The sequence below is a fragment of the Sminthopsis crassicaudata genome, chromosome 3 (genome assembly GCF_048593235.1).
Source record: "Sminthopsis crassicaudata isolate SCR6 chromosome 3, ASM4859323v1, whole genome shotgun sequence".
NCBI lineage: Eukaryota > Metazoa > Chordata > Mammalia > Dasyuromorphia > Dasyuridae > Sminthopsis > Sminthopsis crassicaudata.
In genome coordinates, this window is record NC_133619.1 from 345,120,423 (window position 1) to 345,192,511 (window position 72,089).

General features: G+C 37.0%; 1 protein-coding gene and 1 long non-coding RNA gene across 3 annotated transcripts; one reads left to right on the plus strand and one right to left on the minus strand.

Moving 5' to 3' along the window:
• Positions 1-12,068: 12,068 nt before the first annotated feature.
• Positions 12,069-17,424, minus strand: FOXL2 (forkhead box L2). Of its 2 annotated transcripts, none has more exons than XM_074301654.1 (2): positions 16,336-17,424; positions 12,069-15,771 (listed from the first exon to the last, which is right to left on the minus strand). In XM_074301654.1, exon 2 carries the CDS (start codon positions 14,743-14,745, stop codon positions 13,597-13,599), a length of 1,149 nt encoding a protein of 382 aa, XP_074157755.1. In that variant the 5' UTR covers positions 14,746-15,771; positions 16,336-17,424; the 3' UTR covers positions 12,069-13,596. The 2 variants fall into 2 exon arrangements, with proteins under 2 accessions (XP_074157755.1, XP_074157754.1); XM_074301653.1 differs by having other exon boundaries at positions 17,007-17,269.
• Positions 17,425-42,502: 25,078 nt separating this feature from the next.
• On the plus strand, positions 42,503-55,917 carry LOC141559548 (uncharacterized). The gene is made up of 3 exons (XR_012487475.1): positions 42,503-43,007; positions 43,409-43,525; positions 55,780-55,917. It is a non-coding gene; the product is annotated as an uncharacterized LOC141559548 (long non-coding RNA).
• The last annotated feature ends 16,172 nt before the right edge of the window (positions 55,918-72,089 follow it).

Here is a 72,089-nt window from a genome sequence, read left to right on the forward strand (position 1 = left end):
AGTTACGGAATAAAGGAGAAAGTGGGTGTGAAAAGACCTTGGGCAAGTTGAATAGGCTACACAAATACATTGGATGTTTCCGAAATGATGGTGGACCAGAACGGCGCCCACAGCTCCGCAGCTCGCACTAAGGCTGTGCTCTATAGCAGGAGCTGGAGAGACCGGGCCAGAAAAAGGCGCTATACACCCAGCAGTGGAACTTTTAGGGGTCAATTCTGTTTGGCCGAGAGGAAGCTCCCGAAGGCATCAAAGTGCAGCGGCTACAGTGGGCAGTGCTGGCCTCCTGCTCCTGCCACCTTCGTGCGGCTCCTGGGGGTCTGGAGGCTCCCGAGCTCTCCCAACAGCTGGGTCACTTCTGGCTTCACTGCCCATTCCGCCCTGCCTTCGGCCCAAGGCTGCAACAGTTGTAGGTCGCTGCGACCCGAGTCTGGTTCAGAACAAGACTGGATTGTAGAGACCCCCTCCCTCTCTGTCTTCGCCTTCTTTGCGCAGGACCATTGATCGTACTGATCCAAATAGAGACTGACCTCCCTTTCCAGGGAAATAGAGGCCCCGAGTTGTGATTCAAGAAGAGCGGAAACCCAGTGCCAGAACCCTGAGGAAAAGGCGATTCCACAAGGGTTTTTTTTTGCTAAATCCGTGTGGACATACTCACATGCTCACACAAATGAACAAGACGCATTAAGTCTCAGTTTCTTCCGTAAAATGAGAAGTTGGAATAGATAATTTCTAAAGTCTTTGCCAGCTCACCTAATGCTTTTTGAGGAGAGGGACAGTTTTTATTTTTGTTTCTGTTATAATTTTTAAAAATCTATCATTTTTATATAGCTCCTTGAGCGTGTTAAGCCTTTTACAACACTATCTCATTTGATCCCTACAATAACCTAGTGAGGTAGGTGCTATTATTATCCTAATTTTACACTTGAGGGAATTTAGGTTAAGTGACATTCCTCGGCTAGTAAATGTTCCGGAAGCTAAATTTGAATTCAGTGTATTCCAGACTCTAGCCCAGAGCTCCATCCACTTGATGGACCTAAGTGCTTTGTATTCCCAGGGCCTGGCACATAGTAGATTAGTAGTAAATGCTTGTTGATTTGAATTAAAGAGTTATCTTGAAAATCATATGAGCCCACAGGTGAATACCATCAACATATCCTTCAGAACTGATTGGAGCAAAAAGCTGCAGAAACTGGAGAGCAGAGCTGGCGTCCAAGAATGAGTATCTAAGTACTAGACACTGGTGAACATCTAAATGTCTATTGACTGCTGCATGGCATACAGGGAAGCAAAAAATAGCATTGTCTCACTCATGGGAGCATCCGATTCAGGCACAAAACTGCTAAGCACATGTACACATATTCCACAATCAGGAACCTGCCTCACAAAGACAGAACCAAAAACCAGGCAATTTTAATACTTCAGTCCCAACTTTTTTTTTTTAATGGAATTCTGAGCCTGACAATAGCTCTGTGACTGGGCAATACATTTAACATCTCTGAACCTCAGTTTCCTCATCTTTAAATGTCATTCGAATGACAATTTTACACTCTTAACAGTACTTGCAGGATTATTGTGAGGAAAACACTTCGTAAAACTATATGAACAATATTGTTGTTTTTAAAATGAAGTTTCAATTCCTGATTTCTTCAATAAGTGGTAACTACTGATGTGAAAACTTCCTCCACTAATATAAATGTACAATTTATGTTCTTTGGAATTGTCATTTAATTTCTCGGTACCTTTGGCAACTTTCATAATTATAGTAATCATTCATCAGAGGTAAGGATTGAACGGGAATCATCTAAATTATAAGGATTCTAGCAACTAAATCATGTTATCGGGAGTAGTTATTGTTGTGGCTGATATTATTATGATAATTCCAAGTTTAGCATTTAGCATTTTTGCATATTATATAGACAACAAGATTTTTCACATACATGTGAATGTTCTCATATACGTTCCCAAATAGGCGACTTCATTAGCACGGTGGTAAGTATAATAAATGTTTATTGTTAAGATTTTGTTTGCAGAATGGACTCACATACGTACACCTATATGACATGCAAACATAATATGCTTATACACATATATAGGGATTCCTTCCCGGTCTATGCATACACATGCAATGGAAAACACCACACTGTGCCAGGGATTGTGAGTGAAGTTATTCGAGTTCTAGTCTGGACTTCTACAGTCAGTGACCTTGAGCAAATGCCTTAACCTTATCGAGCCTGTTTTCTAAAATAAATCAAAGGGGATGGTGAGGGCTGGGTGAGATAGTTTCGAAGCCCCTTTCATTTGAAACCAACATTCGAGTCTATGATTACATGGGCATATAAAACTAGTCTTTTCAGAAAAAGGTTTCAGTGATACAACATTTGTCCGTCTGCCACACAATGGGAGACATCATGTTCAAGATGATAGAAAAGGGAGATGCAGGTGAGTGTTTCCCCTTCTAGGTTGCCCGGAAAGCCCGGATCAAGAGTCCTGGCCAGTCAGCAATTTCGCTGCTCTGGCTCCGTTATCTTCCATCGGGCTGGCCCCCCAAATGGGGTTCAAGTTACAGGGTTACAGAGCTGGGGGCATCTTGATAGATTGAGAAAAGCTCTGTTTCTTTGGGCCTGAGGGACTGGAGAGCATACTTGATGAGACAGGTTTTGGGTACTTTTGTCTTCATTATTTGATTATTATTTTCTTCCTCTCTCAAATTCATTACACTCTCTTTCATGGAGCTCAGAGGAAAACACACACACACACACACACACACACACACACACACACACACACACACACACACACACAGAGTTAACCTAATCTTACCCATCCGGACTGCAATACCCTTTTCCAAAATGGCATAGTGAGAAAGATGGACTTATCTACAAAGGTCCTAAAAGTAGTTCATTTATTTAAACATAGGATTGGCCAATTCTTTTGACTCAGGATTTAGTCCTTTTCCCAATTCGTAAAACTGGGAAATAAGACTTTCACTAATTATCCGGGGAAGGCGATTTGTAAACCTTAAAAATGCTGCTTAAATTGGAATTGTCTCAGTTTCTCCCCGTGTCGCCTGATTGGTGAAAGGAACAAAGAGACCTTTGGCCACGAAGGACTCGTTTTCTACGTCTTCTGACCAGAATGTTTCACCCTCTGATAGGAGGAAGAGGATGCCTTTCCAGCTCTCCGGGTCCCCAGTCCCAGGCGGACGCATGCAGAAAGTACACTCCGTCTTCTGACTCGCGATAGTTCCTTCAATCCTAGTCCAGAGACTGACAGAAGGGTAGGACTGGGATGCTGGGGAAATAACCAGCTGGATAGCCTGGAGAAAGGGGGCGTTGTGAAAGCCTCAGTGAAACATGATGCATGTTTAAATAAACTGCAGCAGTTTACATTCGGTTGCGACCTCTGTTTATAAAATACAGAAAGCGATAGGGAAAACACCCTACTGCTGCCACAATCGCAGCATTTACCCGGCAGGAGAGAGAATTACAAAGAAGCAATGAGATTGACCACCGAAGTCAGGCAGAGAGGGAGGAGAGTCCGGTTTCCGGTGGAACCCCAAAGCTGCTCGAGTTCCAGTCCCAGGCTGTTTTTCAGCCTAAAGTTTTAATCTCAGCAAAGGTTCTACTACTGATTCTATTCCAAAACAACACACTGGGTGGAGGCTTCAATTCAACTCAACGCATCAAACATTTATTAAGCGCCTACTATGTGCAAGGCACTGGGCTGTGTACATAAGGAGGTTATAATGCATTCTAGCTTCCCCAGGTACTGATTGTCCTCCAGGATACTATCTCTGCCATTCCACCCAGAATGGAGTTTGGAGACATCTGTGAAGGCATTTCCAAAACTGGCTTAAAATAAGTCTGGAGTTGAGCTGGAAACCGCCGCCTGCCACCCACTCTTCTCCTTCTCTCCCCCTCCTCACGAAATTCCTAGGAAAGCCTGAGGCCGTGTTTATCTCTGCCCCGGGTGGGGAAGGCATAAGGGCTTCAGGAAAGAGGACAAAGGGAACTAGTGTCACTCCTGGGGCTCTATTTCCTGACCCTCCTCTTAGACACATTGCTTCTGGCTGGGCTGCATGGAAGCTAATTTTTTAAAAGAGATATTTGATTTTCTTTCTTACCTACCTCGCCCTCCCTCCCCAACAAAAATCCCTCTCATAATCCTTTCCTTTATTTTTAGGGAAAATAAAATTTCCTCACGATTCTTCTTGGTAACTTGGCATTTGATTGTATCTCTTCAGTTAAAGAAAGGGACTCTTCTTCCAGTAGAAATGTGGGGGGGAAATCTATTTTATAAAATGAAAAAAATAAATTGTGGTTGACCAGAAGTGAATTTGTCATTAGTTAGCTGCATGACCTTGGACAAGTCATTGTGGAGAGACGAGAGACAGAGAGAAAGAGAAAGAGAGACAGAGACAGAAACAGAGACAGACAGAGACAGAGACACACACAGAGAGACAGACAGAGACAGAGAGAGACTGAGACAGAGACTAGAGACAGAGAAAGAGACAGAGACAGAGAAAGACAGAGAGAAAGGGAGACCTTGAAAAGTCTACAATTCTCTGGTTGCTATCAATGTGTGCTGATGGCCTATTTAGCTTGGTAGCAATCTATAAATCAATTATGTTCAGAATTCTTTGAATATGGGCCAACCAAACCCATTCTGACTATAGTCTTAACCTTACTCAATGGGAACCCCAGTTCCAACCACAGAAAAGCAAACCGGTCCTTTCTCCCACACACAGAATTCTCTATTTTTCTATTTCTAATTCCTTCCAAATTTCACTTAGCATTTTTAACAATAGTTAAATCTCAAGGAAGTTGGCATTGTCATTTGAACCTGAAGCCACTCCAGACATAAAAGTTTGCAATTTCCGTTACTACACAGTTTCTTTTGAAATCTCCAAGAGAGACTGGAGGTTACCAACCTCTTCGGGTCAGAGAAGTCAGGGGAAGGTCGCCGGTGGCCACTCCGAAAGCTTGCAAAACTATACAGTCAGCAACTGTCTCTTCTTAGCCACACATCTCCAGACCCGGTTTCACAAAGGAAAACTGAACAGAGAACAATGTCAGACAAGCATTGAATGTTAGGACACCCAATTCAATTCTTTTATTTTACAAAAGGAGAAACGGAGTCCTTTCATTTTACAAGTGGGTAAACGGAGTTTAGGAAAAAGAGTAATTTCTTCTAGGAGCCAGCACTATTTAGTGGTAATTTCCTCAAGGAACCCCCAAGTAGAACCCAATTTTACTGACACTGCCCTACAGAGTCAACGATCTTTCACCCACACCATGTTGTTATTTGGGATAACGAATCTTGGAGATGTTTAGCGCCCAGATTTCCTGAAAGAAAAAAAGGAGTTATCAAAGAGTGTCGGCATTTGTAATAATCCTAGTCTCTTTAGACTGTACAATCCCCAAAGAAATATTTAGCTTTCCATGAATCTTTACTAGAATGCATTAGGAAGAACCACTATCAATTTGTAACTCCTATTGGCGATCTTCCCCCCCCCCCCCAAGAAAATTATATTGCAATTGAAGAAAAAAATTGTGGGAGGCAATTTAGGCTGACAGAAGCGATCTATTCTGGTTATTGAAAAAGGAATCTGTTTTAGAATTTGCATCCTAGTAAATTCTGCTCAAAAGCCACACTGTATTAAATAAGGTTCAACATAGCTCAGATGCCTTTAGGGATGTTTCAATACTCAGTTTGTACCGGCTCCTTATTCTAAGGAATCCTGGAGAGAACTTGAGTTAGCCTATAACCCTATCTGACCCAAGTCATTAGATCCCACCGGGGTCTGATATAGCACCCGAAATTAATATTCGCAGCGGGGATAGTATTCTCAATCCAGAAGGAACTCTCTCCACATTCGGTACATAGCTTCCCAAGGCTCCCGGCAGAGTTGAAAAACCTGAGACTATGGCTCTGAATTAGCCTAGCCTCTCTCTGCATGGGAACGATGCACCAGCGCTAAGGGATGTGGAGCTGGCGAACATCGGAGAGATACTGGAGGATCATTAAGTTATTTAAAACACATACTTCTTATTTTTATCCTCCCTTCTAGATCGATCTATTTAACGCCTGTGTCTATTTTGGCATCTTCAAACCCCACACAACTAGGGGTACCGGTGGACAAGGATGCCGTCAGAACTAGGGGTGCCGGGTAACAAGACCAGTATCAATATGATATATTTCCTTTTGAATTTGTTCCCTTTTAGAACAAACATCTCACCAATTGTGCACCTAGGCTAGAGCTGGTTCCAAGAAAGGTGGGAGGGATGCGCCTGGGAGTTGATCCAAGTGAATGAAATAAGTGAAAGTTTTTAAATCTCTTCTTTAAAAACAACAACAGGAACAAAACAAATAAAAATATAACTGCTTATTAAACACTTATTTAGTTTCTAGATTCACTAGAGCAGAGGGTCTTCTTAACGTGTGTGTGTCCTTTGGCAATCTGGGCTGCACTTCAGAATAAAGTTTTTAAATTTATAAAGTACACAGACTTATGAAGGAAATTATTTTGAAATGAAGTTCTCTATATTTTTAAAAAATCAAATTTTGCGGACCCCAATTTCAGAACTCCTTTTCTAGAGAGAGAATTACATTGACTGTTTACCAGGAGGAATTTCCGAACAATTGATTCCGAAAAATCAAAGGTTTTTTGAATTTAAAAAACTGTCAGTAGAAATTTATAGTTGTAGGCATCCACCTGAGCAAACCTACAATCCTCTTCTCTCTAAATCACTCTCCTTCCAAACCCTCCCTTCTCCCGGGCAACAATTTATGAATGCAACTTCTGATAAAGTTAACTCTGTGAAGTTACCTACACACTATTTCGGTTCAAATGGTTCGGCCGCACACTCTCAGAGGCCCTTCTGCCTGAAATAGCCCCAGATTGCCCTGTTCTGGGCCGGGAGGGTTCTTGTGAGTTCCCTCGATATTCCGTCCCTGTGAGAACTGGAAGCTTAAAGCTGGCACGTGTACTCAACCCCGGGAAATGCGCTTAGCGGATACCAGCCTGGAGCACTTGACCATCAAGCCAACTCGGTCCTGCAGTCCTTCGGTTCTGATTGGAGTAGCTCCATAAGCTCTAACGAGGAGCCTAACTTCTGGACTATAGAAGAGATGTGGGGAGGAGGCTTCTAATACTTCGGGTTCAGAGAAAATATCAGAATGCCGATCCCCTAGTAAATTGTTCTGAAATTTCTGCTCAGTGGCACCGAAACAAGGGTTTCTCTTTGATTTCAGGTGATCTTATTTTGTTCTCTGTTGCATTTCTTAGGTCTAACGCTCTGCGACCCTAAGCATTCTCATACCCGGAGGCTCTATTTTATGAGCACAGCCCGCAGCTACTAGAGAGACCCGGCTGGAGGCAGATACTTTCACTTCCTAATAATGAAGGTCCGCGGGTTGCTGTTCCGAGACCAGTAATCATCGCTCACAAGTGGAGTCTATCCATAGTCATTTGCCTTCTTTTCTAGAGTCGCTGACTCAAAAAAAAAAAAAAAAAAAAAAAAAAAAAAGAAAAAGAAAACAAGGGTACTTCCAAGTTTCTTCAGCCCCTCCAATATTACAACTTATCCCTTAACTTGTGGGTAAGATGAGGTAGTCGAAGGAAAACTTTTTAAGTTGTTGTCTCTTTCATTTAACATTCTTTGGTTCTCTGCCCCTTGGCGTCATTAGCTTCCAGGCCTGAGAGCTCCTTGGGAAGAGGACATGGAAGGTCATGGGAGGAAATGGGCAGGACCCCCAGGTAACTAAAATTCCAGGAATCTTCAGCCAGTGTTCTCAGAGCTGATTTTTCAATCGAGTCTCCAGAGTCCACTGTTCAGGCTATCCAGTATAGGACAACTCTTTTATCTTTCCCGTTCCATTCCTCCTGTCCAGGCACATAGGCTTATGACAATTTTCTTATCCAAAAATTCCCTTTAAGAGGACAGGGGAATTGGAAAAAAAGAGGTTCCCAAGATACCTAGGTGAAGGCATCTTTAGTGAAAAATTAATATAACTGGATTTTCTTCCCCCCCCCCCCCAATTTGAAGAGGCATTTAGATTTGGTTTTCTGAGTCCTTCCCTAACTCATATTGGGTTTCTCTTGTGCCAACTCCTATCAGATATCTTCCCATGTCCTGGAGTATCTACTACCAGTTCAACTCAGGCCAAGATCCCCTTTTCTTTTAACATTCTTCACCCATTACTCCCCCCACTGGATCCTTCTCTCCTTCTTGGACCTTATTTTAATTTGGTTATTGACTATTTTTTTTTTTTTTTTTTTTAGCATAGATCCAGATATCTGGGTGGAAACTGATACACAATCAAATATAGACTTTTGTTTTTGTTTTTGTTTTTCAGGATTCAGTAGCTGCATTTTTGTTTTGATCTGGGTGTCTGACTTTTAGTACAAACCACCTCATGAGCTACCTGAAGGGATGGAATTAGAAGAAAACAAAAGCCAATGATAGTAAAATTTACCAGGGAATAGGCTCCCGGAAAACCAAAAATTTCATATCCTCTGCACTAATACTAGGCAGATAGGACTTGAATGGAGGGCCACATTAAAGATAAGGAAACAATTAGAATTTACCACTTGTTCCACTTTCCCCAAAAGATCAAGGTAGTCTGGCCCTTTAGAAGCCAGACCTCTAAGCACAGTATACATGAATTCAGACCACCTTCTTGCTGATATACCCACATTTTCTCCTCAGGTTTCCTTGGGCATTTAGGTAGTGAGCTATACATGTTCCAGGTATACGGACTCAGTCCAGATTGAACTAACAGGGCAGGTTAACCTTATCTCCAAGATTTGGAAAACTGGATAAGGGAAACTGCCAAATGCCAGACATTTCTTAATCCAGCCAACACACAGAAAACTGGACCTCTATTCCTGTAAAAGAAGGTGATGTACACATAAAAAAGCTCAACAAATTCAAGGTCAGTTAAAACGATTATCCTGAAGCTTCAGGGTTGAAGCTAAGGTACTTTGCAGACCTATGGCCTCCCATAGATCTTAGGATGCTTAACCATTAGGATGCTTCCCTTCTACTGGGAATACTAGCACTTCTTTGACAGATGCATTGAAGAGCTCCCTTGCATGAGAACTCACTTGAGTTGCTTTCAGGGGAAGTCTGTTCTCTGTTCCAGGTGCATGAAGATTAATTAAAACACTAGGATGAAGAATGAAAGGAATTTGCATATTAGGAAAAGAAAACTGGTACCGGAAAAGAGGGAATAAGGCATAGTTATGTATGTGAATGAAAAAAATATACTGTGTTTATACATACTCTTTATGAATAGAAAGAACACATATGTGCACTGTAAACATATGTGTATCAGGGCATGCATATGTTTGCATTGGTGAGTGTGACACATATGTATATATGACACGAAATATTGTGACTGTCAGCACTAGTAATCATTCTTATTAGCTCTTACTTGCACACATTATATATTTACTTTAATTACATTATATTTTATTAATATGCAGGACACACCCACAATATAGACATAAACTTATATGCCCACACACCTTAGGCTGGAGGTTATTTAGACTTTGTATAAGTTACATTTTTTAAAGACAAACAGAAATAGTTTCAAGCTCATTTCCCCTTGACTTTGAAATTTCTTCAGACAATTTATCTTCAGAGTATCCTTGTAGTGGGTAGAAAGAGAATGGAGAAGAAAGAAAGGAAGGAAGGAATAAAGGAAGATAAAGAAAGGAAAACATTATGAGAGGAAGAAAGAAAAAGGAAGTAAGGGAAGAGAGGAGGGAATGGAAAAAAGGGAGAAAAAAGAAGGGAAGAAAGACAGAAGGAAAGGAAGAAAAGGAATGAGGAAAAGAAGAAAATAGTAGAAAAGAAAGAAAGAAAGAAATGGAAGGAGGATAGAAAGATTTGGAGAAGGAGATGGAAAAGGAGGGAATAGAGAAAAAGTACAACAGAAGTTAGGGAGCTTAAACTTTTAGAACTAGTAAAAGATTACCATTCGCAGACTAGGGTAATATGGGGAATTTTCTGACTGTAAGTAAAAAAATCTCCTCTCCCCTTTTATAAATGTGAGAACCTTACATTTAGATTAATTTGATACTCACTCCTTTGCCAGATTTCACTAGATTCTTCTTTCTCTTACCCCTTTTCCATTTTGCTTTTGCTCTCTTAGTTCTTTCTTGCCTGGAGCCAAAGCAGACACCCACTGTCTTTGCTCTGTCCTGACTCTTGCCTTTCTCCCCACAGCTCAGTGATGGCAATTCACCTTAGAACAGAACTTGGGTTCAGAGATATCTAGAATAAGGTGTCAAACAGTCCTCACCCCACTTCACTTTCTTGAATACCCATTATATTCTCTCTGGTTTTACAGCAAGGGACGAAGATTTTCAGCCTCTCTTTCTTTTTCAAAACCAAATAATTGATTTCCTTTTTGGAGTAGAAAAAGTAAATAAAAACATTTCAAATATAACTGAAGAACCATTTATCTTCCCTTTCTTATCTACACAAACTACATTAGATATACAGAAACACATTACATACATATGACACATACACACTTCAGGACTTGCCCAAAGATGTTGAATGCAGTTTCACTGTGTTTTCTACAAGAGAGGCAAAGGTCAAGAGTGAGAAATGGGAACGTTTCAACTTTGTCTCTGAGTCTCTATATTATCACATATTTCTATCTCCTAGTCCCCATCTTTTACTGCAAAAATTTCCTGAAAGGTCTTGTCACCTCCCAAAGCCGAGAAGCACAAAGATTTCCTTATACCTTTGCCAGAAACAGGCCTAAGTCCAGCTATCTAAGAGATATCAGAGAAAGAAAGGGGACAGACCCGGATGAGGAACTATTCTCAAACACTCCTCTTGGTCCTAAAGCTTGGCAGTTTTAGACACAAGCAGACTATAACTCCAAATGTTCACCATCTCGATGGAAAAAAAGATTACATCTCCAGAATGAATCCAGAGGAGCTTCGGCTCTCTCGGGCTCTAAATGAGCTCAGAAAAGCAATTTGCCTATTCCAATTTTCCCATGTGATCCATTCTCTCCTAGTTTAAAGTTCCATCTCGGTACCTCTGCCTCTGGCTGGCTATGAGCTGAGGAAGTGGTGAAGGGAGGGACAGGTTTATATTAATAAATGGATAGACTAGGGAAGGAAAGCTCAACTAACAGAAACAGCTTACAGCTGCATCATCACCAAGGGCAAATGGTCTAGAATGATACCTGTAATCCCATTAAAGTAATGAAAGACAACCCACCGTTAATGCACTTCTGAGCTCACAATTTTGGAAACAATTCAAATGCCTGGTTACTTGTATGAAAGCACTGCTCTTTATTCATTATTGTACAGATATCAGAAAAAGAAAGAAAGGGGGAAAAACATGCTGTTTCTTCAGTTATTTGATAAGTGTGCTTGGCTTAAAAGATTCTCAAACAAATCACTGACTATCTAAGGAACTGTCAAACACTATAAATTGGCACTGATCTGCATTGGGCATTCGGACAAAACACTTCACCCCTAAGGATTTTGGTTTCCTTCTTTGTAAAATCAAGGTGTTGGATTTAAGTTGATCTCTCTTTTAAAGATATCTTCTCCAGTTCCACCATTCTTTAGTTTTGAGAATAATGAATTATGTGTTTGACTTTCAATAATAGTTGGGAGATATGCTGGTGGTGTGTGTAGCTATAGACACACATAAAAGTATGGACATATTAGAAAACATCATATTTGCATTGATTGATATGCACATACATACAAGACTTTCACACAGTCAATTTGAATACTCATGTTTCTGTTAAACTCTAAAAACACATTTAGATCTTGGAAGAAAACTTGAAAATGGGCAGTATATTAGAACTCTCTCTGAAGCTGTCATAATCAACAAGAATGAAAATGATCTTAATATGCAAGAAAATAATCACATTACCGAAAACTCTAGATTGTCCTCAATCACCATTTTGAGCGCTCCTATTAAGAGCAAAATGTGTAGTTGCATTATTTCCGTGTCCTTCCCCCAACTCCTTTTAGATTTACCAAAACATTAAACTAGTCGTCATCGAAATAATATGAAGCCTCGTTAAAAAGAAAGGAAAACATTTTATTCGAGAATTTACAATACTAGAAAATACATTAAAAGTGCTATAGTTGACTCTAGAAAAGTTGGTCCCCACAAAACACTACACAACAATAGCTATGGGCTTACATATTTATAAAATCATTGGAAATTCGCCCCGGTATCTACGCTTCTGGGTTTCACATTATTTTATGCGAGGTCGTAGATCCGCAACCGAAAAACAATTATTTTTCTTAATTAAAAAAAAAAAAAAGAGGGATGAGAGAATGACTGATTGACAACCAGCTACCAGAAAAAAATATATATGGGGAGAAGGGCTTGAAAAGATCAAGTGAAATTGGACTTTCTCAGTTAGAAGAGCTAAAGAGAATCACATTCCAATTCCATCTTTTACAAAGCATTTTCCCTTTGCAGCTGGGAGAACAATTTTAAAGGCCCGAATAAAATAATTCTGATATACTTCCTGAATAGGCTTTTAAAAAAAAATAAATTTGCGTTTCATTTTACATTCTAGCAGCAACTCACCCCCTCAAGGCAACAACATTTCATTAGTTTCTCCGCAAGGCTTTGCTTTATTTTGTTATTTAAAGAAATGTAACATTACTTTCTGAAACAGAGGTCAAGCAAATCCCTTCTCGTCGGTAAACGCACAATCTATATTATCGGGGAAGAGTATAGAAGTGCAACCTTTCTGGAAGATGGGTTTTAAAACTAAAAACAAAATAGGAAGTCTGATGTCCAGGACAGGTGACTCTCCTGCAACACACTATTTACTCTTTCCCTCCCCCCAGGGAAAACTCTCATCTCCCATCTTTCCGCGGCCCTCCCCCAACCCTTCTTCAACAACAACAATCTTTGTAGGAAGGTTTCAAATAGAAAACTACCTCTCCTTTCATAGATTTTTTAAAGCAGGGGGGCGATTATGTCAGAATTAGAGTTCATATTGCAATTACAATCAAAATGCCATCAGCTCACAGACCTGTAAGATGTGGTGTAGCCGGAGCCCCCGGGGTTACACATTGACTCCAGATAAACGGTGTGGAACAAGGTTGGGACTGGCTGGGACATTGGGACTGATCTTTTTTCCTCTGCAAAAATTTTGGCACAATTCATCCAGCTTGGAAAGAAGAGAGGTGAGAGGAAGGGGGGTTTTAAAGGCTGGGCGAAAGAGATTGAGGAACATTTAGCAACAGCCTGAGGCCAAAGGCAGAGGGAGAGAACGGAAAGAAATCGAGAAGGGAGCGAGAGGGTGACAAAGCAAGCAGGGAGAAGAGAAGGGAGATGGAAGAGAAGAAAGAAGGAGAAAAGAAGAGACGAAGAAAGTAGAGTAGAGAAAGATCGAAGCTGAAGAAAGAGGGCAGAAACAGCAAGGAAACGTCTTGCAGTCCGTTTCTGGAGTTTGGTTTGGATGCCTGGACTTTTTGGCCAGCGGATGGAAATGGTACACTGTTTCTGGCGCCTATGCTTGAGTACCTCGGCTGCTGGCTCTGGTTTCTCCTTTCTTTTCTTCCTGCCCTCCTCTGTCCCTCCCTCAGATGTCTATCCGTGAGTGCAGGGCGCTGTGTTTGCTATCGTGGTCCCAATAGGAGCAGTGCATCATGGATAAGTCAGGCTGGCGGGCGCAGGCAAACTGGAGGCCAGGCGGGGGACCCGTTGCATTGGCCTGGGTTGGAGCGGGGGCCGGGGGCGCAGCGGCGGTGGGACTGGCGGGGCTGAGCTGGGCCGGGGGTGCTGCGGCCGGGTGGTGAGGTGGGTGGTGAGCCGCGGCCGCAGCCGGGTGCAGGTGGTGGGCGTGGGGATGGTGCGCGTGAGGGTGGGGGTGAGGCGCTGGATGGTGACCCGCCATGCCATTGTAAGAGTTCACCACACCGGGTAGTGCCATGCCTTGCACACGGGAGTAGGGCCCGTAGGAGGCCGGGGCCCCGGGGAGCCCCTTTACCCCTCCCGGACTGCCAGGGCCGGCCGCAGCCGCCGCAGCCGCCGCCGCTGCAGCCGCCGCCGCCGCTGCCATCTGGCAGGACGCGTAGGGCATGGGCGAGGGCGGCTGGGTCAAGGGCCACGAGTTGTTGAGGAAGCCGGACTGCAGGTACTTAGGAGGCGCCAGATAGCCGTACCCATCACTGCCGCCGGCCCCGCCGCCTCCTGCCCCGCCGGGACCGAAGAGGCCCTTGCCCGGCTGGAAGTGGGCGGGCGGTGGGCGGAAGGGCCGCTTCATGCGCCGCCGCCGGCGGTAATTGCCCTTCTCGAACATGTCCTCGCAGGCCGGGTCCAGTGTCCAGTAGTTGCCCTTCCTCTCGCCGCCGCCCTCGCGCGGCACCTTGATGAAGCATTCGTTGAGGCTCAGGTTGTGGCGGATGCTGTTCTGCCAGCCCTTCTTGTTCTTCTCGTAGAAGGGAAATTTGCCGATGATGTACTGGTAGATGCCGGACAGCGTGAGCCGCTTCTCCGCGCTCTCGCGGATGGCCATAGCGATCAGCGCCACGTACGAATAAGGGGGCTTCTGTGAAGGGTCTGGTTTCTCTGGGACCCCTCCGCCTCCACCGCTCTTCTCTGGGCTCAACTCTTCCTTGCAGTCTCGGGGCCCTCGGGATTCGGAATCTTTCCCTGGGCGCCCAGTGGCCGGCTCCGGGGCTAGTAGGGTCCCCGTATCGTCCTCAGTCTCCGGGTAACTGGCCATCATGACAAGATGAAGCGGCCCGCCTCTCTTCTCCTACCCTGCTGCGGACTACAGCGTCCTCTGCCGAGGTTCCCCAGCTGGGAGAGGGGCCAGTGGGGGCGCCAGGGAAAGGAAGCGCAGGCCGGGCTGAGAGACAGTCTTCGCAAAGTTTTTGAAAAGCTTCTCCGATCCCTCTGGGATGCTGGGGCTCTTCTCTCTCTTTACTTTGCTACTTTTCTTCCTCTCCCTCTCTTTCTCTCTCCTCTTGCCCTTTCCGTTTCTCGTGAGCCGTAATCTAGTGTAGAGCTCAGCTTCTGGGCATGGGGGGAGCCAGTTGGATTGAGAGGGGCTCCGTTTCCCCCCCCCACGCCCCACCCCGTCCTAACTAGTCCCCGCCTAAAGTGGATTTTCTTGTCTCCTTGTCTGCCTAAAGCTGCCTCTTCGAGTCTCCTACTGCGCGAGGATCCTCTCTCTTTTCTGATTTGTATGGGCCCGGACTAGTTCCGCTTTCGTCAGGAGCTCTAGCCCCTATAGCGGGGCAGCCAGCTGCGCACGGTCGAGTTCATTTCTAAGTCACATTTGATATAATACAATGCACCCACCTGGTTTAGAAATAGCGATTATACTGAGGATCCCGAGTTTTCCCAAACCTAATAGCCGATGGCTTGGCTCTCTACCCCCACCCCCTTCCATCTCCCAACATAGCGACACCACACACACGCTCGCTCTTAAACAAACATACCCACACACACCATTATACATTGCTTTTTCTTAAAACTTTTTAGCACACTCAGAAACGCGCAGCTATGCAGAGAGGTGCCATTCATCCCTGTCTTTGGAAGCGTGTCCATCATTCAAGCACACATTTTGTCCGAGGTACAGTCTCTCAGGAGCTTATTCCATGAAATAATTTTCTGAAACTTTCCTTCCCATACTTAGATGATGTCATGTCAGCAGCCGTAGGACAATTCATTCTACTCAGTAGTAACGGTGGAGGAGGCAACGGGGCTTCGGGGATGCAGTGACAGGAAGGGATCATAAATCTCTGTCCTGGCGGAGAGAGCAGAAAACACCACAAAGGCCTTGGGATATATCCATTGTGTAATGTTTTAAGATGGAAAGAACGAAACACTTGCTTAATCACCCCTTTCTTTCACTCTTTTGAGTAGATCTCGACTAATTTTAGTCTAATATTTGTATCCATAAGAGAAACTCAGGGATATTCCCGGCAAAAGCCTCTCGTCCTATTGCGGAATAAATATCTTTGAGCTGAAGCAGTTACAAATCGGCATTCGGTTCGGTAAAACAAAATAGGCCTCCCCCGCAATTTCCTTATTCTGGGTCCGTATTGATTCACGGGCTCTAATTCTTTCCCATTTGACTTTAAGGTTATTGAATGCGTATGTAAATGTGTCAATATGCTCATTCTGCTTATATGTGGAAATTATAGGTATGAATACTTTTGCAGAGAGGAGAATCAACTCAACCAAGAGGCAGTAAGCGTTTGCTATTTTCTTGCGTTCGAGCTTTGCTAGGCGCTGGAGATTCAAAAAGCAAAACCAAACAAAGAAAAAACAAACAAACAAACAAACAAACAAAAGAATCAATTCTTACTTTCCAGGAGTTCAGAGAAGATGAGTTCTTTAGTACCCACACCTAGAGCGAGGAATCCCAAAGCAAGGATGTTTAGTGCCAGATCTTTTCTCCAGGAGTGGATTGAGCATTATTTCTGATTTCTGAAGAAGTGGAAGCGTGACCGAACAATGAATGAGATTTATAAAAACTGATTAAGTTGAAATCACTGATGAAAAGTCAGGCTTTTTTTTTGGGGGGGGGCTGGGAGTGTGGAGAGTATATTAGTATATTTTGTTTTTTTAAAAGAACTTTTTTTTTTTTTTTTCCATTCCTTATCACCAAGTTAGGGGATACCAGAGTCAACAAGGTTCGGAGAAAAACAGATCTAGGCAGTAACTGAGTAAGTATAGAGAGCGAGCGACACTGCCAGTTAACTTGTCAATCGTCTTGTATAAATAAGGATAGATTGATTACACGTGCAACAACGTAACTTTAGTTAGAGATTCCGGAAGATAAGCAGGTTGGTAGCAAATTATTGTTGCAACCACCACTACCAGCAAACAAACAAACAGCGACCCACCGACAAAAAAGCCACTCTGCCCCCCAGGGAAACTGGGATTCTTCGGAACTCTTCATACCACCGAATATCCCCGAACCCAAACCCGAGAGCCCAAGCCCAAACCCGCAATGTGCTGCGTTCGGAGACTGACTTGGAGAAGAGTGCGTCAGCGCGCAGACATTCGCTCCTAAAGCTGAGAAAACTCAGCGAGTTGAAAGCGCCTTTTCAAGAGCATTTTTATAAACATCCCAGCCTTTCGAATTAGGAACTGGACGACGCTGCAGGCCTGAGGAGTCCGGGTCCTGGGCAAATCTTCGTGAATGCCGGCGGGATTTCGAGTTCGGGGCTGAGAAAGCCTAAGGCCAGTCGGTTACTCCTACGCTGCGGTCAAGATTCATTCTGACCTGAGTTCTGGCTTTTTTTTTTTTTCTCCCGCAGAAATCTAAATCCATCCGGCCAGACCGACTGTTGTAGGGGAAACAATTCCTGAAGCTCTACTGCAACAATGGATCTGATCTTTCCTCTAGCCTTTTAAAAAACAGAAACTTCACTGAACAGAACAGGTACTTCCGCAAGGCTAGTTTGCAGCCCGAAGTAGCCTTTGATTCTTTTCACCAAAGATAACAAAACAACGTGAGGATCCAAACGAAAACAAAAGCGATGTTTGCAAACCAACAGATACAGCCTCCAGGACTGACTTATCCCCGCTCTGACACTTGCTACCTGTATGTTCTCCATCAAATCAAAACCTCCCTAAACTTTAGTTTCCTCACCTGTAGAATAAGAGAATTGGATTAGCTGATGATTAAATGCCCTTTTGTCTCTATACTCCTATGATCCTAGTGACCCTTGAGCTACCGGGGAATCGTTTGTCCTCAAAGTCCTAGCGATTTTAGATAGAACAAAAATGTGACTGGCAACGAGTAGGCCAGTGCCTGAACCCTACTTTCCTGCAATGGGGGAGGGGAAGAGAAACTGGGCCCGCGGCTCTTCCTGACCTTCAAGGGCCTGATCTGCAATCCCAGAGATTTGTGCACTAAGTCTGTGTTGGATCCCTTTTTCTTCCGACCACCCGTGCTGCCTCTCCCTCCTTTTTCTCCCTTGCAGGCATTTCCGCTGCTCTGGTCCCTGCTGTTGCAGCCAGGTGTGACAGCATTGTTGTATGTGTCATCACACCCCCCGGAATTCCACATTCTTCCCTCTTTTGAGAGAGAGAGAGAGAGAGAGAGAGAGAGAGAGAGAGAGAGAGAGAGAGAGAGAGAGAGAGAGAGAGAGAGAGACAGAGAGAGAGAGAGGGGGGGGGGGCAGGGGAGAGAGAGAGAGAGAGAGAGAGAGAGAGAGAGAGAGAGAGAGAGAGAGAGAGAGAGAGAGAGAGAGAGAGAGAGAGAGAGAGAGAGAGAGAGAGAAAATGGGGGTCCAGAGGCAGAAACAGAGAGAGAGACTGAGAGTCAGAGATGGAGAGAGGGAGAAGGTGAGGGACAGGAAGGAGAAGGTAAGGTGAGAAGGGTCAGAGACAAAGAGAGGGAGACGGGCGGGGAGAGAGAAAGAGAGTCAAAGAGACTGAGAGAGACAGAGATAGAGACACACAGAGAGAGACTCATATACACAAAAATGGCAATCATCTAAACAATTGTCCCTTTAGAAGAGGAGGGAAGAAAACGCATCTCTCCCCCGATATTTCTTTCTGACAGTTAGTCCTAAGAAGGACATCCGAAGGAACCCTTTGTTTTAATCGTTTTGCAAGCAAGATGCAGAACTAGAGGCAAGGCAGGAGGATTTGGGGCTTTCAGCAGGAGGAGGGGGGGGAGGGCATTCCTCAGACTAATGATAAGGGCACAGAGAGCCAACAAGTTGCTTCAATCATTGAGGGGAGAGGAAGCACCGGACAGGAAGTTCGGGGGGAGGGTGGGTGCGATGATCCCTTTCTTCCCTTTCTCGCATAAGGGTGCCTTCCTCTTTACTAAGATGTCCCTAGGAAAACAAGGGCCCAAGGAGAGAATGGTGGAGCTGAACTGTACAGATTTCAGAACTGGATGGGGGGGGGCATTTGAATGGAATATTCAAACTGACTTGAGACAAGGGAAGTGCTAGGAAGAAGACTTCCACTCAAGATCTTTCTTTTGGGAAGGACATTGGGCTGCTGTGCACTGGAAAGGTTTTCCAAGTGTGTCTAACTGTGGTGTGACTGGATTTAGTGGGGAATGGGACGGATGTCATCACCCTCAGAGCGATAGCCCGATCTCTAGCCTGCTCTCTCCTTAAATGCCAACCAGATGCCTGGAGAAAATGCCACAGGCCTGGAGTCTCCCTTCTTGTACGGTGAGCGACTGTGGTTGGAGGTGGAGTGGCAGAGATAGAAGGCGGTTAAGAGCTAAAAACCCTGAGAAAGGCTTTCTTTTGGAAATTCTCTGCCTGAACAGGCAAAGGTGCTCCAATTGGAATCATCTTTCAGAGGGTTTAAGTCTCAGGTTAAGGCTTAGGTTTCTGAACAGGACTCCTGAGCGTGTGATGTCACCTTAAAAAGGTTACTTGAATGAAACCTCTCACTTCAATTGCCTATCCTGAGGCACAGGAAAATACTTTAAGGTAATGATTTCCCACCTCCGCCTTCTGACATTTACATTGAATTCAGTCCCTTTTACCACTTTTGCTTGCTTCTTCTTCTTCTTCTTTTTTTTTTTTTTAACTTCCCATAGCTCTTACTGGATTAATCTGCCTGGACTCTACATGTAGACACCAGGTGTACCATCCACCGAGTACAATAGACTCCTCTTCCACACAGTATTTACTGGCCATCTTTCCCAAAAACCCAGTTATTCCCATTCAAAGTCTTACCAGGAATCTCTCACCTAGTTCTCTAGTCTTGACCCCCCACTTTCTAAAGTGAATTGAGGTTTTATTCAGAAACTTAATAAGGTCTAAAATATCTAGGTCCTTGTGGTTTACTGGGCAGTAAGGTGTGTGTTTGTGCGTGCCTGTGAACTTGTACCCATTTTGACCTTATTTTGGTATGGGTTGTGAAATGTAGGTCTTTGCCGAGCTTCTTAGAACTTAGAATTAAGACTTTTAAAAGGACCATTCATAGGAACTTTGGTCCTTCATGCTTCAACCCAGAAGGTTGAGAAAAGAACCCAGCTTCCCACTGTAGAGGGTGACCTAACCTTGTTTTCTCTCTGGAAATAACAGTAATGATTATTTCTCTTTTCTGATATACTAGCCTTAGGAATCCACATATTATTAGGCACACACAATATCCTTACCTACAACAGGGTTTGAGAGACCTACATTTACTTACCTACATATCCATAAAAGGTTTTAGAAGAACTTCTTAAAATTAGGAAATCTAAGAAGAATGAGGATGAAGATGTGAAAACCCTGACACTAAGGCAAGGAAAGAAAGAATTGTTCCTTTTTTCCTCCCTCAAACTAGTCTCACACACCTTGTTCTTCTGGCCAGAACCACTGAGACCAAATACTACCACATCTCATTTGTGTCCCAGGCTCAGGAACTGCAGATGAGGGTGGTAGTGACTGTTGCTTGCAATGGATATCTGCTTATAACTATGGAAGGAAATTCCAATGTTAAATGAAGAGACAAATTTTCTGATTTAGTACCTTGCATGGAATGGTAGCATAATAAATATTTATTGAATTGAATTGAATTGCAGTTCAGTTTACTACTAATCAATCACCAGTCAATAAGTACCTATTAAGCACCTACTATGGACTAGACATTGGACATAAAACTAGAGATAACAAACACAAAGAATAAGACATTCTCCTTTTTTCTAGTAAATTTATTTATTTATTTTTAAATAAATATTGCTTTATAAATCATGTTGAGAGAAAAAAAATCAGAGCAAAAAAAAAAAAAAAGCCATGGGAAAGAGAAAACAAAACAAAACAAAAAACAGAAAAAAGAAGAGAACATAACATGCATTACTTTACATTCAGTGTTCTTAATTCTTTTTCTGGATGCAGATGGCATTTTCTGTCCAAAGTTTATTGGGATTGCTTTGAATCACTGAACCATTGAGAAGAACTAAATCTTTTATAATTGATCATCACACATTCTTGTTATATGTACAATGTATTCCTGGTTCTGCTTGTTTTCCATCAGCATCAGTTCATGTAAATGTTTCCAGGCCTTTTAAAAATCAGTTTGTTCATCATTTTTTAAAATAGAAAAAATAATGTTTCATTACTTTTACATACAACAACTTGTTTAGCCATTCCCTGATTGATGGGCATCTATTAATTTTTTATTTCTTTGCTACTACTAAAAGAGCTGCTACAAACATTTTTGCATGTGTGGATCCTTTTTCTTCTGTCATGATTTCCTTGGGAAACCCAAGTAATGTCATTGTTGGGTCAAAGGGTATGGATAGTTTTATAGCCCTTTGGTAGGATTCCAAATTGCTCTCCAGAATGATCGGATCAATTCACAACTCCATCAACAATGCATTAGTGTCCCAGTTTTCCCATCCCCCCAACATTTATCATTATCTTTTCTTGTCATCTTAGTCAATGTGAGAGATGTATGGTATCTCAGAGTTGTTTTAATTTGCGTTTCCCTAATCAATAGTAATTTAGAGCATTTTTTCATATAACTGTAGATGATTTTAATTTCATCATCTGAAAAATGTCTGTTCATATCCTTTAATCATTTATCAATTGGGGAATGACTTGTATTTGTATAAATTTGAAAAAATTCTTTATATATTTTAGAAATGAGGCCTTTATAAAAAATAATGGTTGTAAAGACTTTTCCCCATCTTTGTAATTCCCTTTTAATCTTGTTTCTGTTGGTTTTGCTTGTACAAAACCTTTTTAATTTAATGTAGTCATAGTTGTTCATTTTGCCTTTCATAATGTTCTCTAATGATTCTTTGGTCACACATAAATTCCTCTATTCTCTAAAGGTCTGATAGGTAAATTATCCATTTTCTCCTATTTGTTTATGGTATAACCTTTTATGCCCAAACCATGTACCCATTTTGAGCTTATTTTGGTATGGGGTATGAGATGTAGGTCTTTGCTGAATTTCTGGCATTATTTTTCAATTTTCCCAGAAAATTTTGCCAAATAGTGAGTTCGTATTCCAGAAGGTGAAGTTTGGGATTTTATCAAATACTAGATTGCTATAGGTCTTGAGTATTGTATCATATGTATCTAATCTATTCTACTGATCTGACACTATTTCTTAACCAGTACCAAATGGTTTTGATGATTGCTGTTTTATAATATAGTTTTAGGTTTGGTACTGCTAAGTACCATTCTCTCTCTCTAATTTTTTTTTCATTAATTCCCTTGATATTCTTGACCTTTTGTTCTTCCAGATGAGTTTGGTTATCATTTTTTATAGTTCTGTAGAATAATTTTTTTTGACAGTTTGATTAGTATGGCATTGAGCAAGTAGACCATTTTAGGTAGAATTGTAATTTTCATTATATTACCTCAGTCTAGCCATGGGCAATTGATATTTTTCCAATTGTTTAGATCTAATTTTATTTGCATGAGAAGTGTTTTGTAACTGTATTCATATAGTTCTTGGTTTTGTCTTGGCAGGTAGACTCCTAAGTATTTTGTTTTGTCTATTGTAATTTTAAATGGAATTTCTCTTTCTATCTTTTGCTGATGGGCTTTGTCAGTAATATATAAAAATGCTGATAATTTGTGTGAGTTTATTTTATATCTTGCAACTTTGCTAAAGCTATGAATTGTTTCCAGTAGGTTTTTGGATGATTTTCTAGGACTCTCTAAATATATAGTCATGTCATCTGCAAAGAGTGGTAGTTTTATTTCCTTATTGTCTATTCTAATTATTTTCCTTTCTTTTTCTTTTCTTGTTACTAAAGCTAACATTTCTTATATAGTGTTGAAGAATAGTGATGATAATGGGTATCCTTGCTTCACCCCTGATGTTGTTATGGTGTCCAGCTTCTCTCCATTACAAATAATACTCATAGGATTTAGATAGATAGAATGAGACATTTTCTATTTGCAATAAACTTATATTCTAATAGGAAGAGGCAACAAATGTTTAGCATATGCTCAGCATAAATACAAAACACACATATAAGTTAATACAAGATTGCTTGAGGAAGGCACTAATTTTGGGGGGATCAGCAAAGATTTCATGCAGAGCATGATGTTTAAGTTGTGTTTCAAAGGAAGTGAGGGACATTTTGAACTAGAAGTAAGGTAGCCAATGGAACTCAGGGATAGAGATAATAAATGAAATATCAGAAAGGAGCAGGGAAGCCAGTTTTGTGGGATTCAGGAGAGAAAGCAGTATCCACTGAGGCTAGTAAGGTAGTTGGAGCCAGATATAGGGTTTTAAAAGTGAAATAGAGGAGCTTATATTTTATTACAGTGACAATAGGAAGTTTCTGGGATTTGGTTGAGTAGGGGAATCATATGGTGTAATATGTACTTAAATAATGTTAATTTAGTAGCCATATGTAGAATACAGTGGAATTGTGCGAAATTCCAATCAGGAAAATAAATTAGGAACTGGTTTTAATAATCTAGGTAAGAGGTGATGAGGGACTAAACTAAGATGGTTGTTATATGACTGGGAAAAAAAAGGCAGATATGAGAGATGCTGCATAGGTATAAATGACAGAATGCAAGATCACAAACTTGAAACACTAGAAGGTTGGTGGTGCCTTTGACGAAACAGAGAAGTTTAGAAAAGGATAGGATTCCAGAGGAAGATAATGAGTTCTGTTTTAGACATGTTAAGTTTAAAGAGTTAATTTATAATATATATTGATATAATTATTAATATTATTAATATATTAATATAATATACATAATATAATTAATTTATATCTGCAATTAAGTAATTTATCAATAATTATTAAACTCTTGCTATTTGATACTGCTAGATACTAGGGCTACAAAGACACACACAAAATTCCTGCTCTTAGGAGGCATACATTTTACAGATACACACAAAAAAACAAACCTCAAAACAAAACCTTAACCATTGTTTACAGACATAGAACATACTTCTAATTCACTTCTCATACTTTTATAGAATGTTAGAATTAGAAAACATCTTAAAAAGAAATATAACATTCATACAGACCATTCACTTTTCTTACTTAGATATATTTGTGATGCATACAGCTTTAAAAAGCTCCTTCAAAGTAAGGCTATTTCATAAACATTGTAGTATTACTGTTATCAGTTCGTAGGACTACTTATTTCTTTTTTTGGTACTTGCTTGAAAATAGAAATTCACCAGATTAGCAAAGCTGACTGGTTCTCATCTATGATGGTTTGAACAGTAGGTAAATAAATCAAGTTATAAGCCTAAATTATGCTATAGATGTTTACAGAAATTGGAGATTACAGCAGGCTTTTTCACTTATCTTTATTATTATTATTATTATTATTGATTTTATAATGCACACTATCCATTCACATTGGGCAATATTTTTCTATTTATAGGGAGAATTTTTTTTTTTTTTTTGATTTCTATAGTTCAACACACAAGCTCATAGGATAGCTCACACTACAGGCATCCAGAAAAAAAGCATACATACTGATCCCCTTTCTATGTCTCTTTGAGTTGTAATTGGATTTGGTTGTAAGAGATACTCCTTAGGAGAAAAAAGCCACATGTTTTTCCTTTTCCTTAATATAATATAGAAGTGCAAAAGAATCTTAGGATCATAGATTTTGGGCCAAGAGAGAACTTGGGAGTCATCCAATCTAGTTTCCTCTTTTTTACAGGTGAGGAAATAGAAGTCCTAGGATATGAACTGACTTTTTCAGAGGCCACGTAGCTAAAAAATGACAGTGCCACAATACAAACTCAGATTTTCTTACTCTAAATCTAGCATCCCCCCATTTTGTTCTTCCAGAGCAAACTTTCTGAAAGTAATAGATGTGATTTAGAAGTGAATTGCAAGTGTCTGTGATGGGTAGATAGCAAAAAAAGATGAAAGAAAGGAAGGAAGAGAGGATGACAGCATTTATTTTATTCATTTATTTACTGTTTTGCTGAGGCAGTTGTAGTTAAGTGACTTGCCCAGGGTCACACAGCTAGGAAGCCTTAAGTGTCTGAGACTAGATTTGAACTCAGGTCCTCCTGACATCAAGGCTGGTGCTCTATCCATTGCGCCACCTAGCCACTCCAGTGACAGCATTTATTAAGTGACTTTTATTTGCTAAGTACTTTACACATATTATTTCATTTGATCCTTGTTATAATCCTTGAAGGGATATGATATTATTATTTCCAATTTATAGTTGGGAGAGGCAGAGATTAAATGCTTGCTCAGGGTCATAGCTCTAATAAGTTTCTGAGACTGGATTTGAATTCAGTTCTTCCTCATTCCAAACCTAATGTTCTATCCATTGTATTATTTTATTGAATGAGGGGTGGGAATTTGTGTGTGTGTGTGAAAGAAAGAGAGAGAGAGAGAGAGAGAGAGAGAGAGAGAGAGAGAGAGAGAGAGAGAGAGAGAGAGAGAGGCAGAGAGAGACAGAGAGAGACAGAGAGACAGAGACAGTGAGACAGAGAGACAGAGAGAGACAAAGAGAGAGAGAGAGACAGAGAGAGAGAGAAACTGACAGATAGATATAGACAGACAGATGCACAGAGACAGATTGAATAGGTGTGTTATACTGACAAGTCTGTTTTAGCTTCCAAATTGTGTCCAACTACAGGTGATGTCTGAAGCCTTGAAAACCTTGTCCCTTCAGGTCTTCTGGCCATTACCCTACTTAGAAATATTCATATTCCTTTTAGAAAGTCCAGGGTCTTGCTGTGGCTTCATTCTGGGATTTAGTAAAGGTATTTATTTAAATGTCAATAATGGAGAGTCAGGCCACATTGTATGCCTTTTTATTTCTCACTGACATCCTAAATTTCCTGTCTGTCCCCTTGTCACCCCCAGTACATGCATTATCAAAAAGACCATATTCACTAAGAGGCAGCCTCTTGAAATGACACTGAAAGGGATGGAATCAGATTGCAGGATGTCCACATATTTTCCTCTTTTCCATGTTACAGGAAGCAAACTAATAGGAACTGGAAGTTTTATCCAAATGAATGAATTAATTACAAAATTTAAAATTATGTATTGCAAAAATAAAAATTGCACAGATTAGTAGAATGTAGTATAGAATTTCTCTTAGCAAAATATATCGAACAAGATATAAGTGAACTCTCACCCTGATGGATTTATAAGTGAATTTTACCAAACATTTAACAAATAATTAATTATAATACTACATATGTTCTCTGAAAAAATAGGTAAAGAAGAAATCCTTTACATTTCTTTCTATGATACAAATGTGGTCTTGATACCTAAAACTGGGGAGAGTCAAAACAGAGAAAGAAAAGTATAGATCAATTTCACTAATGAATATTGATGTACAATTTTTAAATAAAACATTTGTAAGGACACTATCATAATATATTAGAAATACCATTCACTATGATTAGGTCTAGATTTATTCCAGAAATGCAAGGTTAATTCCCTTTTAAGAAAACTATAAACATAATTGACCATATTAATAATAAAAACAATCAAATGATTATTTCAATGATCAATGTGTAAAATGTGTCTGATAAAATACAAGAATAATTCCTGTGAAAAGCACTACAAAACATAGGTATAAATGGAGTTTTCCTTAAAAAATGATAAATTATATCTAAAACAAAGAATGGACATCTAGATGATGGAGTTGATAGAACATAGGATTTGGAATCAAAAGACTTTATCTTCATGAGTTCAAATATGGCTTTAGGCATTTCCTAGCTGTGTGACCCTGGGCAAGTCACTTAACCATATTTGCTTTAGTTTTCTCATATGTAAAATGAACTGGAGAAGGAAATGACAAATCACTTTTATATCTTTGTCAAGAAAACCTAAAGTAGTGTTAGAAAGAGTTGGATGTCACTGAAATGACTGAGTAAGAACAGCGAGATCCAAGAACAATCGTATCTGCAATAAGGATAAACTAGAAATCCCTTGGTGGTCTCCCATTGCGTTGTAAGCTTCTTGTGGGCAAGGAATATCTTTTTCTTATTTATATCCCCAGTGCTCAATATTTTAGATATTGCTTAAAACAGTGCCTAGCCTATGGTAGGCACTTTATAAATGTTTGTTGAGTTGTTATTATTCCTTCTCAAATCCTTGACATTTTCTGTATCATAGCACCTTAAAGGGAACTTTCATATGTACTTGGTCTGGAGTGTTTGGTTGAAAATAATTTCTCAAAAAATTTACAATAAAAGAGTCTTGCTTGACAAATCTGACTGGAGATAGTCAATGTGAACTATTTTCCAATATTACGTAGAATAGCATCCCTGGCTATTTGTTTCTTATGTACATAGGAGATATTTTTAAGTCAGGCTGTTTTGACTGAACAATGCTTATAGGTTGAGAGCTGTCTCAGACACTCAGCAGCTAGAAACGACTACTTGGTCCAAGCAGGAATAGCTGGGGGGCCCCAATTCCCTGTTGTCTAGTCTCAGAGAGGAACTGCCCATCTCCATAGCTTCCCTTGGAGGAAGTTACCCACTGGCTCTCCGGGAAACCCTTCCCATCACAGGCCTTTGCTCTTCCAACTTCTCTTTCTTCTTCAGAGAAATGTTGTTTTTGTGGATTTAATCTCATCTAGGCCACAGAATCCCTTCAGGAACTGTGGGAGTTTGGACACTTGGAGGACATGGGGCCAACCCTACAAATAGATGGAATGAAGTCATTTACAACCAACACAGAATGATCTGAAGGGCAGCAAATCAGACCTCTGTCTACCAGTAATACCTTACCTTACACCTAAGGATATTAATAATATTGAGCAAGTAATTTCCTGTACCTGAGTCTTAGTTTCCCCATTTATAAAGGGAAATTATAGAATTAGACATTTTATGAAATCTATCAACTCTTGTCCTAATGTCTGAACTTTGGATTAAGACAATGTCACTTGAACAATTATGATAGATTTCAATCTTCTCAGCAATATAGTAATCCAAGACAATTCCAAAAGACTTGTGACAGAAAATACCACCCACAACCAGAGAAAGAACTATGGAGACAGAATGCAGATTAAAACATACTATTTTCAGTTTTTAAAATTTTGTCTTTTCTTTCTTGTGGTTTTTGTCTTTTATTCTGATTATTCTTTCACAAAATGACTAATATGGGAATATATTTAACATAATTGTACATGCATAGCCTGTATTACATTGCTTGCTTTTTGGGGGAGAGAAGGAGAATAATTTGGAACTCAAAATATGACAAAAATGAGTGTTGCAATCTATCTTTACATGTCATTGGAAAATATAAAATATTATAAGTGAAAAAAATACGATAACACTTACAAATGCAATTATTTTAGGAAGCCAGTTAAGGTCTTTATTTATTATATCCTTTCTTCTCTGATAGCTCATAAAAAGCAGAATTCAATTAGAAAAAGCAACAAATAAGTCCTTTTGCAAGAGACCTAAAAATCGTTATTTTCCTGAATTACCTCTTTGCTTTGGGCTTCTAACTTAGACAGACCAAAAACACCAAGAGATGGAGTACAAACAGATTTATATTACTTAAGAGATTTTAATAAATTTCCTCCTCAGTCCAATACTTATTTCTTCCAATTGTTTGTCATTAATTTGATGCATTTAATGATCTTTGACTTTACCAACTCATCAATACAAATCACAAGTCCTCTAAGTCTTCACATTTTATACTACACTAGACCATATTGTTAATAATAATAATAATGATGGCAATTTTGTAGTGCTTTGAGATTTTGCAAAGCACTTTATATATATGAATCAGATGAGCTACAACATCATGAGATAGGTGCTATTATTATGTGTATTTTACAATTGAGGAGAAAGAGGCAGACAGTGGTTAAGTGATTTGCCCAGTGTCACAGTTAATAAATGTTTAAGATAGAATTTGAATCCAAATATTCCTGGATTCAATGCCATTGGCATAGAGCCATGGCTCCAGGCATCTAAATGCCATTAATTTTTCATAGGTTTATCTAGATTATCAAAGACCATCACCATATACTTTGTGTATCTCTGGGGCACCAATGAAACACTTGGGCTATCACCACACACATCTTTTTTATCATTAAAATATCTTCAATTATGCCTTAAAAAATCTCCATTCTTCAATCCATTCCATTTTATATTCATTTCAAACTTATTCAACAAACATTCAACATAAATATTTATGCATGAAAGTGAACTTGGAGTTGGAACTCTGGCTTTTCACTGCCTCTATGACTATTGACAAATTACTTAACCTTGCTGTCCCTGGATTTCTTCATGGAGATAATGGAGCATCTTTCATATTTAAGTGTTCATGACTTATAGCAGTTCAGTGCATTATCTTTTGCAAAGGCACTTTTATTTGAATGAGATAAAATGCAACATATACTAAAATTTACTATGGTAAAGCTTCTAGACCAAAGAAATAAAATCTAAAATGGAGATATTAACAAGTGCTCCACCAAGCACTCCTTAATGCTCAAAGCACTTATATACTATCTCTACTGTCTCTGTGCCAGTGACAAAGGTCAGTGGTGACAGACCACAACTTGTTTAGGTCCATGGAGCATTCTTTCTATTGCTCTTTGAGTTGGTAGTGACTTTAATTCATGAGATATTGCTGTAAAGCATAACAGAGAGAATGCTATGATTGGCTTTTGCAAAGGGAGGATGTTTGGGATCCTTGGTGGTACTGCACAATTTCCTGCAGGTAATTCATTTAAATCTTTTTTGTTTGCTGTGATATTGCCTGAAATTTTATGACTGGAAATTCATTTTTTTGAATTAACTTTGAAGGCCCCCATTAAAGCATCCTTGGAAAATCATGAATCCCTTTTTGTGAATAGTTTTTTATGTGAAAATAGGTTAGTCTTTGAGTCCTAAGGCCTGAATTCTAGTCTTAGCCCTGTTGCCAGATATTCATAACTTTGGTTTTTTTAGATTTTTTTTTTATCCATAACTTTGGAGCCAGTACTTCTCCTCACCAATCCTCAGTTCCATCACATATAAAATGAGATGGTTAATATAAATGAGCTCCAAGATCCTTTCTAACTTTAAAATGTATGGTTCTACATGGTTCCCTTTGACAACTCTTACTAAGAGAAAGTTTTGGTAAGGGTTGGGGAGAAGGAAAGAGGCCCAGAAGACAGGACATTCTGTCTGTGGAAAGGCAGCCTCTGAATATTGTAGAGAGTATTTGGTGCTTGGAAATAAGAGAGCAGCATGAAGGAGGAAAGGGGAGATGGAGGGTGCCAATTCTGCCAACTCACAGCCAGACCCATGGCTATGCATTATAATTATATGACAAGAGGCCAGGGAGAGCACAGCATACAGCTTCCCATAGCCTTCCTTTGGCTGATAAGGAAGATAAACATTCGGCCCTGCTTCAAAATCCCCTTTGTCGTTTCCTGCCCCAGCCAAGCAGGACAGTGTTCGAGCTTGAAGAGACAATGATCGGCATTCTCAGGGAAGTGTTGGACTGTACAAAACAAGGAAGCCCCCACACCGAGGTATGAGCAGGCACTTCCGGACAATGCCGACTTACCTCAAAAGGAATCACAGATTTTCTGAGATTTGCTCCTGGAGGGAGGCAGATGCAGTTTATTTGTGTAGGCAAGGTCAGTTGGTTCTGTGCAAAATGGTGTCATTGGATGGAGTTGGCCTTTGGGTCAGTCCATTTCCCCTCTTGACAACTACCTCCCCATATTGGTGCCCCTTTCCTAAAACCCATTCTCAGTCATCTTGTGATCTTCTGCCATTTGCTAATGATCTAGGACAGTGCTCTAAATGCCAAGAATTATTCTCTCTCTTCCTCTTCATTAACATAATCTTTCTCTTAGTGTTTTCTTTATATTTAGTCAGCTGTCAGACATGCTGTGTAACAGAAGGCATTGGATTTTTTGTCCAGAGATTCTTATCATATTATGTCTCATCTATTGGCCTCTATTTCCTCAACTGTAAGGAAGGAGTTGGACTAGATGACCTCTAAGATCATTATAGTTCTAGATCTTTCAAAATGTCTGTATTGTAATAAATTTATGATTTCAGTGATGTATGGATACATCTGGAATATAGTTCGGTACTTTCTCTGCAATTCATACTCTTAAGAAGTTGCCCAGGACATTGAGAAGCTAAGTGATATTTCCAGAAGTCCAATAGCCAATATATGTCAGAGATAAGATTTATATTCTATTCATCTTGACTTCTTCAATATCTACAATGATATGAAAGTTAATTCATACTAAAATGCTCTTGGCTTATTCATAAAAAGTGAATTTTTCTCTTTCTAAAAAGTATTTTTACTTGAACAATATGAAAATACAATGTATGCCAAAATTAATCTTGGTAAATTCCCAAGATCAGAGAAATAGTTTTATGAGCTTCTTCTAATGAGAGGATAACAATCCCCCCAGTATCTCCTTGGAATAAAATCTTTATTTTTTCATGAAATATTCCATCTGGAATTGGAGTTTAGAAGGGTAAGCAGAATGTCTCATCATCATCAACAGCACTATTGAAGCTCTACTACATGCCTCAATCTAGTGGAAGATGTAAAAAAGAGAATAGGTCTTTATCCTAAGAGAGTATATAGCCCTTTTTTTGGAGAGTGTCTAGCACTGAGAAAACAAGGCTTCCAAGAATGGAATAATAAAAAAAAGATAAGCAAGTACTAAAATGAGTGATACAAAAGTCCTGAGAAAAGGAAACACCTATGTGAACTTGAGTAAATTCCCTGGGGAACATGGGACTTGAGTTGGGTTCCAGGGGCTGGGTAGAGTTTGACTTGGTGGAAAGAGGGAAAAGACTTTACTGGCCCTGGCAGACCGTGACATGAGGCTCTTTGGATCAGAACAAAGAGAGGGATCCTAGGGTTTGTAATGCAGTGACATCTGCTAATTGTTTTACTTAGGGAGCAGGATGCCTGCATTTACCAACCTACTGACCCAGTCAGCTTGAGCCCTGTTTCCTCCATGAAGCATTGAATGCCCTGACTCCATATTGACCTTTTATTTATTTTTTTTGAAGTCTTCCGCCCTTGAGTACTGAATCACTCAGATGAGCACTGGAATATATACTGTCTTCTGTTATTTTATTTATGTATTGTGTTTGTTAGACTTGTGTTTCCAGATGGACCAACAATGTAGTACAGCAGAAAAGTATGCTCAACTTGGAATCAGATAATGTAGATTCATATGCCTAAAGGGCTATCAAACTGGGCATACCCTTTGATCCAGCAATGTCTCTACTGGGTCATAAGAAAGAATTTCATAAAAAGGGAAAGATGTGAAAAATGTTTTTAGCTGAAAAAGTCATGGTATATGAATGTAATGGAATATTATAAGAAATAATAAACAGATGATTTCTGAGAAGCCTGGAAAGACTTACACGAACTGATGAAAAGTGAAGTGAGTAGAACCAAGAGAACATTATAGTTGGTAATAACAAGATCTCTGAATGATCAACTATAATGGACTTGGTTCTTTTCAACAATGAGTTGATTGAGGGCAATTCCAATAGACTTATGATGGAAAGTGTCATCTATATCCAGGGAGAGTACTGTGATTAAAGCTTAGTATTTTCCCCTTTTCTTGATTGTTCTTTGTTTACTAGTTTTTTTTTCTTTTTCACGTTTTTTCCCTTTTTGATCTGATTTTTCTTGTGCATCATGACAAATAAGGAAATTGTTTATGGAAATGGAATATGTTTAGAAGAGTTGCACATGTTTAATCTATACTAGATTTTATGCTGTCTTGGGGAGAGAAGAGAGAGAGAAAGAAAACATTTGTAACACAAGATTTTGCAAGAGTAAATGTTGAAAATTTGCATGAATTTGGAAAACTAAAATACTAAAAAAAAGAACATAGTTTTAAAATTCTGTTCTGTCACTTCTTTGCTGTGTGACCTTGGGCATTTCCATATACCTTAATTTTCTCATCTATAAAATGATGAAATTGGATCAGAGTTTCTAAGGTCCTCTTCAGTTCTAAATTTATGATACTACAGTACTTCTGCTCAGTCTCAATCCAATGTTCTTTTCCTGTAACCCCTATGTCATGGAGTACAGAAAAATTTGTTCATAAACTTAATTTTAATACTCTGGGAGGCTTTTTTTTCTCCCTGGGCTAAGAATGACTTAGCCATTGTGATCTCAGAGCATTGGTTAGCCAATTATTCATTGATAATTAGATTTCCCCATTCACCTATATGTTTATGCCATTTTCTCTAATTTCCCCTGCTTTTGTACCTACCCACTCTTTTGTTAGTGTTCCAATTTATTGTTGTCCAGTCATGTTTGACTTTTTGTGATCTCATTTGGGGTTTTCTTGGCATAGATACTGAAGTGGTTTGCCATTTTCTTCTCTAGATCATTTTATAGATGAAGAAATGGGGTTAAATGATTTGCCCAAGTTCACACAGCTAGTAAGCATCTAAGGCAATTTTTAAATTCAGGAAAATGAGACTTTTTGACTCAAGGCTCATTCAATATGTCACCTAGTTCTATAATTCACTCATTCTTTCAATAAGTGTTTAAACACCTATAGTTACCAGTGACTAGGTTAGTCACTGGGGATGCATGAACAAAAATAAAGCAATTTCTGATTTATAAAAAGCTTATATTCTATAAGATAAAAGCAACATACACATAAATGCAAAATATATATGGTGATTTCATAGGGAGACCACTAACAAGGGGATCAAAAATGGCTTACCTCCTTTGGAGGGTTTGCACGATGATTGTTTAATTTCATTCTTCTTTCCTCTTACCATCCATTTTTATGTATTTGGGAACTACAGATTCAACTTATGATTGATCTGAATCAGGTGTGTGAGCATGTGAGTGTGCTCATGTACACACACACACATACACACAAATGTACACATGCATATGTGCACAGGCACATAAATCTGCTAGGAAGAAAAGCATCGAAGAGCCAATATAAATGACTTGAAAGTATCCTACAGATGATTATTCCTTTCTTTTGATATGAATACTGGACTTCAAAACTTCAGTTAGGCAAGGATCTGATTGGGTGAGTACTCATTCTATTAAGATTAATTATGACTCCTTCAAGACAAAATAGGTTGTGAGTTGGCTTTTAAAAAACTCCAACCCACTATCCACCCACTCCCAAGCTTCTCTGAATTTAGCTGGTCCAGTCCTCAGTTAACAGATATATACAAAGTTATGAAGTTCATATATCTCAGCCCTGTACAATTTAATAGGATATTGCAGAACTAAATAAAGATAAGACCTTTGAGAACCCTAGATTGCATTAATAAATAGGACTGAAGTAGAGCACTGTTATAGATCACTAAAAAAGAAGAATTATGCTTTTATATCCTTCATATAGCACTTTACATGATATCTTACACATGTATCTCATTTGAACTTCACACTATCTCTTTGAGGTAAGTGCTATTATTATCCCCATTTCACAGATGATGAAACTGAATGCTGAGAGAATTTTAGTGTATGGTCCTGCAGCTATGTGGTTTCTGAGACAGGATTGTGAACTCAAGGTCTTCCTGACTATAATGTCAGCCCTGTGTTCACTGTGTCATCTAGATATCTAGGTCAAGATCCACTTCCTTATTTTTTTTTTTAAGGCTACTCTGACTACTCCTCTGTGATCTATAGTACTACAGAAAACAGAATATCTCCCTCCCTACCTTTGACTCCTCATTTACTTTCTGATCCTCTTATTTCCTTTCTCCATTTCCTTTCCTTTTCCCTTCTCCTTTTTCTTTTCTGGCTTGATCTTTTCCCCTACCCTATTGACTTTTGTTAAGTCAGTGAGGTGTTCTCACTGGGAAGAACACTTCAGTGTTCTCCCACATCTTTTTTCAATGTTCCTCTTGTTATCTCCTACAGTCCTCTCTTCTATACTATAGCTACTTGGATTCAATGCTGCAGAGCAAGACTCTAGGCCTGCTTTCTCCATGCAATGACCAAGTTCTTCAACTCCCTACTTTGACTCTTTTCAAAACAGAACTGAAACAGAGAAACTAGTTTACCTGAGATAAAAAAATATGAAACAAATCAAACAAACAAAAAAACCCAGTTGCTTCCAGATTCATATGATAACTGGGCAGGTGACATTTGCATTTTATAAGACCTTGAAACAAAAGAATGACCTAAGTGAGGTGGATCAGGTCAAAGAAGTATTAGGGAATAATAAGATCTTAGAACTGGAAGGGAACTTTAGAAGATGTGTAGTTCAATCCTTTACTTTCCAAAAAAGGAAAATGAGTCTCAGGGAGATAAAGTTACCTGTCCAAGACCACACAGAAAATGAACAGCTGCATTAGGACTCGGTTGTCTTGTTCTCAATTGGTGCTTCTTGCCAGCATTTTAAGTCAGGAATATGTTTTGGCACACTAAATCATAACACTTATGTGACACTATTGTTCCCCAAAGTGTGATCATTTTCTGGAGGGTGTTTTGCTGCAATTAGAGATGATAAGTAGTTTAATAAGCAGATGTGGAGCATCTGCTATTCTTCCTCCTGGTCTCAAAACAAATTCTCTTGACAATGCTTTTAGCCAAACAACTCATGTTATATTGCATTGTGTTGTGTTGTGACCCCTTGCATAAAGTGTTTCAGGACAGTAATCAGGCTCTTTGAAGAAGTGGCTCAAAAGGTTAGGAAGAGAAATGAATTCAAATAATAGCAAGTGGATTGCAAGTGGGATGTTAGGCAGAATTTCTTGACTATGAGGGATGTGAACTTCTGGTATAGGATCCTAGATGATATTGTGTGATATTACACACATAAAATAATTAATATTTTAACTCACATTTACATATTAAGTTAAGTTTTACACAATGTTTTTGTAACACAATGAGGTATGCAGATGTTATTGTCCCTTTTTTAGAGATGAGGAAATTCAGCTATAGGACTCTTTAAGGATGAAAAACAACAGAAGAAAAACAAATTTTTCACTACCAAGGACAATATAGCCAATATACTTATACTCTAACATCACAATTCAAGATATACTTATAGGGGCGGGTAAACTATCATAGAAAAAAAAAGATAGGAAAAGAAGATGGACTGGATCAAAGTATACATAGTGAAGATTCATGTTGACTATGACACTGTTGTAAGGACATTGAGGGATATATATGAAAAGAAGACATTTTATATTTAATTCCAAAGGGATTGAGAAGCTAGTGGAGCTACATAGTCAGACTTAAATGGAGGCTGGACTGGAGGGAGGAAAGGTTTATGGCAGGCAGACAACTGGCAGACCATTGCAATAATCCAGGTGTGAGTAGATGATGGTTTGTACTAGCATGATACCAGATGAGAGAGATGCTGAAATCAGCAGGCCTTGGCAAAAGATTGGATGTGACAAATGAGAAATAGTGAGGAATTAAGGATGACACCTTTATTGTGAGCCTAGGGGCCAGAATGATTCATTTAATGGTAACAGAAAAGTTTGAAAGAAGGAATTATAGGGGAAAGGTAATGAATTCAGTTTGGGCTATTTTGAGTTTAAGATGCTTACATCTCTCTATATCTTTCAGTCAAATATAAAATAGTAAAGATGTGGTCTGTTGTAGAATGTCAACTAAGAAAATCTAATTTTTCTTATTAGTACCCTCATTGAGGATGTCCTCAATCCTTATATAGATGACTTTCATAAAGCAAGTTCCAATATAAAGATGGAGAGTTATATAGGTTAGTAATTGTTGATGTTCTCCTGTTAGATTTTTTTTGGTCTTACTATGCTGGAAATGTCTAACTGATGAATTTGTACTTCCTGAGTTTGAAAGCCATTCCCATGGAGATTATGGTTAGTGGGAAAAATCCCAAATGGATCAAGAAAATCTATAGTTTGAAAAGAAAATGGCCTGGTCACATGGTTTGGTTGAGAAAAGATTGATTCTAAAATTGCTTCCCTTGGTCCTTTCAATATCAGGAAAAAACCAAAAAGGCCTTTAATGGAGTAAATAATCATCTGTGGTGAATTTAAGGAACGACACTAACAATTATTGGATCCTCATTGTTGAATTCCTCTTTCTAAATACAATGGCATATTATTGTGCAGAAAGGAATAATGGATCACAATAAATTTAGAGAAACATAGGAAGATAGTTATGAACTGATTTAGAGTTAAATAAGCAGAATCATAAGAAAAATATGGACCATGACTATTGCAATGTACATATTATGATCATAGGATTTCAGATCTAGCAGAGGAACAGATTTCAGATATCATTTAATCCAATCCTTTCACACCCCTCATGGAAACTGAAGCCAGAGGAGGGTAAGACAAATAAAAGGAACATGAACTTTTTTTTTTTTGGTAGGAAAAAATTCTGATTCTAGAGAACAAATATTGGAACATATCTACCTCATGGCAGAAAGGTGGAATACTACATAGGCAAAAATATTGTCTATATTTTCAGATGTGATCACCATATCAAATGTGTTTAATTGTTTTTCCTTGTTTCAAGTGAGTTTAACATGTAGGAAATAAGTTAAAGTGTTTTTGATGTAAAGAAAAAGATATCAATAAAATATTTGTAAAGAAAGATAAAGTAAATCTTTTGTTTGTGTGTGAAAAGCTTCATTTTCTTATTCTGTAAATATTTTTGTATATGTGTTTGTTGATGACAAATGGATATGAAGCATCTCATAAATTATCACTAAAAATCTTACGAAGAAGCAACCTTTTTATTTTATTAAGGCTTTTTATTTACAAAACATATGCATGGGCAATTTTTCAACATTGACCCTTGTAAAACCTTCTGTTCCAAATTTTTCCCTCCTTTCCCCTCCCCCCAGTTGGTAGATAATCCAATACATATTAAATATATCAAAATATATGTTAAATATAATATATGTATACATATTTATACAGTTATCTTGTTGTACAAGAAAAATCAGATCAAGAAGGAAAAAATAACTGAGAAAGAAAACAAAATCCAAGCAAACAACAGAAAGAGTGAAAGTGCTATGTTGTGATTCACTTTCAGTTCCAACAGTCCTCTCTTTGTGTGTAGATGGATTTTTTTCATCACTGAACAATTGGAACTGGTTTGAATCATTTCATTGTTGAAGAGAGCCATGTCCATCAGAATTCATCATTGTATAATGTTGTTGTTGCCATGTATAATGATCTCCTGGTTCTGCTCATTTCACTTAGCATCAGTTCACGTAACATCCTGCTGGTCATTTCTTACAGAACAATAATATTCCATAACATTCATATACCAAAATTTATTCAGTCATTCTCCAGTTGATGGGCATCCATTCAATTTTCAGAAAAACGACCTTAACAAATAGATTGTACAAGATTCCTTCAGAGATTCAATTACTGAATTAAAAATTTCCTTTTTTGTGTATTTTTAAAAAGCTTTTTATTTTCAAAACATATGCACAGATAATTTTTCATCATCGACCCTTGCATAGACTTGTGTTTTAGATTTTATTCTCCTCCCCCACTCCCTTCTTTAGATGGCAAGCAATCCAATATACGTTAGACATGTTAAACTATACGTTAAATCCAATATGTGTAAACATATTTATACAATTTTTTTTGCTGCACAAGAAAAATCAGATCAAAAAGGAAAGAAAAAGAATAAGAAAACAAAATGTAAGCCAATAACATCAAAAAGAGTGAGAATATTATATTGTGATCCATATTCAGTTCCTACAGTCCTGTCTCTGGGTGTAGATGGCTCTCCTCATTACAAGATCTTTAGAACTGGAATCAATCACCTCATTGTTGGAAAGAGTCATGTTCATCAGAATTGATCATCATATAATATTGATGTTTCTGTGTACTTTGATCTGGTTCTGCTCATTTCACTATGTATCAGTTCATATATCAGGCCTCTCTAAAATAATCCTCCTGATAATTTCTTATAGAAAAATAATATTCCATAATATTCATATACCATAACTTTGAATTAATATTTTCCAATAATTGTTTGATTAGTAAAATTAAGGGAAGCATAAAAAAAGAAAGGTGGCTAGACAGAAGTGTTGACCAACTATCATAGAGGATATCCTATATAAAATGCAAATGGAAAACAGATTCCCTATGGATCTCAAATTATTCTTTCTAGTTAAATATTACAGTATCTCCTCACTGTACAGTACAGTACAGTGATTTAAGATCACTCAAAAAACATTGTTCAAAAATTGAGGCATATTTTTCTTGATTTAGACAATTTGTGTTTCTAATGGGGAATTTTTCCCTGTTCTCAATGGGGGAGAAGAGGTAGGAGAAAGTAGAGAAAGACAGATTTTCATTTTGAAACAAAATAAAATTTAACTTTTTAATAAAAAAAGACATGTATCTAGTAAACTATGAAGGAAAAAAACCTGAGAACTGACTTCAAGTATCTGAAAGGTCTCCCAGAAGGGAGTGAACTTCTGCCAGTGCCCAGAAGATAGGTCTAAGAGAAATGAATGGAAATGGCAAAGAAGTAAATTTAGGTTTATTGTCAAGAAAAAATTCCCAACAATTACAAGTTCCCAAACATGGAATGACCTACTTCTAGAATAATGATCTCTTCTTCTTCAGAAATGTTCAAGAGAAGACTAAAAAGGTAAGGATTAATGTGGATTAAAAAACCCAAACAAATGTTGAATTTGATGACTAACAAGGCACTTTCAAAATCCAAGGGAAATTTCAGAAGGATATTGAGGGATGTAAGGTAGATGACAGAGTTGGCTAGAAAATTATTAGGTATATTATGGAAAGGACTCTTATTCAGGTATAGATTGGATAAGAACTGACTTCCCCACCGTTTCTCTTTCTTAATTGGTCCATTGAATTTTATCCTATTGACTGTCTTTTGCCTGAAATCCTTGCCTTAGATGAATTATACAATATTTAAATTTTCCTTTTTCTCTGATGACTCCATTGTCCTTTGCAGACTTCTCTTCCTCCTCCTTGAATTTAAATGTCAGGGTTCTTCAAGGTTCTGTTGTTGATTCTATTATTCTCCCTATAATAGATGTACAATGCTCCCTAGTACAATGCTTTCTATACAGCAGGCATTCAATACGTAATTTATTGAATATATGAAAAGTAAGTTTTTTCTTTGTTTGTTTATTTGCTTGCACAAAAGAAGTGATTTCTTAAAAAAGTCTGGAGTTATCTTCCCTAGCCAAAGAAAAAGTGATTTCACTAATGCTTTCTTAAAATATTATAACTGTTATAATAATAAACATTAATGCAATACTTTCCCTTTTACATAGCATTTCTCTCAAAAGTCTTTGCAATAAATTTCTATGATGAAGTTCTCATTTCCAAGGTACATAATGATTGATGCAAATTTATAAGAATAAGAGCCATTCCTGAATTGATATGCAGTCAAAGGAAATGTATAAGGAATTTTAAAAAATACACATATATCTAATCTAAAAGAAGTTGCTATCAGCAAATCATTGATAATTTTAAAAATTAAAATTAAAGCAACTCTGAGGTTTCACCTCACACCAATAGATAGGCAAAGCTGACCAAAAATCCCTTACAAAAAACAAAACCCAAACCACAAAAGTGACAAATATATGAATTCCAGATCTCACCCAAGAGCAGTGTTTGCTCCATCCATTCTGAAAAATAATTTGGAATTTTTTTCCCTCTAAGTTACTGAAATATGCATACCTTTCTATCTAATAAGACTGCTGTAATCCATTGCTCAAAGTCAATTTGAATAAAGTTCTTCTGATTATTCTATGCCCCATGCCTATGTCAAGAATAGCAATAGTGAAAGCTTACTCCTTTTCTGGCTTCCCACTTAGAGATAAGACATAAATTACAGGATTTCTTCAGATCCCTGAAGAAAGAGAAACCAACATGAAGAGTGCTCTGCCCCTATTTTCAACGTGTTTAACCAAAGACTTGGGGGAATTTCACCTTGGGTGATATCAGGAATTCCCAATATCTTGGTTATTTGAGATTTCTGGATCCCAATAGGAAAGCTCATTCACTCTGTATATTGAATGGTATATATTATCGTGTACATACTTTCTCTGATTTCTGTTTTCTATGAGCTTGGATAAATGAGTTTATTTGTTTTTCTCAACATGTGGTCTTTGTAGATCTGGAGTCTGGTAGGAAGAGAGTTAAGCCTCGGATTTAAAGTTTGGAGAGCACTTCTTGTCTCTTAAAGAACACTGATTAGGTGCTCATTTTGGATCTAAAAATATTTCCACTAAACTCAATAATATTTGCATTTGGGGATGAATAGATACAGTTCTCATTTAGTACTTCTCTCTAGAGAGAGCAGAGTGGCCAGCATCTGGCCTTTTACCTTTCCTCTTGGCAGGAATAAAGGATTTCATTGGAGAAAATGGGTAGAAGAGAGTAGAGATATCTATGCCTCGATTCTAGCCACATATAAACAGTCCTATGTGGGACACATAACCTACATAGTCACAGTATATTCAGCATCACAACCCCTTATATCACTCCAAGGTTTATCTCCAAAGTTATCAAATGAGAAGGGAAAGAATTCATATGATTGTACAAAAATATTAATAATAGCATTTTCTGTTTTAGCAAAAGAAATGGAAGCTAAAGGGATACCATCAAATGGGCTGAACAGATAATGGTATATGACTGTAATGCAATAAAAGATGTTTTCAGATAAAATTGGAACTAATGAAGGATAAAGTAAGAGGAACCAGGAGACCAATTTGTTCTATAGAAACAATATTGTAATGACAAACAACTTGAAAGACTTAAGAACTCTGATCAATGCCGATAAATAAAGGCCAGTAATGAACTGTAATATCTATGTTCTGACAGAGGTGATTGCTCTAAAAATGCAGGATGAGGCATTTCTTATTGGATATGACCAATATGGGAATTTGTTCTAATAGGCAATGCACAGTTGTTATATAGGTTTTGTAATTATTGGTTTTCCCCCTAAAGAAGAATTTGGGAAGGAGAATGAATTAAAAGGATAAAATAGTAATTCATGCCTTAAAAAATAGCAAATCACTTCCTTTGCAATTACCTTGTAAGGAAAAAATTCAAATATTATGTCCTCATTTACAGATGGGGAAATTGAAGATAGGTTAATATAAATAATAGACCTTCTTGAGGGCAAAGATAATTTTGGCTTTTATCTTTGTAGACACAGGTTCTAGCAGAGTACATGGAATATGGTGAGGGTGTAATAAATGCCTTTTAATTACTTGACCTAACTGGTGTCACATACTAGCAAATGTTAGTGGGCTCTGAATCCTCACCTTCTAATTTCCACTTCCAGTCCTCACACCCTCATTCCAGCCCCATACTACACAACATTGCTTCTCTGGGACATGCATTCTGTGAAGGGCAGTGTGTTACATGGAAATAGGAGTTCTAGGGATTACCTATATGACTTCAATCTATGAGTCTCAACTAAGATCCTTTCCAGCTCTTGAATCCTATGGTTCTGCATTGCTAAGGAAGTGTTGCTCTGACAAATGAGTATTGTAACTATACTATTAGGCTGGGATGGAGCCAACAAGAAGATTACTCTTGTCTCTCTCCCCTGTAGATCTGGGTTTTGACCACAGTGTCTCTGACAAAAGCCTATTTGTTACATCAGTGGCTGGTTTGCCAGCAATTACTGTCAATTATACACCCAGAGCCCTTGTTTGGGGCAGTTCAGAGCAAGGCCTCAATTAGGACTAATGAGCAAGGGAGAGGGAAGGAAATCTCTGAATCCATTTCCATCAGGGTGAGCTAGCTTCAGCATTTGATCAGGATTGTGATTTGCTTGGGTCATAAAAGGCCTTATTCTGGGCATCAGCCAAGCCCTTTAAAGAGCAATATGCCAGGCAATATGCCCTCTGATGTTTGGTAAACAACATCCTCCAGGGTATCTCAAGCTAATCTCAAAGATGACATAGTTTCTACAACTTGAAATTATGGAGTAATCTAAGTGAGTGACAGCATAAGACTTTTCTGTAGATTCTACCTGGTCTTCCTGAATGTGTCCTACTAAATGGAAGCCAGTCTTCTCAGATTTTCTTTTCATCCTCTTCAAGCCCTCTTTGACATACAACCTCCCAGCATTTCCCTGGTTGTGTGAATTGGAGAGTCTTCCCAGAAAGGGAGTGAAAGAACTAGTGCGTCTTCTCTGAGTCAGCATTTTATGAGGTAATGAATATTTCTTTTATCTCTTTTTGCCAAGATTGACCTAAGCAAGAGAAATCAGTATTAGGGGACTGTGGAATAGTAGAGAAACCAGTTACCTGAAAGCAGGTTCACAGCTGATTATGACACTGAAGAGGACCAAAGTTTAATCCCATCAGTTTACATTTTCTCTTATTTTCCCCACCCATCATCTGAATTCCCTTTTACCCCATATAAATTATAAAGTCTTGAAGGGTTCCTGCTTTGGTAGTTCTGGGTTCAATACCTAAACCTCTCCCGATAGGGCTCTTAAGATAGAATTCCTACAATGTGCTTATTCAAGTTTTAGTTTGTAGATGTAAAAATATAACTATTCTGGAGCCTACTTAGACTGCTATGCTTTTTTTTTTTTTTTTAAAACACAGAGGAATGGGAATAAGAAGGGAGGAGTCATCATGATATAATGAAAAAAACACATAAGGTCCAAGGGTCTGGGTTCAAATTCTGGCTCTACCATTTACAATTACCTTTGTGGAAAAAGGGTAAGTCATTTTGGGCTTGTCACTTTATTTCTCTAAGTCTTAATTTTCTTATAGGTAAAATGAGGGCAATGGACTAAATTGCTTCTTAGGTTCTTTTGTAAATCTATAGTCCTATGAAAAATTTATGAATATCAAGATTATGGATATAAAGGTAGGAAGTAAACAAACATTTATTAAGCATCTACCTACCAGGTGCCAGGCATTGTGTAATGTGCTTTACAAATATTATCTCCTTTGGTCCTCACAAGAAGAGAGATGTTATTATTATTTCCATTTTACAGTTCAGAAAACGGAGGCAGATGAAAGGCAAGTAAGTTATCCAGGAGTACACAAAAAATAAATGGCAGAGCCAGGGTCCAAACACAGTTCCTCTGACTTCTTGTACCCCAGTGCTCTTTTCACTAAGTAAGTGTTTGAGGCCATATTTAAACTTAAATCTTCTGGACTCCCTGTATTCTATCCACTATGCAAATTAGCTACCAGGTACTTAACTCTCATGTCTAGATGTGCAAGTCATAACATATAGGTTCCAGTCGTAACTTCACCATTGTTTAATATTGGGCAAACCATTTAATTTCTCTCTCAATTTCTTTTCTTATACAATGGGGAAAATAATATTTGCTCTATTTACCTCAAAAGTTATCATATATGTAGTGAGATCTGAAAGAAACCAAGCTGTGATATGTTGTTGGGAAGAAGTAGGCCTCTGCCTTTCAGCCTTCTCTAGCCAGCACATCATATTATTATTTATATAGATCAACAGGGCTAGTGGAGAGACATTAAATTTTTTTTCTTATGACAGTTTCACTCAGTTTCTTTTTCTGGTTGAGGAAATAGAATGCCAAAGAGATTTTCCTACCTAAGGTAGTTTGATAAGATAAAAGAATTACAAAGGATTTTTGACCTTAAATTGGGTGACAATTGAGCTAAGATATTCAGGGAAAGTAGTTACATGACAGTTCAAAAGACATAGAACTAACAGAGTTAGTTCTCAGAAAACTTCAGAGACATTGAATTGAAGCAATTGATTGAAGTTTAGTAATCACAGCAGTTGCAGTTGATGGAAGAGTTGAAATTTGTGCTTCAGATGGATTATAGTTAATGAAAATAATAGTTACATTTACTACAATAGCTACATTTAACTATATTAGTTACATTCAACTATATTACATAGTACTTTAAAGTCTGTAAAGTGTTACCTCATTTGATCCCTAGAACAATTCTGTGAGGAAGTTGCTCTTAAGATCTCCATTTTATGAGGTTGAAAGCTTCCTCCCTCCCCCCTACTCCCTTCCTTCCTCCCTCCCTTCCTCTTTCCCTTCCTTCCTCCCTCCTCCCTTCCTTTCTCCCTTCCTCCCTCCCTTCCTCCCTCCTCCCTTCCTTTCTCCCTCCCTCCCTCCCTTCCTCCCTTCTCCCTTCCTTTCTCCCTCCCTCCTTCTTTCCTTCTTTCCCTCCTTCTTTTCCTTCCTTCCTTGAAAAATTTGAGCTTCAAAATTTCTCCCTCCAATTAGCGTCTTCTCCCACTGAAAAGGCAAGCAACATAATACTCATTATATATATGAAGTAATGCAAAATAATTCTATCTTGTTTATATTACAAAAAAGAAAGTGGAAAAAGTATATTTCAATTTATATTCAAAGTTCATCAGTTTTCTTTCTTTTTATAGCATTTTTCATCAGTTCTTTAGACTTGTCTTGGATCATTTTAATAATCAGAATAGTTAAGTGTTTCACAGTTAATGACTGTTACAATGTTACTATTACTGTTGCAAGTACGGTTCAAATGAACACTTTGCTGCTATCAGTTCATGTCTTCCCGGGGTTTTTCTGTAACTATTCCCCCTCATCATTTCTTATAGCACAATAGTATTTAACTGCAATCATATACTAATTGCATGGACTGTTGCAAAATAAAACCTACCTGTTCGAGAAGATACAGAACCAATCTTTACTATAGTTCATTTTACATCTCTCACAAAACAAAACAAAACTTCTACATAAAAGCAGAGATTATGGAGTAGCTAGAGATTATGGAGAGAGCTGACCTTGGAGTCAGAAGACCCATGTTTGAAATCCTTCAGCATTTACTAATTCTGTGATTGTGAGCAAGTCATTAATTTCTTTGATCCTCAGTTTCATTATTTATACAAGAGGCTTGATAATGTTTCCCCGCACAGGGTTATTTTGAGGCTTAAATGAGGTACATAAAATTCTCTTGAAACCTTCAAACAGCATAGAAATGTAAGCTATCATTGTTATTTCTTGTATCCAAAGTTGTCTACTTTATCTCTCCAGATTCTGGTTGCCCAGCTTCTTGAAGGGTCTTTGGGTTGTTCCATACTTGGTGGGCTGATTCTACTAGGTTCGGTTTACATTTCATAGTTGTCCAACCCCTTGATCTTTACTAACTTGACTTCAAAGAGCCATTTTCATTATACATTTTGAATTTTCAGTTCTTACTGAATAGGTGTTTCCCATTGGGTAATTATTTTTTTTATTCCATATGTAAATGTTTGCATATATATATATATATATGTACATATATATATACATAAACAAGTATAAATATACATATTATACACACAGAGACACTCATCTTTTATTCATCTCATAATTCATGGTTACTCTCACATGTTTGTCTCTCTACCAGACTATTCTCATGGACATGAGAGCAGGGAGACTTATCTAAACTTTGCACACCCCCTCCCCCCTCAATGCTAAGCACAATGCTGTCTTGCTGCTGCTATTGTTGTTGTAAAGTTATTCAACCATGTCTCAATTTTCATGACCCCCTGGACCTGTCAATGGGGTTTTCTTTTTTTTCCCCCAGTTATCAATCTATGATCCTTTAATCTCCATTTTTCCTTTTTTTTTTAAAATTTATTAAAGTGTTTTATTTACAAAACATGTGCATGAATAATTTTTCAACATTGATCCTTACAAAACTTTTTGTTCCAAATTTTTCCTTCTTTCCCCCCATCCCTTCCCTAGCTGGCAGGTAGTCCAAATATATGTTAAATCCAATATATACATATACATATATATATATATACATACACATATATATGTACATATATATATATATATATATACAGTTATCTTGGTACACAAGAAAAATTGGATCAAGAAGGAAAAAAAAATTCTGAGAAAGAAAACAAAATGCAAACAAACAACTACAGAAAGAACGAGAATGCTATGTTGTAATCCACACTTAGCTTCCAAGGTGCTCTCTTTGGGGGCAGACGGCTCTCTTCATCATTGAACAATTGGAATTGGTTTGAATCATCTCATTATTGAAGAGAGCCATGTCCATCAGAATTGATCATGGTATAGTCTTGTTGTTGCAATGTATAATGATCTCCTGGTACTGCTCATTTCACTCAGCATCACTTCACATAAGTCTCTTCAAACCTTTCTGAAACCATCCTGCTGATCATTTCTTACAGAACAATAATATTCCATAACATTCATATACCATAACTTACTCAGTCATTCTCCAACTAATGGGCATTCATTCAGTTTCCAGTTTTTTGCCACTACAAAAAGGGCTGCCACAAACATTTTTTGCACATGTGGGTCCCTTTCCCTTCTTTAAGATCTCTTTGGGATATAGGCTCAGTAGAAACACTACTAGGTCAGTTTGATAGCTTTTTAAGCATAGTTCCAGATTGCTTTCCAGAATGGTTGGATCTGTTCACAGTTCCACCAACAATGTATCAGTGTCCCAGTTTTCTCACATCCTAGAAATAGTTTTGATTTCTTCATTAGAAAATTGGCTGTCTATATCCTTAGACCATTTTGGATAATTCTTTATTACACTCACATAGCATTCTAATCCTTGACATCAGGGTAGCTACATGGTGCAAATGGATAGACTTTTTTCAGGTCTGGAGTCAGGAAGACTCACCTTTCTGAGTTCCAATCTGGCTTCAGATGCTTTCTAGCTGTGTGATGCTGGGCAAATCACTTAACCCTGTTTATCTCAGTTTTCTCATTTGTAAAATGAACTGCAGAAGGAAATGGCAAACTATTATCTTTGCCAAGAAAATCCCAAATGGGATCATGAAGAGACAGATAAGACTGAAAAAGAATTGAACAATACTTCTCAATATAGACAGTAATGGTTTAGACAGATTTTCCCCATAGTATCTAATGAATCATAATATTTAAAGATGGAAGGGACTGAACTAGTCCAATTCTTTTTATTTTGCTTTTTTAAAAATCTTGTTTTTTTTTTTTTCCTTTGAGAATTCATTTATGGCTTGTAGCCCAGACAGTTTTAAATGACATACTTTGGGTCACACAGAGAGTAAGGAGAAGAGCCAGAACTTTTGGTATTGAAGTAATGACAAAAACTGGCTCCATCATGTAATCTAGATTGAAACTCTGTTTGTGATTAGATCTCCATATAGAAGAATCATTGAATTATGTAGTCAGAACAGCCAATGATTCTAAATAGATATCTTATCACTAACACAGGATCACTAAGTATTTAGGGGATAAATCTAGATTTAGTATCACCTCTATGAGATTGAGTGGCCTTTGTTATTTTCATGAACAAGAATCAGGGTGGTGGCAGGGCCTCAGGCTAAAGGGATTTCAGAAGAAATGGGAAGGTTGGCAAAGACAGTAAGAGATGAAAATAATCAATGATAGCTGAGAATTTCCACAAAACACAGGAAGATTTATATGAATTGACTCAAAATAAAGTAAGTAGACCCAGAAGAGCAGTATATGCAATCACTACAATAATAGAAATAAAACCACACTCACAATTGAAGTCAGAATAAATTTAATGACCAACAATGAATCTATCCAAAAGTCAGATGGTTATGGAACCTAATATAGTTGATGAAGGCAGATTATTGCTTTACTCATTGGTTTTGCTTGACCTTTTTTTTTGAATAATGCAGGAGTGGAGTAGGGAGTTAAAGTGAAAAAAGGAATGATTGTGATGTAAAATGTAACATAAAGACATTTAAACAAAAATAATAACAATGAAGAAACTAGAAGGAAGTTCTAGTTATTGTCTGAAACTGGGTATGAAGAAATGCATATATCTATAAAACAAAAGAGTGTTCAGTTCCATATCCTATTCCTTGTCTCCTATCAAATACTCATAGCCTGAATGCTGGACGTTGCTCTTCACTAGTTCTTAAGCCCTCTTGGTAGTTCCTGTTTTTGACTTTGCTTTGGCTTTAGACAGCTTCCTAACTTAGGGCCATTTAGCTCAAAGAGTCAATTTTTCTTTGATTTTTAAAATTGCTATCTCTTGTTTTTTGTATCATATTCAATTCTAAATGTATACTTTGCTGCTCCCCAACCCAACGAGGTTTTCCTTGTAAAAAAGAATAAAAAAAAAGACAGTTCACTGGAATCAATAAAAGTGGATATAATCATATTCAGACAATACTCTACACCCATAGTTCTCTATCTCTTCAGAGATGAGAGAGTACATTTAATTAATTCATTTCCAGAGCTTCCTGTTCATTTTAATTGCATAACATTTCACTAAAGACTTAATTGTGGATTATTCCCATCCTCATTTTGACTTGAACAGGTGAAGAACTTCTGTAAGTTCTTCTTCCCTATTGCTTCTCAAATTAAAAAAAGTTTTACTAAGGCCATAGCCCCTAGTCAGTCAAGGCCCTTAAGGACTGAGGGGGAGATATGGATCAGAATGTGCTTCTTTGACAGTAAGGGCTCATGGGTATAGGCAAAAACTAATGGGGAAAATTCCCTTTGTCAATGTGAGTCACTTGGATCTTTGAGAAGTTAAATGATTTGATTACATTCATTCACATAGCCAATGACAGTCACGAATCTTGAACTCAAGTCTTCCCTCTGAAGTTGTCTCTCTACTCATTGCCCTGTCCTGCCTCTCAGAAACAGTTTTAAAATACAGTTCAGTAGTGTTACTGAGTTTCAGCAAGACACAAGTTGCTTAAATCATATTTTAAAAGTTGAATGCCTTATTATTAATTTCTCCATAATATTTGGGTTTTGAGAATAGACTTTTACATAATTTAAATGAGTACTGAGGGACAGTTGTGCCCCCAAGAAAAGACTCAGGGATACCTCTACTTTTCTCCAGAAGTCTTTGTGAAGCCAGGTGGTCCCAGGAACCCCAGGATGCTGCTTAGAAGGATGGGAAGGATGTGTTGTTGACTAGCTCTGGTGAGAATAGAAAGGCTGTGCTTGGTGTTAGGTTTCTCTGTACTCCCAATCTCCAGCTGCTCTAAGCCCCTGTTGCTGTTTTCCATAGCGACCCAATTAAGATCCCTCAATTAGAGCTGGGGAAGGAGAAGATGCTTAGTGAGATAGAAGGCTTCCAACAGAGTAGTGGGGTCCTTTTAAGCTCTCTTAAAAATACACCTGTTCTTTGTAATCTTAGTTGTTGGTGGAGGTTTTTCTTTTTCTTTTTTTCTTTTTTTTTTCTTTTTGCTTATTTGGGGAAAATGTTAGCTTTTCTTTAAAAAAGTCAATTGCAACTATAACATATATCTGCATGGTACATTGCATTACTTCTCTTCCCCTGCCCTTTTGTGTATATTTTTTATATATAAAACAATGCTGTCATTCTACCACTCTCCAATGATTCTACCCTATCTCTTGTTCTCTTCCTATAGAACCAGATCTTGTAATTAAAAAAGCAGAGTTAAGTAAAAAAAAAAAAGCCAAGATATTGGCTATGTCTGATAGTATATACCTGTTTCCATGTCCATAGTCCTCCACTTTTGGGTAGAGAAGAGGGAGGAAAGCTATAATTCTTTCCAAATTATTTTCACTTTTCCACACATCTCATTTGATCCTTTGAAGTAGACAAGAAGAGATTAATATGTCCATTTTAGAGGTGAAGACCTAAGTCCAATGAGGTGAAGTGACTTGCCAGATGACATAGCTAATTAGTGATTGAACTAGAGTAAGAATTTAGTCTCCTGGTTTCTAGTCTTTGCTCCCAATATACTGAATAAATCAGTGTACCAAACTAAACCATGAAGAGTTGAAAGAGATAAAGAAAATTATAGACAATTTCCCTTATTAATATTGATGGAAAAAATTTAAATAAAATACTCCGAGGGAGATTACAGCAATCTATCACAAAGATATAATATATTATGGCTAAGTGGGTTTTATAGCAGGAATGCAGGGCTGATTCAATATCAGGAAAATTATAGGCATAATTGAACATATTGGTAATAAAATGATTGTCCAGGAAATAAACTTTTCACAAAATACAATTCCCATTCTTATTTTAACATATTTTAATTTTTACTAAATATTTTTAATAACATTAAAAATTTTGTGTCCCAAATTCTCTCCCTTTCTCTTGTCTCTCCCCTATCTCTTGAGAAGGAAAGTAATATGCTATCAATTGTACGTAAGAAATTATGCAAAACGTACTTTCATATTATCTGTGTTGCACAAAATAACACACACACATACACAAGCAAGAAAAATAAAATGAAAAAAATACTTCAATCTGTACACAGAGTTCATCACTTTTTTCTCTAGAGGTAGATAGCATTTTTCATCATGGATCTTTTGGAGTTGTCTTGGATTATAGTGTTGATAAGAGTAGCTAAGTCTGTCAGCACTGATAATCTTGATGCTATAACTGTAATAGTCTCTTTGTTCTATTTACTTCACTTGCATCAATTCATATAAGATTGCCTAGATTTTTCTGAAATCATTCTACTTGTAATTTCTTATAATACTATAATAGTATTCCATCATAATAAAATATTATAACTGGTTCAGCCATTCCCCAATTGGCTTATTTTTATTAGTAATACTAGAAAACAAAGGAATAAATGGGGCTTTTAAAAAATTACAGGTAGTATCTATTTAAAACCAAGAGCAAGCATTATTTATGAGAATAAATTAGAATCCTTCCCAATAAAATCAAGGATGAAGCAAAGATGCTAATTATAAACACTGTTATTTAGTGTTTTACTAGAAATGATAGCTATTGCATAAGACAATAAGAAGTTGGAAGAATAAGAATAAGCAATGAGAACACAATATTACTACTCTTTGCAGTTGATATGATATACTTGGGAAAACCTAGAAAATAAAGTAAGAAAATAGTTGAAATAATTAATAAATTTATCAGTGTTTTAGAATATAAAATAAATCTACAAAATCATTGTCATTTTTATATTACTAAAAATAACCATCAGAAAAAAGATAGAAAAGAAATTCCATTTAAAATTATCACATAGTACAAATACTCTGGTGTTTGTTTGCCATGACAGACTTAGGAACACAATATATCAACCATAGAGTGAGAACTTTTTTTTTAAATGGAAACGGGACAACATGGTACAGTAGAAAAAGATATTAACCTTGGAGTCAGAGAATCCAAGTTTAAATTTTGTCTCTGTTCTTCCTTAAATGACTTAAATTTCCTGGACCTCAGTTTCCCCATTTATAGGATAGAGTTAGGCTAGATGGCTTCTGAAGTTTATTTCAATTATAGAGCTGTGATCCATGATGTATTATGTGTTTAGCTCTGTGGAAAATACAGGAAAGGGGAGAAAATCCTTGCCTCAAAAGCTTAGCAAGCAGTTGGGGAAAAGATGTGTTCACAGGAAAAGGTCGCACCCAAAAATTCTGCTCTGTGGTAGAGGTCAGAAGTGCTAGAGGAATTCAGTGAAGGGAAGAAATGAATGTGTACCAGAGCAATTAGAGAAGGCTTCTTGGAGAAGATGAGTCCTAAAAATAAAACAAAAAAGAGAAAAGGTTAACCTTATTGGGCCTTGAAGATTCAGTAAGATTTTAATAGGTAGATTTGAAGAGCTTTAACTAGCAAAAACACTTAGTATGGAGGAGACTGAAAATGATTATACAGAAAAGAGTCCAATCATAGATATAGCAATACAGGACAGGGCCAGTCAAATCCCAAATTTTGAGGAGATGGAAAGCCTAGTATGAAGGGCATTAAAATGATGAAATTAGGACCTATCTATATCCTAGTTAAATCTTTCATGTTGATTACTGTGGAGCGCTCATTTCAGAGAGAACATTTAGAGTTAAAAACATTACTTTGTTTTTAAATTTACTTGATTTTTAAATTTGAGATTTTAATTTGTTACTTTTTTCTAATTAAATTTCTTAGCTTCTAAAATATTTCTCTTACCTCTTTTCCCACCTTCTTTTATCTTAGTTCCCTATTTCATGCCCTATCTTCTGGTCTAGATTATGGGCACTAACAATGAACCTGTATTGTACAAACAAATGTCTTTTTCTTCAGTTCGTTTTTTCCTTATAGATTATAACTTGTACAGGATAGGTAATTATTCAAGTCCAGTCTAGTTATCTTCCACTCACCTAACTCTGGAATTGTCACACAATCATCTAGTTTCAACAAATATTAAATCATGAATCAAACCATTGCTGCTGACAGTCTTGGAAGGGAAGAACTTTCAGAATTAGACTGCTTTAATGCATTTATTACTTCATTTATAGATTCTCACCCATGCCTTGTAAGTAGACTTTCAGTGACAATACAGAAATCAGAGTTGGGACTAAGAATAGACAAGGTAGGCAAATGCCTTGAGTATAACAAGAAAGGATGCAGGGAGTGTTGCTTTTTGATACCAACTTTTATAAAAGCATACAATCTTATATGTCAGACAATTCCACTCTTCATTTATGCACTTTATATATTTGGGTTTTTCTTTTCCTTTTTTCTTTTATTAAAAAATCAATAAGAAAAAAAAGAAAAATAGAAAAGGAATATAAAACAAAATAAAACAAAACAAAAAAGAACATTGTCATGTGCCCAGTAGAAACACCAGGGAGGATTCAAAATCTATAACAACAAATTGCCAGTTCAAGAAACTATATATAGAAGAATTTATATTCATGAATGTCCATCTTTCTTTCCTTGTAAATTGTTCTTTTGTTCTCTGCTGCACACCTTTTTTACTTTTCCCCACTCTTTCATGCCCCCCCTATCAGGCTATAGTTAAGAAAATACATATTTGTGTATATATATGTAGGTATATACATATACATATATACATGTACCTTCCCTCATACACATGTACATATCTTTCTTATACCTGTTTTAATTCTGCTTCTTGACTTGTCTTGCTATTACTTAACCTCTCCCATATATATATATGTAGTGTTGCCTATTTAACCATTTTTCCATGTGAGTAGGTTTTCAGAACTATGAGCAGTAGGTTTTTAGAACTATGAGCCCCTTTTAATGCCTCTGTTTCTATTCTTCCTCTGTACCTCATTTGTATAATTTAATTACTATTTTTACCTTAACTCTGCCCCAATCATTCTTTCAGCTACCCTATTATTGATGTCAGTCTTAAACATATGGTATACATTTCCCATGTAAAAAAACCCATAAACAATTTGTCTATGTTGAATTCCTTGAAACTGCTCTTTAATATTGGCTCTTATATGTTAAATTTTCTATTAAGTTCAAGTTTGATTGATAGAAAGTCCTGAAAATCTGCAAGTTAGTTGAATGTCTATTTTTTCATTCAATATTATAGATAATTTTGCTGCATATGATATTTTTGGCCACAGGCCTAGTTCTTTTTGATTTATTTGGTAGTAGAAATGATTCCAGGATCTTTGGTCTTTTATTGTGGCTGCTGATAAGCCCTATACAATTCTAATTGTAGCTCCCCTGTATTTTAATTTTTTTTCTTTCTTCTTGCAAAATTTTCTCTTTGATCTGAGGATTTCAAAATTTGGTAATAATATTTCTTTGTGTTCCATAAAGGATCTCCTTGAGGTGGTGATTGGTGATTTTTTCTGTTTATACTTTCCCCTCAAGTTCTATCATTTAAGGACATTTTTTTGGGTTATTTCTTGTATCACTGTGCCAAGGTTCTTTTTTTGGTAATAACTTTTAGGCAGTCCAATTATTCTTATATTTTTCTTATGTTTCACATTCTCTTCTACTTTTCCATTCTTTGGAATCTGTTTTGTTATTTCTTGGAACTTTATAACTTCAATGACTTTACTAGTAGGATTATAAGAAATGCCAATGGAATGGGCAAAGTCAAATTCAATGCAAAAATACCTAAAGGCAAAATATTTGTGAGCCAATCCATAAACTGTCTTAAATGCATGTGAAATTTCTGCAATGGAAAAATGGTTGATCACATATCTAGCTGCTTCTCTGGATTGGAGTGAAGCCATAATGTCCATTGGTCTTAAAACATTAAATTACAAACCATAAGGGTTTTGTCCTATAGGGAGCATAGGAGAGTGAAAAGATAAGCTATGTAGCCTTTTGCCATACCTATTTCCAATTTTCATAGAGCTATTTTTATCCTCTGTCTCTCCTTTTCTAGTTGGTTAACTTTTTTTCTATAATTTTCTTGACTTTTGGATTTTTTCCTTCAATGTCCTCATTTAATTTTTAAATTATTTTTTGAGTTTTTCTATAAATTCTCTCTAGGTAGGTAGCCATTTCACATTACTCTTTGAGGAAGAAGCTGCCTTTTTTTTTTTTTTTTTTTTTTTTTTTTAAACTTCAATGTTCCCTTCTAAAGATAAACCCTGATCTTCCCTGTTCCCATAGTAAGTTTCTATGGTAGGGTTCTTTCTTCTTTGCTGACTGTTTTCTTTCTTTCTTTTTATTTTAAATAACAGATATTAGTGTGAGCACCTTTAATTGTGGGTTGTAGGAATGGTGCTTCTGCTTTCATTTCAGCTCTCCCCTCTGACCTGGAATTCCAAACCAAGAACTCTACCCTTCAGCGAGTGCCTACTGCCCCACTGCCTCCACACTTTCTGGGTCCTGCTTTCTTTTTGCCCAGGGCCATGGCTCTGCATCACAGTTAGGTCTGGAATTCCCAATAAGCCAAGTTTCACTCAGCCTGCAGGGACTCAGATGCCACAAACAGTCCAGGAGATATGGTTCCTCTTGAGGCTACTAAATCAGCTAGACTCAGGGCTCCCCAAGATGTTTCTGTGTGAAATTAGCCTGAATATGTTTGCACTTTACAAGGGAATCCATCACTCATCCATCATTCATATGGATGGTATTTTCCAGATTATATAAAATTTAATTCCTTTATCCTCTGACTCTAAGGTGCAAAACTTTCACTTGATAGTAACCTCCAAGAGGAATAGAATATAAAAAAACAACATTTCATCTAGGAGCTACAAATGCCTTGTCCCACATTTGATTGAAACTATATTTTTGTCCATTAAATCAATTTCTCAGAGAAACTCAAATGCAAGGTATTTGGGAATTGGTTTTTTTCTTCACAGATGTCTGGAAGGAAGGGAGGAAATATTGAAGGAAAAGCGGCTGTTGCTATAGAGAAACTGCTACTTGAGAAGTTGTCTGTCTTTTCTTGGAGGCCATCCACCAATATTTTAAGTTTACAACAACAAAAAAAAGAAAAACTGGAGCCCAAGTTATAGGAACATGATTTATGATCAAATTTCATAATCAATAGCAGAACCAACATTTCCTTCATTGCTCTGAATGCTTAAAGTTATTTGGGACCACTTAAAGTCACTTCTCTTTCTGCATTTGTTTCATTCTTTGGTTCATTTAGCAAGTGATTACAGAGGGTTCACTGTGTGGACCCTCTGAGACAAGAGAGAAGACATGATTTCTGCTTGGGGTGAGCTTAAAGTTGAATTAGGGAGATAAAACATACATTAATCATGTTTCAATAGTGTAGAAAATACATTCTTCACAACAGATTGAGATAGATACTATAAGGATTTCTCTTAAATCAATAGAATATGAGTTCTTTTGAGGGCATGGGCTTCTTTTTTTCCTTATTTCCATCTCCACTGCCCTAGCATAGTAGTTGGCACAAATAGGAACTTATTAAATATTTGCAGAATGAGTGAATATTTAAGGTGATCAAAACTTGCAGAGATGTCCATGCTCACAGCCTTTAATACATGGCAGGAGTAGTTAGGTTCTATAAATAGATGGAGTTCCAAAAAGACTCATCTTCCTAAGTTCAAATCTGACATTTACTGGCTATGTGACCCTGGGCAAGTCACTTTACCCTGTTTGCTTCAATTCTTCATTCAGTAAAATGAGTTGGAGAAGGAAATGGCAAACTATTGTGATATTTTTGCCAAAGAAACCTCAAATGGCATCAAAAATAGTCAAATATGATTGAAATAACTGAACAACAAAAAGAAGCACTACCATTTGATTTCAGTTTCCTGGAATTCCAAACCAAGAACTCTAGCGAGTGCCTACTGCCCCACTGCCGCCACACTTTCTGGGTCCTGATTTCTTTTTGCCCAGGGCCATGGCTCTGCATCACAGTTAGGTCTGGAATTCCCAATCAGCCAAGTTTCACTCAGCCTGCAGGGACTCAGATGCCACAAACAGTCCAGGAGATATGGTTCCTCCTGAGGCTACTAAATCAGCTAGACTCAGGCTGTTTAATAAATGGATTCCCCTTTTGCCCTCCACATATACATGGCATATTTAAATTTATTCTAATTAGCATTATAAAGTAAGTCAACAAATAATAAATCAACACTGGAGCATTACCACCAACTACTGATATTTGAAGCATTGCATGATGGAAAAAGGGTTGCCAGAGCACCTCAATCAAATCCCAATATGCCACTTACCATCTGTGTGACCTTTCTCATAGTACTTTGTCTCTATTGCTCTAAATTTCCTCATTTGTAAAATTAGGGTTTTGAACTGGATGACCTTTGTCAGGAACTATTGCTATGACTACAGAGGATTTACAGAAGTAATAAATATCTGCTGAAAGGAACAAGCCTTTTCTTTGGTATATTTAAGGTATATCCTTTAGATATAGGTTGTGAGCTTACTTCCCCAACTCGAATTCCCCCAGAGCAACAACTCTTTCTCATACTATTCTGTAGATATCTCTGAGGGGTGATGAAATTCTTCCAAAGCTATCACGAGAGAAGAACCCAATATCAGAGAACAGTTATTTGTCCCTAAATATCAATTATCAGTCTAATTAATGTCAACTTAGTAACATTTAACCAGTTGATCTTTCCTCAATATCAAATAATCAATTAATATTAATTAGCATTTACAGAGGGATATTTACTAAGAAAATAGAGCAAGGACAAAAGGATAAACTCCCTTCCCCCATTTGAATTCGAAGCAAAAAACTTTCTCATTGAACCTTCTTATTTTAAATATATTAATTTTGTTTATGAAAAGACTTTTTAACATTATGAAATAAAATGACCTATTTTATCTTTTAAAATTGCCTCTATCTTTTGTTTGGTTAAGAATTAATTTCTTACTCATACCTCATAGATGGTATGTAGGCATAGAAGTGTTTTTACGGCAAAGGTGGTGAATGTTTAACAAATGTTCTCCCCTCCCCCAATGTATACATGGCCTATTTCAGTTTATCCTAATTTGTTAACATTTTTCTCCATCATTTTTTTAAGTACAGATAGTTAGCAAAACAATAAATCAAGCAAGCACTGATTTACAAAACCTGACATTTTCTGAGGTATAAATACTCAATGAAAATTTAGCAGTTGGTTCATTGGAGTTAGGTTAAGCTGGCTCCAGCAAATGTGTGGTTAAGGGCTATAGAGGTATATATTTTTGTTTCTGATGATTAATTCTGATGAATGTGACCCCAACAATGAAATGACTGATGCCAGTTCCAATGATTTTGTGATGAAGAGAGCCATCTACATTCAGATAGAGGATTGTGGGAACTGAATGTGGATCACAAAATAACACTTTCACTCTTTTTGTTGTTGTTTGCTTGCATTTTATTTTCTTACTCATTTACTTTCTTTTTTTTTAATCTGCTTTTTCTTATGCATCAAGAGAATTGTATAAATATGTTTATACATATTGGATTTAACATACATTTTAACATGGAGGGAATGAGGGGAAGGAGGAGAAAATCTGAAATACAAGGCTATGCAAAAGTCAATATTGTAAAATTATCTGTGCATGTTTTGAAAATGAAAAGCTTTAATAAAAAAAAGGAAAAAATAAAATTTTGTTTCTGGAGCTTAGTTATCAGCATCTTATTCACTATTAGTGAAATTCAAATTACTGGAAGAAATGACTAAAAGGATGAATACAGAGAGGTTTGGAGAGACTTACATGAACTGATGCTGAGTGAAACGAGCAGAACTAAGAGATCATTATGCACTTCAACAATGATACTGTATGAGGATGTATTCTGATGGAAGTGGAAATCTTCAACATAGAGAAGAGCTAATCCAATTTCAATTGATCAATGATGGACAGAATCAGCTACATCCAGAAAAGGAACACTGGAAAATGAGTGTAAACTGTGAGCTTTTTGTTTTGTTTTGTTTTGTTTTTCTTCCCAGATTATTTTTACCTTCTTAATACAATTCTTCCTTTGCAACAACAACAACAACAACAACAACAACAACAACAACAACAACAACAACCAACAACAACAACAACAACAACAACAACAACAAAATTGGGTTCTGCACATATATATATTGTATCTAGGATATACTATAAGATATTTAATATGTATGGGAATGCCTGCCATCTAGAGGAGGGGGTGGAGGGAAGGAGGGGAAAAATTTGGAACAGAAGGGAGTACAAGGGATAATGTTGTAAAAAAAAATTTTGCCTATGCATATGTACTGTCAAAAATGTTATAATTATAAAAATTAATTTAAAAAGTTCTCTTCAAAAAAAAAAGAAATTCAAATTACTGGGGGAGATACAAAAGAAAAAAAAGTCATCAATGCACTGTTGGTGGAATTGTAAATTGGTTTAATAATTCTAAAAAGGAGTTTGGAACTATGCCCCAAAAGTCACTAAATCAATTGTAGTAATAGGAATGTAATAGAATATTATTTCATATAAAATGACAAAGAGGATGCTTTTGAAGAAAGCTGAGAAAACTGGTTTGCACTGCTACAGAGAAGTAAGTAAAAATACAGGGGAGTAATTTGTATAATAACAACATTGTAAAACCAAACTATTTTGAAAGATTTAAGAGGATCAGAGAACAATTAATGAAGTACGGTATGATCTTCTGACAGAGAAGTGATAGACCCAAGATGCAAAAATAGACATATTTTTGGATATGATCATTGTGGGAATTTTTCTTCACTTGAAACAAACTTCATAATTTCTTATAGTACAGACATTCTATTATATTTGTATGTCATAATTTATTCAGATATTCTCTAATTGATGAGCATCACTTGAGTTTCCAATTCTTTATTACTACAAAAAGTGTGTGTTCATGTGTTTATGTGTGCAGCAAGCACTAGGCACTGTAGTAAGCTATAAAAAGGGCTGCTATGAGTATTTTTGTATGAGTCCTTTTTCTCTTTTCTTTGATTTCTTTATTGTATAGGCCTAGTAGTAAGTTCACACAATCAAATGATATAATTTAATGATTTACTGAACATATCTGTAAATTGTTTTCCATATTGACTAGATCAATTTATAGCTCCATGAACAATAAATCAATATGACTTTTCCTGCAGCCCTTTTAACATTTGTAATTTTTCTTTTTGCTCTTCTTTATCAATCTGATGGTATAGTTTTGGGGAAGTCACTGGGCTAACTATCTTTTCACTATTCATAGTGTAAGTTACATATTCAGAAAGGCCCTAGATTTCAAGTTAAAGAATCTGAGTTCAAATTTCAACTTGGACATTTATTATGTGACCTTGGATAGCTCATTTTCCTTTTCTGGGACTCAATTTTTTTAAGTCTTTCCCAATTTATGATCATGTGATTATTCATTCATTTATTTCTTTATTTTGAACTTTTGTTTCCTTGGCATTAAATTTTGAGTCTTTGCCAGTTATTTTAACTGTGATAGTCTTTTTGAAAGGCATTTATGGTCATGGTAGATAGAATGCTGGACTAGGAGTCAGGAAGATCTGAATTAAAATCCAACTTCAGGTACTAACTCCCTACTCTATGTTAATCATTTGACTTCTCTGGATTTTAGTTTTTTTCATATGTCAAATGAAGTTAGTAATAGCTCCTGTTTTGCTGAGTTATTGTGAGACTCAAATGAAAAAAAATTATATAAAGCTCTTTGCAAACCTTAAAGCAATGTAAACATTACTACTACTACTACTACTACTTATTATTATTATTATTATTATTATTATTATTATTATTGTTTCTGTTTAAGGTAACAGGAAGACAGAGCTAAGGATTTCTTAAAAGCAAGTCTTTTTTAATTTGCCTTTTTTTTTTCAATAACAAAGCTATTCTTTCGACTCCCTCGGAGGACCTGCACATGGCTTTTTTTTGGCATTTGCTCTCTTTCTCCCTGCTCTTTCCAATCTGGGGAATGTTCCATAAATCCATATCTAGCTTTTCATTGATCTTTACTCCAAAGACAACTTTGTTCAAAGCACATCCTCACCTCAAGAGTCTATCGGTTTTGGAAAACTCTCAGGCTAAAAATAGTCCCTTTGTGGTAGCGAGAGATTGGACACAGAGTTGAAAGAAGAGCACTCACATGCTTGATTCAGCAATACCTACTGTTAACAGAAAAAAAATCCCCAACATTATTTTACCCCAAAGTTGAGGGGGAGGAACAGTTGGTCCCTGTGTGGTTGGTGACATTATTGCGATAGGGGGACAGTCCCTCTCTCCTGGAGCTCAAGCAGGTCAGGTTGGAAAGCTGGGCCTTGAGGTTGAGGAATGTGTTTTTTAAGGCCCGACTTCCTTGCAAGATATCTCTAGGGGGCCTAAGGTAACAGGACATGCCAAGTTCTTCCCTGAATCTGTTCCTTCTCCTGAAAAGAAGAGATAGATTAGGGAATTAATTCCATGGAGGGCCCTGTTTTTCTTAGCCTTACAAAGATTGATCTGGAGGAAAAGACCTTCATCTAATTATCCTGAGTCAACACCATCATTTATTTAAACACATGATGCTATGAAATGTTGAGATGTCAGCCTATTTTTGTATGACATAGCTAAGCTTTCCCTTCCTACCATGCCATTGGAATGGTACTGGGAATGAGGGACTGTGGGGCTGCAGGAGGCTAGGGGAAAGTGCCCAGGTGAACAAGGATTCCATGTTGAGAAAGGAAAGACTTGGGTTTGTTTTAAGGGAACACAGTCTCCGGTTTATATAACAAGAAGAGGAACTTAGCAAATATTAGCATGCTGGGCTTCTTTTCCTGATGGTGAGTTCAAATCAAAATAAGGAATTAGCTGTCTTTCAACTCTGAAAACTTAAACAGAAATCCTTTCACTAAGGCATTGGATATGGAGAAAGCCAGGTTTTCAGTAGAGTTTTCTCTACTTCCATGGTTAGCATTTGCAAAGAGGCCAGCATCAAGGTCAGTCTCTTAATGATGTTGTTCAAATCAGGTCTTGACTTCTCCCTGGTAGGATACTTCCCAGATGCAGCTAGTCTTCTGATTGTAAAAACAACTTTGAGATAAAAGTCAATTTAAGTCAATATAATAAAAGAGGATATGGCAATGGGTGGCAGTATCCAAATGGTTTCTTCCAAATAAGAAAATGCCAATCAAAAAATCATATCTGGGTGCAAACCACCTGACTAAAGACAATTGAACATTCAATGCTGAATGTTATCTTCCTTTTTGCTATGCAGAAAAACAATGAATAGCAAACACAACACAATCTAGGAAAGTGGCCGAGATTTGTCCAAGTGATCCCTGCAGTGGATGATGTGGGGAAAAACAAAGTTTTCAAAATGTATTTTCTTTCTAACATGCCTACTTCAGGTTTTTTTTTTTTGCTAGAATATGACATATGTATAATTCAGTAAAATTCATTCATACAACTGACATGAATTGGGAAATTGTAGAATTGAATGAGATGAGTTAAAGAGACATTTCTGAATTTATTTAAAAAAATAAATACCAATCACATGCCTGGGAGCTTAAAAGGGAAAGGTGGGTTTTTTTTTTTCTTGTAGAACTTTCAAACTTTTTTGACCCTTCACTTTCTGCTCTGGAGCTTATCAGTGAAACCAAGGTCTGAGAGTGTTAGATCGACTAAAATTACTTGGACAAAGCCGGAACCAGGTCAGCTCTCCATAGGAGAGTCCCCTGGGATACACATTGACTGTTGCCACCAAGGACTTCTAAGGAAAAGAAAGGGAAGACTTAGAATCAAACATCCCTGAAAACTCGAAAGCAAATGTGTTCTTCATCAAGGCAAATAAAAACAAAGTTTATTAAAATGCCTTCTAATGGGACATTTCAAAACACTGTGGGGCCCAGTGGTGTGACCATTCTCTTGCAAAATCTTACTTTGGTCTGATTTAGAGGTCTTCTAAACACAAGATCACAAATGTGTTCAGAAAGGAAAATAAACACCAAGTCAGCTTGGGCAGCGGCACACACGTTTGATGACCAATCTCACAGTTTAAGTTGACATTTTTCTGATTCTTGATCAATTAAAGGTTGATATGAACAACCCCTAAATCAGTAGAGATATAAACTGTTTTTATGTGGCTTGACCAAAGGGATGATTTGAATGATAGGTCACCAAATGGTGAGATGGATTATACCTGACTATTGTGAAGAGATAAATAGGAAGGAAGTGTAGTGGATAAGTTATTTTAGAGATTTGGATTCAAATCGTACCTCATGAGACTGGGAAAATTCTTGAATCTTCTCCATCTAGAAGGAGGGTTAAATTTGTAAATTGAGTAAAATGAGTGGATTGATCTAGGTAATCTCTAACATTCCTTATAGTTTTACTTTCTGGTTCTACATATGATTGCATGAACTAATTAACTGCTTTAGGAAGATAAAATTAGAGCCATCATCAGATAAAGAAAGATGAAGGGAGGAATCAGACCTTGACAGTTAGTACTTTAGACCTTACACCATAGTAACATAGATTTAGAAGAGGAAGGGATCTCAGAGATCATTGAGTCTGACCTCTTCATTTTTTTGTTGAGGGAATTGAGCCCTAGAGATGTTAAGTGACTTGTATACATTTTTTTATTAAGGCTTATTATTTACAAAACACATGCATGGGTAATTTTTCAACATTGACCCTTGCAATGGCTTCTGTTCCAAATTAGCCCCTCCTTCCCCCTATCCCCTCTCCTAGATGGCAGGAGTCCAGTACATATTAAATATATTAAAATATATGTTAAATCCAATATATGTACACACATATTGCACACCTTATTGCATAAGAAAAATCAGATCAATAAGGAAAAAAACTGGGAAAGAAAACAAAATGCAAGTAAACAATAACAGAAAGAGTGGGAATGCTATGTTGTGGTCCATACTCATTTTCCATAGTTCTCTCTCTGGGTGTAGCTGATTCTCTTCATGATTGAACAATTGGAATTGGTTTGAATCATCTCATTGTTGAAGAGAGTCATGTCCATCAGAATTGATCATGGAATAGTTTTCTTGTTGCAATGTATAATGATCTCCTGGTTCTCCTCATTTCACTCAGCATCAGTTAATGTAAGTATCTCCAGGCTTCTCTGAAACTATCCTGTTGGTTGTTTCTTACAGAACAATAATATTCCATAACCTTCATATACCATAATTTACCCAACTATTCTCCAATTGATGGGCATTCATTCAGTTTCCAGTTTCTTGCCACTACAAAAAGGGCTGCCACAAACATGTTTACACATGTGGGTCCTTTTCCCTTCTTTAAGATCTCTTTGGGATATAGGCCCAGTAGTAGTACTGCTGGGTCAAAAGGTATGCACAGTTTGATAGTTTTTTGAGCATAGTTCCAGATTGTTTTCTAGAATGGTTGGATCTGTTCACAACTCCACCAACAATGTATCAGTGTCCAGTTTTCCCACATCCCCTCCAGCATTCATCATTATCTTTTCCTGTCATCTTAGCCAATCTAAGAAGTATGTAGTTGTCTTAATTTGCATTTCTCTGATCAGTAGTGATTTGGAGCACTTTTTCAAATGACTAGAAATAGTTTCAATTTTTTCATTTGAAAATTGTCTGTTCATATCCTTTTACCATTTATCAACTGGAGAATGGTTTGAATTCTTATAAAGTAAGTAAATTCTCTATATATTTTAGAAATGAAGCCTTTATCAGAATCTTTGAATATAAAAACCTTTTCCTAATTTATTGCCTTCTTTCTAATCTTGTCTACATTAGTTTTGTTTGTACAAAAACTTTTTAACTTAATATAATCAAAATAATCTATTTTGTGATCAATAATGATCTCTAGTTCTTCTTTGGTCACAAATTCTTTCCTCTTCCATAGAGGTAACTATCCTATGTTCTTCTAATTTGTTTATAATATCATTCCTTATGTCTAGACCCATTTTAACTTATCTTGGTATACATGTTATGTGTGGGTCAATGCCTAGTTTCTGCCATATTAGTTTCCAGTTTTCCAAAAAGTTTTTGTCAAATAGTGAATTCTTATCCCAAAAGCTGGGGTCTTTAGATTTATCAAATAATAAAGAGCTATAGTCATTGACTATTTTGTTCTGTGAACCTAACCTATTCCACTGATCAACTGCTCTATTTCTTAGCCAGTACCAAACGATTTTGACGACGACTGCTTTATAATATAGTTTTAAATCTGGTACAGCTCGGCCACCTTCATTTGCCTTTTTTCATTAATTCCCTTGAAATTCTTAATCTTTTGTTCTTCCAGATGAATTTTGTTGTTATTATTTCTAGGTCAGTAAAATTGTTTCTTGGGAGTTTTATTGGTATAGCACTAAATAAGTAGATTAGTTTAAGTAGTATTGTCATTTTTATTATATTCGCTGGACCTCTCCAAGAGCACTTGATATTTTTCCAATTGTTTAGATCTGACTTTATTTGTGTGGAAAGTGTTTTGTAGTTTTTCTCATATAGTTCCTGACTTTTCTTTGGCAGATATTTTATACTATAGACAGTTTTTTAAATAGAATCTCTCTTTGTATCTCTTGATATTGTGTTTTGTTAGTGGTGTGCAAAAATGCTGATGATTTATGTGGATTTATTTTGTATCCTGCAACTTTGCTAAAGTTGGGAATTATTTTTAATAGTTTTTAGTTGATTCTCTAAGGTTCTCTAATCATAGCATTTGTAAAGAGTGATAATTTGGTTTTCTCATTACCTACTCTAATTCCTTTAGACTTGTATAAAGATTGTACAGGTATTGAGTGGTAAGGCCAGGATTTGAACCTTATATTCTCATAAACAGGGCTCTACCACACCACACTGCCTCACAAAAGAGGCATCTGGAAGTCAGAATTTATTGCTTAGGATATGGGGAAAGTTAAGAGGGAAAAAGGAAAAGATAGCCATGGTTCCTTGTGTCAAGGATGTGAAATGGAGAATAGTTAAGTGCTGAATTGTGTGGTAAAGCCTATTAGGCAGTTATGGTAGAGTGGAAGATGACTGAGATGGGGGATAATAATGCTTAGGCTTAAATCCTGACTTTGCGACTTATTAGCAATGCAATCTTAAAGTAGCCAACTTCTCTGAAGCTCAGTTTCCTTAATTTTAAAATGAGAATGTTGATATTTTACCTTATGAGAATCAAATAAAATAATGAATGTAAGAAGTGTGTTTTGTTGTTGTTTTTAAATGAATTTACTTAAAACTTAAATGCAAAACAAGATAAACAAAATAGAAAAGGAGAGGCAGAAAAAGAAAAAAATAAATATTATCATGAGCACAGAGAAATATCAGGGAGGATCAACATATGTAGCAATAAATTTCCATTTCAAGAAAGCATATAGAGGCAGTTAGCTAGGTGGCTCAGTGGAGAGAGCACCAGCCTTGAATTCAGGAGGAACCGAGTTCAAATCTGATCTCAGACACTTAACACTTCCTAGCTGTGTGACCCTGGGCAAGTCATTTAACCCCAGCCTCAGAAAGAAAAAAAAAAAAGAAAGCATATATAATAATAGAAGAGATTATATTCAATACTATCTATCTTTTTTTTTTTTTTTTTGCTTTCTTTTAGGTTTTCTTTTATTCTCTGCTGTGTACTTTTTACTTTATTCTTTTTTTCTTTTCTCCTCTCGTCCCCCAAGCAGGCTACAGCTAAACACGGATATATTTATGTATACATACATATATGTGTATATATACATGTATAGGAATGAAAGAACTTTATAACCATAGGGCATATGTAAATGAGTTATTATTATTATTATTATTATTATAAGGGAAAGAAGAGATGACCTTTTCACAATTATATAGGCTTTGCTTCAGACCGTCAATAAAATTGGAATCATAAATCAATAAAGTTTAAAGTTGAAGATAATGGAATCGTAGTAATGAAAAGGACCTTGGAGATCTATTCTCCAATAACTTAATTCCCAATCACCTAATTTTGTTAGTGAGGAAATGGAGACTCAGAGAAGTGACTTTTTATTTACTACATGAATATCAAAAGCAAACCTAAAATCCAGAACTCTTGACTCCCAGATTAGTGCTCTTTACAATAAATCATCTCCAAAAACAATAAAGATAGGTAGGAGGGAAGGGACAGAATAAGCATTAATATAACATCTACTATGAATCAATACTTTTTTATAAATATTATCTAATTTCATTCTCAAAACCCAGTGAAGTAGTTAATTTTTATTATCTCCATTTTACACTTGAGGAAATTGAAAAAGTTATTAAAAATAATTTGCCCAGGGTTACACAGCTAGTCTGAGGATAGATTTGAACTCAGGTCTTCCTGACTCCACACCTAATTCTTTATCTACTCTCTCACCAATTGCCTTAATGGAGCCCTGTCTGAATTTTTTTTTAAGAGGAGGAAACACTCCTTTCATCTTTGTGATCATGAAATCATCTCTTGTATCTTGATTTTTAAATTTTTAAATCATATGGAAGGAGAGATGCGGGAAAGAAAGAAATATTTTTCTAAATAACCATTTTTGCTATTCTTAAGGCTCAATTCTAAGGGGGCTATTTGTTCAAAGTGACTTTGTATTTCACAAGATTTGGGAACACAGAAGTATATTTACAAAAGACCAACATCATGGTGTTTGATTTGATGGCACCTTACAAGATATGGTCATATAACACTTCTAGAGAAATAATTCTATTTCTCCTTTTTTTCAATTACTCTATGCCCATTACATTTATCCAGGGGCTTTAAATATGAAATCAATAGTGTGCTATTTGGCAACCATACAGCTAATAGAAAGATATGTTATTGAAACTGTGTCCAGTTTTCAGCTAAAATAAGAGTCCAAGTAACAGTTTTACCAGTTGCACTTTGGAGTGATTCCCTTGGCCAAGCTTGTACCCTGCTTCAAATGCAATTATTCCAGTCTCATTTCCTGGACTGTCTAATGATGGGACAAATTGTCTAACAATGCAACATATTGCATTACAACACAGAGATCATTGCAATGGGGCACACATTTCAAAGTCAAGTAAAGGTCAGAGAGTGAAGGTTTTTGAATTCGCCATATGGGCATGATCAGAATGTACTCCCACAGTGCTCAAAAGGTACATTCCAGCCAAATGTTGTATAGGATCATGACAAGCAAGTAGAATTGTTCATGGATAATATGAACGAGGATTTCTTTGCCCTGGGATCTGACTACATAGTCTCTCTTTTAACACTGTTTAAAATACATCTTCTCAGAGTCATCCTCAACCAGTCTTTTCCTCAGTGATTAACCTCTTTATATAGCCTTTTAGAAAACACTTATTTTTATAAGCATTTTTTCTCTCTCTTTTATTCCCACCTACTGTCCTTCCTATCCTCAACTGAATAACATAAAAATGAAAAATAAAAATAAAACTCTCCTAACAAATATACATTGTCCAGTAAAACAAATTCTCACATTTAGCCATTTCCAAAAATGTATGTCTCAAAATGTAAAATATTTGTTTTACTTTAAGTATGTCACTTCTGTGGCAATCCTCTGATTTCCTTGTTTACCACTACATTGACTAGAGTTCTAAATTCTTTAAGAGCTGTTTTTCTCCATGATTCATCAATTGTTTCTCTAGTTCCATTCTCTTTACTCTGCCTCACTTCATAGAGGTATTTTCAATTGTTTCTGAAAATGACTATTTTATAATTTTTTATAGTAGAATAATTTTCCATTATATTAATATACTCTAATTTATTTAGTCATTCCTTAATAAATGAGTGCCTCCTCCATTCTCTAATTTTTTGACTATTATTACATTTTTTTGGTACAAACCAATCTTTTCCCTCTTTATTTAATCTCTTTGGGGCATTGATCTAATAGTAACAAAGCTGGATCATAGTATATATGCCATTTAGTAACTTTTGGGATATGGAATCAAATTGTTTTCCAGAATGGGCAAATTCACAGTCCTACCAACAATGAACCTCCTTATATTTTCCTTGAAAATCTTTTATTTTGTTTCTGTGTAATTTTGTACTTGTTTTGATTGTGGAATTTTTCATGTGTTAATTTTTCCTCATTTACTTTAGACTGAAAGTATTTTAAGAGTAGGAATTGAGACCCAGGGATGGATACACAGTGGCTACATAGTAATTTCTTGCTGAATAACTGCACAGTACCATTTCAGGCACAAAGTTTATTAAATAAATAAGGATTTACTGACACCACCTGCTCACCACTCCATCCAGTCCATTCTTCACACAACAGAGAGAATAGTCCATCTAAAGCACTTTTCTGACTGTACTTCTATCCTTTACTAAAGCTTTCAGTAGTTCTTGCCTCCCTACTGTTTTTCAAATAAAATGCAAATCTTATACCTTAGGCATTTAAGGTCTTCCACAATCTTCAACATTTCTCACCAATATTATCATGTAATTATAAGCTACTGTAATGTAGGAACTATTAATTTTTTTTATTCCCACTATACAAATGGGGAAACCGAGGCACATAGAGTTAAGTGATTTTACGAGCTAAAAAGTGTCTGAGGCAACATTTAAACTTAGCTCTTCTTGATTCCAAATGTAGCATATTTTCAATGCAGCCTTTGTTGAATATTTTTCTTCAAATATTCTATATTGCAGTCAAACTAGGTCACTTTTCATTCCTAGAACTTACCTGTTCTTACCTCTAGGTTTTTGAACATGGTGTTCCCTATTCCTGGAATCATGTCTTCCCACATCCCTATATGCTGACATCCTTTATATACTTCAAGGGTCAATTTAGGTGCTTTATGAAATGTTCTCTGAGGCCTCTCTTCCCCTAGCTAGAAATAATCTTTCCCTCCTTCCCTCCTTCCTTCTCTCTGTCTCTGTCTCTCTCTGTCTCTCTCTCTCTGTCTCTCTCTGTCTCTCTCTGTCTCTGTCTCTCTGTCTCTGTCTCTCTCTCTCTCTCTCTCTCTCTCTCTCTCTCTCTCTCTCTCTCTTTTTCTCTCTCATTAAATCTCTAAATCTTGTTCTGTTTGCCTCTATCCTATGCACTAATCAAGGTAAAACATGTAGTATTGCCTTTGATCTTTTCCATTCTAATAGATCTTCTCTTCTGTCAGAAGCTTTGATAATTAGTCCCTTTGTGCTCTTAAAAATTATGTTACCCCAAGTGCAGATTTATTCTATGGGTTCCTATTTAGCCTCAACCATTCTTCTAAAAGTCCAGTAATATTTCCTCAAATAACATAAAGCTATAGTTGCTTCTGTTCTCTTTTTCTCTTTCTATTAGCATCTTCCAAGAGGTTGGAGTATATATCTTACCCCATATGGCTTTAGAAATGCTTCACACCCTGGCTCCAGATGACCTTGCTATATGGATGGCATTTTGCTTCTTGCCATATCTTCCATGCTCCAAAGTGGCTTATTTGCTGTTCTTCATACAGAATATTCATTCTCCTAATTTGGTACCTTTGAATAGGTTGTCATTCCTTCCCCCTAACTTCCTACCTCCATTTTGAAATGCTTTTCCTCATCTTTGCTTCTTGGAACTTCAGCTATCTGCAAGGCTGAGCTCATGTGCATTACCATAAAGAAGCTTTTCCTTATTGCACAGATTGTCAGCATCCCCCTTCCTTCTAAGTCACTGTTAATTGATTTTTTTATTTATCCACTATTCTCTTATCTCTAAATTATTGAATACTCTTCTGCCCTCTCCCATGTAACCTCTCTGAAGGCAAGTCTTTTTACTTTTATATTTATATCTCTAATTCCTGTTAGAGTGCTTAGCACATAACAGATATTTAAAAAGACATTGATTTAATGACTGACTGATCTTAATAACCCCTTAATGTATATAGCTATGCATGATACCCATTTATTGAATTGAATTGAATAAGAAAAGAGAGGCTATATTCTCAAGGACTGATCCTTTTTTTGATTTTAGTAAGATTTTCTTGTTTGAAGTTATGGATGCTTTCATTATCCCTTCTAATGAGATATATTACACCAAAAAAACCTATTTGATCTGACTGCATTTGCAGGTGACAAGGTATTTTTAAATATGAGCATCTCTGTGACTGGTCTCAGTGCACAGATAATGTGTTGCAGCATCCCATACAGAGAAATTCCCAATAGATGGTGAGGTCCTCCTGATGCTCTTGTTAACAAATCATATTTTCCTCTTTATATTGAGCTGTAGCACACTGAAGATACTCTTCAAGGAGATTCAGTATCATTCAAAAGAGTGTGGCCTAATTATCTACACAAGAGAAACCAAATGGATGAGAAATGTCTCTTTTGCTGACTAAGATATACTGTTGAATGCATAACTTGAAGATTTGGCCTATTATCAATATATATTTGATAATATATATTAGGACAAATACTGTGGATAGACAATAAACTTGGTACAGAATCAAATAGGGATGGTAAGTTGTATTGTTTTGGAAAATTGTTCAGTTTTTTTAATGATCACAAGTTTTCCCCTTAAAAATAGTGGTCCACATTCTTTGAGAAGTAAAATTGATGACTTTTGTTTTTAAAAATTATGGTGATTTTGAAATATAGTTAGTTCTACTTCCTTGTCCTTTCCTCTTTCCCCCCAAAACATTGAGCTCAAAAGCATATTTTTAGTGCCAATATTTTCAGTTTTCCTCTAGAAATTAAGATATCTGGTGTGTATTTTTTTTTTGTTATTTGTTTGTTTGAGAAACTGCTCCCTCCCCATTGGCTTAGTGTTTTCTTACATCTTTGTTGTGATTTATAACTTGATCTGACCTTTCAAAAATGAACAAATGGACAGTGAAGGGCTTTAAATATCAGAGAAATTTGCATTTTATCTTAGAAGCAATAGAGAGACACAGGAGCTTTTGAGCAAGGGAACTGTATGGTCAGACGTGCTTTAGCAATATTACTTTGGTAGCTTTATGAAAGATAGATCTGAAAGGGAAGATACTGAAGACAGGAGATAATTATAGTAATTTGAGTGAAAAGTGATCAGGGTCTGAATTAAGCTAGTGGGCATGTAAGAAGAGGAAAAGTCAGCTACCATCAACAGAAATACCCCTACCTCTTACCCCCTAAAAAAGAAAAAGAAAAAAAAAACCCTTGTAATATATGCATGAGTATACAGATTTGGAAGGCATACTCATTAATTAACTAAATAGACTAAGCACAGAAATATCAACAAAATCACAGCCATCAGAAGACTTTATTTAATTATGACTCACATCATTGAAATTAATTTGTATTATGTTTTCATCTTTTTGCCAATCAAATTGAGTTAATTGAAAGGCCCCTA

Coding starts and splice junctions, on each gene's coding strand:
- FOXL2 (XM_074301654.1), bottom strand. CDS start 14,745: ATGATGGCCAGTTACCCGGAGACTGAGGACGATACGGGGACCCTACTA.